The sequence below is a fragment of the Schistocerca americana genome, chromosome 3 (genome assembly GCF_021461395.2).
Source record: "Schistocerca americana isolate TAMUIC-IGC-003095 chromosome 3, iqSchAmer2.1, whole genome shotgun sequence".
In the NCBI taxonomy this organism is placed as follows: Eukaryota; Metazoa; Arthropoda; class Insecta; order Orthoptera; family Acrididae; genus Schistocerca; species Schistocerca americana.
The window spans coordinates 114,659,554-114,731,642 of record NC_060121.1 but is presented as its reverse complement, the minus strand read 5'-3'; the positions used below and the strand labels follow the sequence as shown (position 1 = coordinate 114,731,642).

Sequence of the window (72,089 nt, the reverse complement as noted above, 5' to 3'; positions counted from 1 at the left end):
CGTATTGCCAAATGCATTGAGGTTGACGGACATCATTTTGAGCATTTATTGCATTAATGTGGTATTTACAGGTACTCACGCTGTAACAGCATGTGTTCTCTGAACTGATAAGTTCACAAAGGTACATGTATCACATTGGGACAACCGCAATAAAATGTTCAAACGTATCTACGTTCTGTATTTTAAAATAAAAGTCCTATCTATTACCAACTGTTCGTCTAAAACTGTGAGCCATATGTTTGTGACTATTACAGCGCCATATATCACAAAGCGAAGAAAATGATCCAACTAAAAAATTCATTTTTCTTTACGTACTACACGAATATGTAATAAAAATGGGGGTTCCTATTGAAGAAAACCTACACTACTGGAAATGGAAAAAAGAACACATTGACACCGGTGTGTCAGACCCACCATACTTGCTCCGGACACTGCGAGAGGGCTGTACAAGCAATGATCACACGCACGGCACAGCGGACACACTAGGAACCGCGGTGTTGGCCGTCGAATGGCGCTAGCTGCGCAGCATTTGTGCACCGCCGCCGTCAGTGTCAGCCAGTTTGCCGTGGCATACGGAGCTCCATCGCAGTCTTTAACACTGGTAGCATGCCGCGACAGCGTGGACGTGAACCGTATGTGCAGTTGACGGACTTTGAGCGAGGGCGTATAGTGGGCATGCGGGAGGCCGGGTGGACGTACCGCCGAATTGCTCAACACGTGGGGCGTGAGGTCTCCACAGTACATCGATGTTGTCGCCAGTGGTCGGCGGAAGGTGCACGTGCCCGTCGACCTGGGACCGGACCGCAGCGACGCACGGATGCACGCCAAGACCGTAGGATCCTACGCAGTCCCGTAGGGGACCGCACCGCCACTTCCCAGCAAATTAGGGACACTGTTGCTCCTGGGGTATCGGCGAGGACCATTCGCAACCGTCTCCATGAAGCTGGGTTACGGTCCCGCACACGGTTAGGCCGTCTTCCGCTCACGCCCCAACATCGTGCAGCCCGCGTTCCAGTGGTGTCGCGACAGGCGTGAATGGAGGGACGAATGGAGACGTGTCGTCTTCAGCGATGAGAGTCGTTTCTGCCTTGGTGCCAATGATGGTCGTATGCGTGTTTGGCGCCGTGCAGGTGAGCGCCACAATCAGGACTGCATACGACCGAGGCACACAGGGCCAACACCCGGCATCATGGTGTGGGGAGCGATCTCCTACACTGGCCGTACACCACTGGTGATCGTCGAGGGGCACTGAATAGTGCACGGTACATCGAAACCGTCATCGAACCCATCGTTCTACCATTCCTAGACCGGCAAGGGAACTTGCTGTTCCAACAGGACAATGCACGTCCGCATGTATCCCGTGCCACCCAACGTGCTCTAGAAGGTGTAAGTCAACTACCCTGGCCAGCAAGATCTCCGGATCTGTCCCCCATTGAGCATGTTTGGGACTGGATGAAGCGTCGTCTCACGCGGTCTGCACGTCCAGCACGAACGCTGGTCCAACTGAGGCGCCAGGTGGAAATGGCATGGCAAGCCTTTCCACAGGACTGCATCCAGCATCTCTACGATCGTCTCCATGGGAGAATAGCAGCCTGCATTGCTGCGAAAGGTGGATATACACTGTACTAGTGCCGACATTGTGCATGCTCTGTTGCCTGTGTCTATGTGCCTGTGGTTCTGTCAGTGTGATCATGTGATGTATCTGACCCCAGGAATGTGTCAATAAAGTTTCCCCTTCCTGGGACAATGAATTCACGGTGTTCTTATTTCAATTTCCAGGAGTGTAGTTGATATCCGTTTGACCTATGGGAGCGCCGTCTAGCGGGCCAACCATAGCGCCATCTGGTTTCCCCTTTCAAGCTAGAGGAGTTTCGTTCTTTGTAGTTTTTACGTTTGACGCTTATTTCGTGAGATATTTGGCCCGGTCACGATCAATGGACCACCCTGCATACATGTACAAATGGAGTAGTATCACGTACACAATGTATAGTAAGGCAGTGCAATGGCGGAGCTGTCATTTGCACTCCAGTGATTCGTGTGAAACGGTTTCCGACTCGATTGCGGCTGCACGACGGCAATTAACAGACTTTGAACGCGGAATGGTAGCTGAAGCTGGACGCTTCGGAAATCGTTAGGCACTTCGGTATCCCGACATCCACAGTGTCAAGAGTGTGTGTCGAGAATATTAAATTACCTCTCACCAAGCACTACACAATAGCCGACGGCCTTCACTTAACAACCGAGAACAGTGGCGATTGTGTAGAATTGTCAGTGGTAATAGAGAAGTAACATTGCTTGAAATAACGGCAGAAATCGGTATGGGACGTATGACGAACATATCCGTTACGAAAGTGCGGGGAAATCTGGCGTTAATAGACTATCGCATCAGACGACGGACGCAAGCGCTTTTGCTAACAGCACGACACCGTGTGCAGCGCCTCTGTTGTTACCGGGACAATATCGGATGGAGTCTAGATGACTGGAAAACCGTGGCCTGGTTAGAAGAGGCTCGATTACATTGGATGAGGACTGATGGTAGGGCTCGACTGTGTCGCAGACCCCACGAAGCCATGTACTCAAGCTCTCAGCAAGGCACTACGCAAGCTGCCGGTGGCTCCACTGTAGTGTGGACTGTGTTTATATGGAATGGATTGAGTCCTCCGGTCCACCTGAAGCGATCTTTGTCTGAAAGTGACTATGTTCAGCTACTTGGACACCATTTGCAACAATTCCTGGACCAAAGCAGCAATGGAATTTTTATGGATGACCATGCTCCATGGCACTGGGTCACATTTGTTCACGTGGTATGAAGACCAAATGAATCCGAGCAAATGATCTGGCCATACAGTTAGCCCAATATGAATCTCATCGAACATGTGTGGGACAAAATCGAGAGGTCATTTCGTGCGCAACATCCTGCACCGGCACCACTTTCGCAATTACGGACGGCTGTAGAGACAGCATGGCTCAGTGTTTCTGCAGGGGACTCTCAACGACTTGTTGAGTCAACGCCACGTCGAATTGTTGCATTTTGCCCAGCAAATGGAGGTCCGACACGATGCTTGGAGGTATCCCAGAACTTCTGTCACCTCAGAGTGTATTCAAGTAAGAGTGCCCAGTGTTATGACCTGACGAAACTACAGTTGTCCGTCCATAACTGTCGGATCTTTGATTGCTCTCGAGGATGGTTCTTTGGAATTACAGCATATGAAACATCACTTTATTACAAGAATGGTGAAAAGATTTACTTAATTTTATATAATACACTCCTGGAAATTGAAATAAGAACACCGTGAATTCATTGTCCCAGGAACGGGAAACTTCATTGACACATTCCTGGGGTCAGATACATCACATGATCACACTGACAGAACCACAGGCACATAGACACAGGCAACAGAGCATGCACAATGTCGGCACTAGTACAGTGTGTATCCACCTTTCGCAGCAATGCAGGCTGCTATTCTCCCATGGAGACGATCGTAGAGATGCTGGATGTAGTCCTGTGGAACGGCTTGCCATGCCATTTCCACTTGGCGCCTCAGTTGGACCAGCGTTCGTGCTGGACGTGCAGACCGCGTGAGACGACGCTTCATCCAGTCCCAAACATGCTCAATGGGGGACAGATCCGGAGATCTTGCTGGCCACGGTAGTTGACTTACACCTTTTAGAGCACGTTGGGTGGCACGGGATACATGCGGACGTGCATTGTCCTGTTGGAACAGCACGTTCCCTTACCGGTCTAGGAATGGTAGAACGATGGGTTCGATGACGGTTTGGATGTACCGTGCACTATTCAGTGTCCCCTCGACGATCACCAGTGGTGTACGGCCAGTGTAGGAGATCGCTCCCCACACCATGATGCAGGGTGTTGGCCCTGTGTGCCTCGGTCGTATGCAGTCCTGATTGTGGCGCTCACCTGCACGGCGCCAAACACACATACGACCATCATTGGCACCAAGGCAGAAGCGACTCTCATCGCTGAAGACGACACGTCTCCATTCGTCCCTCCATCCACGCCTGTCGCGACACCACTGGAGGCGGGCTGCACGATGTTTGGGCGTGAGCGGAAGACGGCCTAACGGTGTGCGGGACCGTAGCCCAGCTTCATGGAGACGGTTGCGAATGGTCCTCGCCGATACCCCAGGAGCAACAGTGTCCCTAATTTGCTGGGAAGTGGCGGTGCGGTCCCCTACGGCACTGCGTAGGATCCTACGGTCTTGGCGTGCATCCGTGCGTCGCTGCGGTCCGGTCCCAGGTCGACGGGCACGTGCACCTTCCGCCGACCACTGGCGACAACATCGATGTACTGTGGAGACCTCACGCCCCACGTGTTGAGCAATTCGGCGGTACGTCCACCCGGCCTCCCGCATGCCCACTATACGCCCTCGCTCAAAGTCCGTCAACTGCACATACGGTTCACGTCCACGCTGTCGTGGCATGCTACCAGTGTTAAAGACTGCGATGCAGCTCCGTTTGCCACGGGAAACTGGCTGACACTGACGGCGGCGGTGCACAAATGCTGCGCAGCTAGCGCCATTCGACGGCCAACACCGCGGTTCCTGGTGTGTCCGCTGTGCCGTGCGTGTGATCATTGCTTGTACAGCCCTCTTGCAGTGTCCGGAGCAAGTATGGTGGGTCTGACACACCGGTGTCAATGTGTTCTTTTTTCCATTTCCAGGAGTGTACATTGCCGTGGGAGGGCGTGGATTATTAACATTTACAAACGTACAGTTCCAGCTGAGAATTGAATAGCACTGACTTCCTAGCTGGATGGCGCTGACTGCTTCATTGGAGCTTCTGGGGCATAGCGAGTCCATGTTTGACTCTACATCCGCCTCCGTGCGATGGCGCTGCGGTGCTGAGAGAGTAGGCTTGTCTTCAGGAGCGCCTTCCACTCGTAGTGGCGGAGTGCAGCGAGAAGACATCGCTACTCCCTCTGGTGTCGATGCATGTTGCCAACTGTGGTGGAGCACCGCAGTCTCTGGACGATATCACAGCCTCTAGTTCTTTTCCTTACTTCGTGGGAAGGAGTGTAGCTGAAGAAAAGCGAACCAATAATGACAATAAACCAGGTGGAATGGAGAGGTTTAGTGGCGTGGAATAGAACAGAGTTAACGATTAAAAGCAAAATACCTCCTTAAAAATGGACTAACAGACGCGAAGGTAGTGTAATTTCAATGTTAATGTGAAACAATTGGCGATGTTTTGTGCAAGACTTGCTGAAAGTACTGTACAACGATTAATTAGCCAGAAACCACATTACGCAGTACAAAATTGGACAATTACACGCGCCCCTTGAATGGAACTCGAGAATTTTAATGCAAGACTGTACCCACTACACCAGATCAGCAGCACACCTACAGATTACCGAATAAAGACAGTTGTCCTACATGTGTTAACAGAGTTGCCAAATTGACTTTCTTTGAAGTCTATTTTCTACCGAGAACGTACACGGTACTAAATATTGTTACAGACGTTTTTGTAGTGTTAGTATGTAAGTAATCGCGCTGTGGCGTCCGAGTCCGTGAGTTTTTGTTCACACATTATATTAACAGCAATATTGCTAGATATTCAGATTTGGACCCCTGAAAGATGTCAGATAAATGCCGAGAATCAATATTACATCCAATACAAGGCACATTTCAAAATGAATAAAGCGATTAGAGGTGACTACATCTATTTAATGCGTAGCAATTAGGTTATGTTAAAGATCTTGTGTACATGCCTTCTTTGCCGACAAAATTTACAAAACTCAGAATCCACATTTCTCTTCCCCTCGCGTCGATGACTCCACATATCCTTCAGAGTGTACCCCCTGAAATAGATTATCACTTGGATTTTGTCCGTTTGCCCGAGAGGATTCACACAAAACCATCAATAACACAGGCAAAAATTTTGTTAAACTTTCTTTTACATAGTCTGTAATACCTATCAATGCACAGCTATGTAAGAGCTCTATTTATTTTGTTCTATAAAGAAAGTTACGAGATCCAAATGTGAAAATTAGAGGGGATGTGTGCATAGGAGATAGCATTACTATGTAGCGCATAAAAGATTTTCGCACGTAATTTAAAGCGAAGTCTACTACTTTATAAGCACGAAAACCTCTAACGGTACCAGGCCAGATTTTGAAAAGTTTGTAATTTCTTTCCGTTATTATCATTTATTCCCTCACCACAGCGTTACATTACCACTCTTCAGTCAAGAAAATTAACATATTATAACGGGACAGTTAGTGAAAAAGATATTAAATATATATATCGCTTCCAAATTATACCAATGGGAAACTGTATTTTGAATATAGTAGGTGTGAAACAGTGTTGCCTTTTCAAAGTTTGCACACTGAGATAATATTTATAAAAACGCAGCACTTTATTCGATTACGGCAACGGCCTTGCTGCCGGGGATACACCGGTTGCCGTCAGATCATCGAAGTTAAGCGCCGTCGGGCGTGGCTGGCACTTGGATGGGTGGCCATCCTGACTGCCATGCGCTGTTGCCATTTTTCGGGGTGCACTCAGCCTCGTGACGTCCACTGAGGAGCTGCTCGACCGAATAGTAGCGGCTGCGGTCAAAGAAAACCATCGTAACGATCGAGAGAGCAGTGTGCTGACCACACGCCCCTCCTATCCGCATCCATATCTGAGGATGTCACGGCGGTCGGATGGTCCCGATGGGCCACTTGTGGCCTGAAGATGGAGTGCTTTTTTTATTTGATTACAGTAGGTGAGAAGTAGCTGAGGTGGGTTGTTGGAAGGAGAATGTTTTGGAAAGGATGTGGAATAGTTGGGGATGAGAACTCCGAACCAAGTTTTAAGAAAGAATGAAAATGAAGTTGCAAGTTGGGGGGGGGGGGGGGAGAGGAGGGGGAAAAATGAGAGAGGATCTGTGGTACTGTGAGGGAGAGAAGTATTATGTTAAAACTGGATGGGTAGATCTCTTGGTGGATTTCGTGGTCAGGAATGATAAGTCGGTTAAAGTTTCATTGTGGCAGGATGTTTTGAGTGTATAACTGGAAGGTCAGGAGGGATGTGTTGGTACAAGCGTGACAGGGGACATGGGTTAAAAATCAGGAATGAAACGATAGGGTAAGTAGTGTCAAATTGGCAGGTAGTGTAGGAAATGTGAAAGTGTTCAATGTGCGACAGGAGAGAGAGTAAATTAGGGATCTTAGTAGGGTAGTAAACGGGTACAGAAGGCGTGGAGTAGTACATCGCATTCGCGGATTTGAAGGGAACGGTTGGATTTATTAGGATGTAAAGGCAGGCGACATATGATTAAGAGAGTACTGGTGGCTTTAAGGCTTTATAGATGCGGACTAGGGTGTTTAGTTGATTTGTCCATCGTGGGATTTTGTGTTGCATGGTTGAGAGGTACAGCTTCCATTTTAGTTCATGATCGTGAGTTAGTCAAATCATATCACCGAAAAACCAAACATAAAAGTATAGGCATCAAGGAAGCCTATGATTGTGTTAAGAGAGAAAACATATTAAGGGTAATGGAAGAATCAAGAATTATTTTGAAATCAGGCTGGCGAGAACGTGCACTATGAACTAAGAGTGAAATGAAGTGTTGAAGGCATGAAATCTGAATGTTTTGCCATGGAGAAGGGTGTAAAGCAGGGATACTGCCTTTCCCCCACCCTGTTTAACGCGACAGTGGAGAAGACATGAAGAAAGCATGATCGGATGGCAGGGATGTGAGGAAAGGTGATGAGGTGAAACTATCATCCTTTGCCAATGATATTGTTTTGTGGCAGAGGAGGAAGCCGAACTATTAGCGGCAGTTTGAATGTTAATTGAGGACGCACAAACAACGAGTTTCTGAATCAATGGAATGTATTGTAGTAAGAAGGGATAGTGGAGAAAGGGTACACACACGAGACTTGATTCTCCGTTCCTTGCAGTGATAGCTGAGCAAGCCTCGCGTGGTGAGTTGCTCAGAGTTCTGTAGGTTCTGGTGGGATGCTGCCAATATTGTTCAGAAATTATAGGCTTCTGGATGTTTGCCCATATGGAAGGAAGCTGGTGCTTACGTTCTAACAAGAAATACAACCAAGCGAGTAAGACACCAAAACTGGTAGACTTTTTAATACGAGCACTTGGTCCATATCCACGAACACTTAATTAAACTGATGTTATTTTATTTATTGAATACGTTATCAACTGATAAGCAATAAAGTTCCGGTAGCGATTTTATATGTACTTCTAAAACGAATAGGATGCAGACTAGATATTGTTTGTTACGTCGAAAGAAGCTTGCGTTATATTTCCCGCTTTCGTCATCGCTCACATCCTGCCGTCATGTGCGATGTGAGGCTCAATGCGTTTCTTCATCTACGAATTTTGTGGCAGCTTGATCTTTGGTCCAATAGCGCAATAAGTTCTGTGACATGAGAGACCGGTGGTCGATTCGGCCGTAAACCCCAACTGAAAATCGTGGCTGTCCCTTCGTTTCCAGAGTCTAACTGACAAGTAACAGTACCCAAGTGCCAGTCACCGATTCCGATACACTTCGAATACGTTGCAGTCTAGGTCAAAATAGGAGACACGAATTTTTTTACACTGACCGTCATCTAACGCATCCTCAATTTTCTTATCCATTCTTCTGTATATTATTCTTGTCAGCAACCTGGACACCTTAAGCTATTAAGTTGATTGTGCGATAATTGTCGCACTTGTCAGCTCTTGCAGTCTTCGGAATCAGTATAGTGTCCCAACTAATTGGCTGCTTGTTTCGCCCACTCCATCAAACCTCCGGCAGAGAACCACTCAGCCACACGTACCCCTGCAGTACAGCCTGTTACACAGGTAACATGGCGTAAGAACACTGGTCGCCAAAAGAAACCATCTGACGGCGACTGGAGACCTGCGTCACGCCTTGTCAATGACAATCGGCTTTAAACACGACAGGAACTACAACAGTCAGTGAATTCAATCATTTTTCAAACGCACTGCATGGAACGGAATTGGCTACCTCGTTAAAAGCCATTTCTGATTGTCGTTCATAAAGCTGCATATCTTCATTGAACCAAATAATACAGAAACGGCCAACGCTGACCTTCCTTTTAATTTTAACTGGGTAGTAGTTAACTGAAGCCCCTGGAGACCGATGGAGCATTTAACGTACGGTGTGCGGGTGAGAAGTAGGAGCCAGAAAAGCTTTTGAGGACTTCTGCGATGTTTAAGGCGTGTTTTTCGTAACATGGCATGTGTCCAAGCAGCCAGGTTACGTGAACACGAAGCGGGCTGTTTATTTCAACGTTATCGGTAACCAAGTGCTGGACTTTCCTCCCCATATTCATGACGACTATGCACTGGGCACTCCAGTCTTGCATGACAGCTACAGCTGTGTTCACAGGATTGCTCGCATACAATCCTGGTTTGAAACATACTCAGACAGCCTTCCTCAGTCAATTGTTCCGTTAAATCATACCGTCTTAATTAATTTGTATTATCACTTGGAACGGTGAGAGAAACGTAGCAGCCAACATGTCCACAGATTGGTGGCTGTACGTGATCTGATCATCAATTAGCGGCCGCAACAAAATTTCCTGTACCTGTACACACTTTGAGAGTCTCTTCCTGACTAAACTGAGGCCATAATCAAAGTTAACCGAGCAAGTCTGATCACCAAAAGGGAGGATAGTCGTACTGTGCCCATGGCACATTGTATGCTCTTGATATCTTCGCCTGTCATCCGAGAACAAGAAATGGACTCCCTGCACCTTCCAGGAACATTGTTTCGAGACCAGCAGGTGGCGGGTTAGGAAATGGCCGACCTATGTGTAAGATTTCGTTAACACCGCAACAAAAACAGCTGCGTTTGGACTGTTGCCTTCACCGGGCAGTATGGACTGCTGACGAATAGCATTGTATTGGCCGCGCTGGATTAACCGAGCGGTCTCAGGCGCTGCAGTCATGGACTGTGCGGCTGGTTCCGGCGGAGGTTCGAGTCCTCCCTTGGGCATGGGTGTGTGTGTTTGTCCTTAGGATAATTTAGGTTAAGTAGTGCGTAAGCTTAGGGACTGATGACCGTAGCAGTTAAGTCCCATAAGATTTCACACACATTTGAACATTTTGAGCATTGTATTGGGTTCAGAGATAAACTGCGCTTCTCCACTTTCCGGTATGACAATTGTCGACTAATATGGTTTTGACCAGGAAAGGGGTCTCATTCTTCCATTGTTTTGGACAGGCACAGTGGTGTCACTCCTAGCGTTATGGTGTGGGGAGTCATCAGACATGACATCATATCAACGCTAGAGTGATTGAGGGAAATCGGACATCACAACGGTATATCACGGATATCTTGCGTCGTCATGTATTAGCTCTGATGTGACAGCATCGCGATGCCACATTTCAATAGGACACACGGCAAGTCCTCTGTGGTCTGCGTGATGTCGAAGTACTGCCATGCCTAGCAAGATCAGCAAATCGATCCCTGCCGAAACTTGTGACGGACCAACTCAGATGTCTACTCCTTCTCACTGCCATTAGCCAGGAGCTAAAAGACAATTGTCAGCCAGCATGCCTCAGGAAAAATTACAGTGGCTTTGTGAGGACAGAGAGCTTACAACGTCATTTCGAAACATGGGTTATTTATAAATTTGATTCGATTTTGTAATAACTAAAATAAGGTTACATATCCTCACAACCCTTGAAGTTTCATTTAGCTCCCAGTGTTTCTCATTCAGGTATCGCATTTCTGAAAAGGTAGTGTTGTGCATTGTCTAAGCAGGAGAAACTTATACGAGTACGTGACAGCGGCGGGATCGTGGCGTGTCGAAGATGTGGTTCACCGTTCTGGGACGTTCCTGCGCTGGCTCGTCAGGCTCCCAGGGCTATCAGGCGAATATGAGATCAGGAGACCGACATTCAACGCAATCTAGGATCCAATCGGCCACACGCTACTAGCACCTGAAAGGGCAAACATATTTCTTGACACACTTGTTCGCTAGACCGTGCAGGATCAGTCACCTCACATACCTTTAGGCATGGAATAGACTTAGAGTTAGTACTCGTGGTCTAGGGGTAGCGTCTTCGATTCATAATCAAAACGTCTTCGGTCCCGGGTTCGATCTCCGCCACTCCATACATTTTGATAAATAATCAGCATTGGCGGCCGAAGACTTCCGGCATAAGAAGTCAGCCTTATTCGGCCAACGGCCTTGTCAAAGAGGGCGGAGGAGCGGATAGAGGTTCAGGGCACTCTCCTGTCCTAGGGGTGGGAAATTGCCCCTAAAGGCGGAAGAATCAGCAATGATCTACGACATGGGGATGCAGAAGGCAATGGAAACCACTGCATTAAAGACACGTAACGTGTATCCACAGGACATGTGGCCTGTAATTGAAGAAGTGTCATGATGATCTCTCCATTGGCAAAAGATTCCGGAATAGTCCCCCATTCGGATCTCCGGGAGGGGACTGCCAAGGGGGAGGTTACCATGAGAAAAAGATTGAATAATTAACGAAAGGATAACGTTCTACGAGTCGGGGCGTGGAATGTCAGAAGCTTGAACGTGGTAGGGAAACTAGAAAATCTGAAAAGGGAAATGCAAAGGCTCAATCTAGATATAGTAGGGGTCAGTGAAGTGAAGTGGAAGAAAGACAAGGATTTCTGGTCAGATGAGTATCGGGTAATATCAACAGCAGCAGAAAATGGTATAATAGGTGTAGGATTCGTTATGAACAGGAAGGTAGGGCAGAGGGTGTGTTACTGTGAACAGTTCAGTGACCGGGTTGTTCTAATCAGAATCGACAGCAGACCAACACCGACAACGATAGTTCAGGTATACATGCCGACGTCGGAAGCTGAAGATGAACAGATAGAGAAAGTGTATGAGGATATTGAAGGGGTAATGCAGTATGTAAAGGGGGACGAAAATCTAATAGTCATGGGCGACTGGAATGCAGTTTTAGGGGAAGGAGTAGAAGAAAAGGTTACAGGAGAATATGGGCTTGGGACAACGAATGAAAGAGGAGAAAGACTAATTGAGTTCTGTAACAAGTTTCAGCTAGTAATAGCGAATACCCTGTTCAAGAATCACAAGAGGAGGAGGTATACTTGGAAAAGGCCGGGAGATACGGGAAGATTTCAATTAGATTACATCATGGTCAGACAGAGATTCCGAAATCAGATACTGGATTGTAAGGCGTACCCAGGAGCTGATATAGACTTAGATCACAATATAGTAGTGATGAAGAGTAGGCTGAGGTTCAAGATATTAGTTAGGAAGAATCAATACGCAAAGAAGTGGGATACGGAAGTACTAAGGAATGACGAGATACGTTTGAAGTTGTCTAACGCTATAGATACAGCAATATGGAATAGCGCAGTAGGCAGGAATGGACATATCTAAAAAGAGCCATTACAGAAGTTGGGAAGGAAAACATAGGTACAAAGAAGGTAGCTGCGAAGAAACCATGGGTAACAGAAGAAATACTTCAGTTGATTGATGAAAGGAGGAAGTACAAACATGTTCCGGGAAAATCAGGAATACAGAAATACAAGTCGCTGAGGAATGAAATAAATAGGAAGTGCAGGGAAGCTAAGACGAAATGGCTGCAGGAAAAATGTGAAGACATCGAAAAAGATATGATTGTCGGAAGGACAGACTCAGCATACAGGAAAGTCAAAACAACCTTTGGTGATATTAAAAGCAACGGTGGTAACATTAAGAGTGCGACGGGAATTCCACTGTTAAATGCAGAAGAGAGAGCAGATAGGTGGAAAGAATACATTGAAAGTCTCTATGAGGGTGAAGATTTGTCTGATGTGATAGAAGAAGAAACAGGAGTCGATTTAGAAGAGATAGGGGATCCAGTATTAGAATCGGAATTTAAAAGAGCTTTGGAGGACTTACGGTCAAATAAGGCAGAAGGGATAGATAACATTCCATCAGAATTTCGTGAAAGTAACGGTGCCACGCGGGGAGGCCTTGGTGTACTCTGATTCACTACTTCATCACCACTTTCGCAGTGTCGGACTAGTCGTATATGTACAAACGCAGACAATTTTATTTTGGTCCTCTCGTCGCGGCTTCGCCAGTGAAGTACGACTCCAAGAAATTGCAAGTGCTGTGAGCACGTTACAACTTTTGTACTTAAACATCTTCAGAAGAGTCCACATTTTAATTTTTGATTCCTGTTTCAGAACATAACTTGTTTAAGTAAACTTTACGTTACGCTTCGCATTTTAACTTTGTCAACCTTATGAACTACAACTTAGTCAACTCTGAAGTAATTTTTCTTGTACACCACTCATTTCAAGAGGACCCAAGTTTTTTTAAGTTATGGATGTCTTACTATAGAGCCTGTGGCATTACACGTGCAACATATACTTTGTTTACAAGAAAATGTTTCAGTATAGTTGTAAAACTGCCGGAGCATACCACAGGTTATCACAGGTGAGTGTAGGCTACGGTAGTTTTCCTAGCATCTTTGGTCAGCTAAGATCGTAAGTGCGTTATATATAGTTAGGCGTGTTGAATATTATTGGGCGTTACCTCATTTCGATCGCTTTGTTTGTACGAGGGCTACCCGGAATGTAAGGAACAATAGGGCGCGAAATGGAAATAACAGTGAAAATCAAAACTGTTTTACTTGCGACGGCTAGCTACGCCTTCCAGCTACTTCTCTACACAGTCGCCGCTCAGACTTAGACATCAGTTGCAGCGTTGTACCAACTTTTCAATTCCCTCGTTATGGAAGACAGCCGCCAGTTCTTTTCGACAGTTTTTTACTCTGGACTGCAGCTCGTTGTCTGTGTCAGAATATTGTCTCCATAGCCAGCGGTTCATTTGAGCAGAGATGACCTCAGGGGTAGCCAATTACGGGCTGTATTGTGGGCGACCAAACACTTCCCATGGAAAACGCTGCAGGAGCATCTTCATTGCCCCTGCAGAGTGCGGCGGAGAATTGTCGTGTAGAACGAACCACATGACAGTTATGTTATGTGGAATGCATAGCTTCAGGCGAAATACTTGGCGGGAGACGCTAATTTCTAGCCATCTTTAGGTTCTCACTGTGAGCTCAGAACTGAAAAGAGCGACATGATGCGATCGACGGACGCATCTGTGCAAAGCTTCATCAGATTCTCACTGTATTTTCCATTTAGTGACCGATCGTTCCTTACTTTCCGAATAACCCTCGTATATGGATTAGTGTCTTATTAGATAACCCTAGAAACCGAAACCAATGAACCATGTAGAAACAGAAGATATATGAGAATAAAGGACCACATTACCTACAGAACATTTTTGTTTTACGTAGTTATCCTCCTGTCTGTTTCTTAAAAGTGAACTGTATTTACTGCCAAATTGAAACTGTCAGTATTTAATCTAGGTTTTATTCCAAAATGATTGATTTTTTAACGTGAAACAGACGGATGTTGTAGTAAAATAAAAAAGCACAGATTTATTATAAAACGCTAGAAAACGTAATTTTCTCTAAAAAAGTTAAAATTAAAAAAAAAAAAAAGAAACTTAAGATAACATCGTATCAAGCATCGCTTCAACGCTTCGTAGAGCTTTTAGAAAACATGCTTTTGTTATGCATAAATAACTTTGGCATTTATCAATAATAGGAAACTATTGCTTTTGATCATTATGAAGAACCTCCTATTCAGAACAAAATACAAGAGCACAGATTTGTTACTTTTGTGCAGGTAAATTGTTCTTGCATCAAAAGCAATTGTTTTGGTTACATAAAACCGCAGGCGATACGAGATCAAGTGATTTTTATTCCTTATAAAATACAGTTTATGTTTGGTAAGGAGAGGGCAGAAACTTAGAGGAAGACAGAGACTGGAATGCATCCCGCAAATAATTGAGGACGCAGGTTGCAAGTGTTACTCTGTGATGAAAAGGTTATGTTTCTTTCCATAGCAAAGCTACCAATAATACCGGTAGTCCTACAATTTACTACGTCATTGACATGTTGTACGAATATGACCGGACTGTAGTTTTGGTAGAGCGCAACTCTGCTTTTTAGTGATGCATCTGCTACATTTTTGTGTGATGTTTCTGTTGGGAAGAAATATGTCATCCCCGACCTGCACATCGATGGACATACCCGGTGCGTATGTGTGTATGTCTCTTTCTCTCTCTCGGTTCCGAGAACGAATATGGCTAGATTCCCGTCATGGTCATACAGGCCCAGCACCTGGTGTGGTGATATGGGGTGGCGTTAGGTGGGCAACACTACAAACTCTGGCTCTCATACCCTACACTTTTGACAGCAGCCGTTACTTTTCTGCCGTGTCAAGGCCGGTGGCCGTGTCCCATCTCCGAGATGCTGTATTTCAACAAACAACGCAGGTTTTCGTTTTGCATATTTTGTCCTCATGAACCTCGATACAGAGAATGCTCGACAGTTGCCCGGGGCAGCAAATTCTCCAGATCTCTCAACCAATGAAAACATTTCGTCATAGTTTGCAGAGTGACCATCGCTCAACAACTACGAATGAGTTAAAGCAGCGTGGAATGACGACACGTACTTGTTTTGATGAAGACATACAAGACGTCTAACGATGAGTACATAATCTCGAAAACGATAAAAGTTCTTCAACAGAAGTATACGAGGGAAATTATTGCCCTCGTTACTCCTTCAAACCCTTTCTACTGCGTCGATAGTTTGATCGAAAGCTATTTAAAGCCATGCTGAAACGATATGTGTAAGATGCTAGAAAGTATGACTTTGGGATGTATTTTTGTGATAAATCCGTCTCTTAATGGTGAGATCTCTGATTTTCGGGTAAAGAAAATTCTCATTACCAATTTCTGGGGAGCCATTCCCTCCTTTATACTATCCTTATCTGTATTAACAATGTCTAAGGAATGACGCATCTGATTATGATTAACTCCATTATGTTGACTTCTTTAAATTTATTAAACAATATTTGTTTCTGAGATGCTGTTCTGAGTTACAAACACTGTTTTCAGGGGTGAAGCAAGGAGGGTAAAGTTTTAAGCGTAGTACGAACAGTAAAGTCCCTTACCCCATATGTTACTCTTGGAAGTGGAACGCCCTTTCATTTCTCAGATCAGATCAAAACACAGATGTGAAATTCATTCAAAAACACGACATCGACACTTGAAAAATTGTTATGCTTTTGCTTAGCATCGCTTACTTGATAATTACCCTTCTTCATGTCGATGACGAATTGCTTCAACACTTCTTACGGCGTGATACTTTGTGGTTTGATATCACAGAGGTCAAGGTCTAGTTTGTATTTCTTCTTTTCTCTTTGACTCCATATACATCGCATCGCCATGTCAAAGCATGTGACGTTTCAGATATTATGGTTTACAGTTTTCGTAATAAGTAATGGGTCTTTCAGAATGGATTGCAACGCATTTTTAGTGTCGTTACAACTTACCTGACTGTGGACTGAACTACATATTTATGTATTGTGTGTGATGGAGACCACAGGCTATCAAATTGTCTTGGGCACCAGTCACCAATCGTGAGACGATGAAGTTGTAGCAGTTAGGTTGTAGATATTTAAATGTGTTTTCATGTTCTTAGGTTTTATTTCTAGGAGAAATATACTGTTTGAAGCCGGTATTTTAGTTTTGTTTCTTGTGGTTAGGTGTTTATCACACATGAGTGTAATAGTGAACGTAATATTTGAGACCTGTTGTATTAGGTTATTTAAAGGTTAGCTATCAAGGGTCTTGAGAGGAGGGCCTTCTCAGGTTTTGAAGATAGGTTGTCACAAAACTGTGTGGTTCATGTACAGTTGCAGTGGGTCTGTGGATAATCTGTACCAGGTTACTTTCACTTCTACCGTTAGGTTATTACATATGCTCTAACATTCTGCGTGGTGTCTGTTTGTTCTAAGTCGTGTCTCCCTACCACTTTGGCGCAACGACGCTCTGAGTGTGTTTTTTAGGGAACTGATTAGTTTGAGCCCGGGACCTGTTGCTGGGAAGGAGACGCCAGACCACACATGACATGTAGAGTTCAGTGAGACTAGCGACGATATAATCGAATACTTAATGATTTCAGCGTCAGCTCCACTGCACTCCCTGTAAAAAGAATCTTAATACTAACCAAATTTAGTGGAAGGGGTTCAAGGCTTTCCTATTTTTAGTTAGCTGGTAAAATAACGTCGAAAAAGTAGTTAAGTTTACCATTGGAAATTTTATTCTACTCACAAAACATTGTTTATAAATTGCACTATTGATAAAAGGAAATGTTTTAATACAGGATGGTAAAAACCAACTGCGTTCAACAAAAATGTGAACGAATATTCCCTGAATGGGTTTCCAAGTTCTACAATGGATCGAAGGATGACCTATGCCATATCACATCTATAATCTAGGTTTAAATTAAGTTTCACAAAAGAGAAAACTATCAAAATGGTCTACAGTGACCCTCAATTACCTTTAATTACTTATCTAACTTGTCGTAAATTACAGTGGCTGATGTGGCTTCTCAATAACTATATAACAGAAAAATCATCGCGTTTCGGATTTTTACTGCAAGTGGCAAATGTGAACACCATGAGCTTTAATTGACGATCGACACTAGTATTACGCAAAAAGGGGGTGTAACAGATGAGACTTCTGCAGTTCTGAGTGAAGTTTATGCGCTCTCATGGGGCGTTTCGTGGGTTCATTGCCTTGTCGTTGGTCAGGCAGCGTCAGGGGGGGGGGGGGGGGGGGGGGGCGGGCGGTGCAGCTCCACACATCTCGCCGTCTTGGAAGCAACTCGCCTAACTTCTCTTTACTACAATTTACCGAAGTTGGTTTTAAAAAGGCTACCTGGCTGCCGGATTTGCTATCATGTCAGGGTGTTGGATTTGCCTGACCCCTTACAATACCTTTGGCATACGTCTTTAAATATTAACGAACATTTTTAGTTGGATTATGTCTGATATTTGGGACCCTTTGTTAAATTTATACAGTGGTACATTGTAATGTTTTAATGATTTGTTGTGAAAGGAGAGAAAATTGCCTTTTAAATGTCAATGGCTTTGCATATGACAGCCATATGTTTTGTGACTGTGATTCAGCTTTATTTTGTGTTCATGTTTTGTAAGCTTATATATTTCTGGACTATAGAAGAAAAAATAGGTATTGATATATGTGCTCTATTGGTACGTTGTAGAATATTACCTTAAGGTTACTTTAAATAATACATTAGAGTCTCATAATTTTATGTGTTCGTTGTTTCATAGTTGTTTGGTTTCCTAATACTGTCGCTGTGCTTTTGTTCTATGGCAAATAGGGCCTGAAGATGGTGGTAATGTGCCGCCGAAACTAGTCGTGTGATAAAATAAATACCTTCTAAAGATACAGCTGTGATTGTACTTCCTCTCATTTTTTTTTTCTATTTGCGGTGCTCGCTTCAAACATCGGCCTCGATCACTGGAAAGGCATATCACTCGCTCAAAAACTCGGTGTACCTGACCGTGAGTAAAACTGTTGTGAGAAATCCAGGAGATTTAGAATTGGTGAGTGATAAAAAGTTGGAACGAATATTTTCAAAAGTTTTCTGCCATTCGTATCCTCAGGTCAAACTGCATCTTCCTTTATTAATTTGTAGTAGATTAGGTGACGAAAGGCTGCGTCCGACAAAGAAGCGACAGTAAAGCCCAGCAAATCTTAAATATGGCTTCAACTGTTTTCGGCTTGCAACAAGAAAGTTCTCAATTGTCTTCATCTCCTGTGGGTTGGGTCCAATGCCTTTTCGAGCAATTACATGCCCGAAATACCTTATTTGCTCATTTCGAAACCATTACTTCGTTAACTTTGCGGTAACTTCAGCTCTCTTAAATGTACTGAGGACGCAATATAAGATGTCGAGATGTTAATTCCACGGCGCTGAACCAATTAAACTAACACTGACATTGGCAGTTAACACATTTAAGTAGTTCCGGCCCTAAAAAGGTGGCAGAGGATACATTCGGAGTAAATGGCTTTCTCTTTAATTGGTAGCTCCAACCAGTATGTATAAACGCAGTGTTTTTCGGCTTTCTGGCTGCAGTAAAAGTTGCCAATAACTGCTTGTGATGCCTGAACTGCTCAGATACTTGGTGCTTTTAGATAATATTAGTGTCTGTCCTAAATTCTCGGGATGATACCTTTGTGGAAGCCTGGTAAGCTTGATTGTTCGGAGATCCAAAACAGTTCTGACATTTCCGTTTTGCTTCATTTCTGCGTGAATGGGACTTTTGTGCTCCCTCTCTAATCGCTCCATGATTCCCATTTCCAGCAATCACAGTACCTCTCTGTCGATGGCAGGATTCTCGGCTGATGGCATAGTGTAAAATTTTATACGAAGTGGCTCATGAGGTTCTATTTTTATTTTGCAAAGACATCCTGTCACTAGTGTGGTGTGAGTGACACTGCAGTCTTTCTCTAATCTCTTCCTTTTGAAGCTTGGCGAGTTGTGTTATTTAGTTTCGCCTGAATATCTGCAGCAGCGTCATTCACGACATACCGAATCTTCACGTCGTTATCTTCCCCTCGATACTGTTGGATTGCAGCTCCAGTTTCTTCTTTCGTACTAATAAAACGAGAAAGGGAGCCTAAAATTATACCTCGGGCTAGGTACCATGTCGAATATCTAACAGGCTTTTTGAGCGGATGACCTCCTCTAATGCGTTCTTCACTGTAAGCATATACTGAAGTCACAGGTGTAGAATTTACATATGAAGGATGGCCTCTTCGTCACCTACATAATACAGCAATAATGTTCTCAGCGACTATTTAGGTTTGCAGATAACGACTTATTTAAAATGTTTCGTAGCGTACTATAATGGCAATTTCCTTTGTTGTAGTTCCTCTTGTTAGGGTTCTCAGAAAACATCTAAAAATGTGCAAGGAAATGCTGTAGCCTACTTACTGGGTTTTTTGGTTTTCAATTGTCACCACACACATACACCCTGAGCCGTGGATCGCATAGTATACTTAACGTTTCACGTTAACTTAGAGCTGAACGTCACCTTGTTTCACATGCCTTAAACTGGCTTACGCTAGGACTACTGATTTTGCCATGAACCTTTGTGTACCTACGTCGTATATTCTGTCCTAGCTTATATTCACGGACATTATATCACGCATTACACGTCATTCTTGAGACTGCATTCATATTATATGTAACTTTTCTTATGGTCTCAACGAATTTTATCACCACTACCATAGCATTACCTTGGATTCGAGATTTTAATGTTTTTTTTTTCCTTTGTAACGGTGGTTGATTCTCCAAAATCATACGTGAAAGTCGGGCTACGTATCATGTTGTACATCTAACAGGCATTTCTGCGCAAATCCTGTAATGCGTTCAGCACTGTAAGTACGTACTGAAGACAATTGAGTTGAATTTACGTAATTTAGGATAGCCTCTTCGTCATCTACATAACGCGCTACACGTGGGGCTCTAAAATGAGCAAACTCGTAGTCAACTGGGTTTGTTTTGTGCAAGCACACAGTTAGTAAATGTTACTATGCGATTACTATGTTGGTATCTGACGTTGCACATACACAGGATTTTGAAATACGACTTTGGTTGCAGCCTTAACGACGTGTTATTTCTTTCAAGCTAGTGCTTTGTCTCTACATGATTTCGTATGCTCTTTCTGTATCTAGAAAATTTTTTGGCTTTTACGTGCTACAAAAATTGTGAAACTGTCCACCAGTTACTATATTTCATTAAAATTACGGATTTACATTTGCAACTGGCGATCACATGAATACACAAATGATCTCTAGCAGCGCTAAATGGCAACGTGTTGTCCAATAAATTTCGCCGCGTGTCATTTCAGCGGCGATCTTGTATCAGTGGTGTACTCTGTGACTTGTGAAAATGGACGGATGCATTTGAGGAAACATTTTACAAATAATGGATTTAACTCTCACATGCCAATACATCTTACGTCAGTTATCCAGTTAATTAAGATACTGAGTACATTTATGGCTCTTTGGCTCCTGCAGTAACTTTTACCTGGGTATGTTTAATAATAGCTCTATTATATTTATGACACAGTATGTTATTTTCCATAATTTGATACTTCACACTTGTGCACACTATTCACAGATCCAATGTTGGTAACTCTGTTCCCCGAAACCGGACAAAATAAATAAATGTTTTACAAATGCAGTCTTTGCTGGGAAGCTATCATCCTTCAAGTGATAATTATGTTTATTATTTGCTTTATCTGCACTATAAACATGCTGCCACTCTCGTTCTTCAGTGACGTTTAAAAATGTCGCTCATGCCACTGGATTAACAGTTCTAAATTGTGTGTAATTATATTTAATATGTGTGAATGCACAAATTATTTTTAGTATTGCTGTGGTTCATGGTGTGGGTTCCTGTAGTCATGTCCTAGTTCATGAACCACGGGCAACGTATGAGTGGCCAAGTAAGTGGTCCCGACAGTCGGGATACCAGCTACTTTGGAATAAGGCTGGGCATCTCGGACATATTCTGAGTCGTGGTCACCTTTGTGCTCATACGGCAAACACTACCAAATCCACCGGTTAGTCCCTCAACCGTTAGGGGTAAAACCCAATGGGACTCGGGGCAAGTAAGACTAGCAACCTGCTTCCCTGGTACTTTAAATATGATGCTGTCAACAATCAGAGCAAAATGCCTCGGACCTTTGGATGTGACGGAGTCCCATCTCTAACTCACAAACCAGGGACTCCTAAGATGCGACTTGGCAAACAAATGGTAATGAGATGGGGAGCTATTAATATCAATGGGGGCTACTCTGGGAAGAAGGTAGAGCTGGCAGAGGCTGCAAGTAAGATGGGGCTGGACGTTTTAGCTGTTAGTGACATTTGGGTAATGGGTGAGAAAGAAGAGGAAGTGGGAGAATACAAGGTCTATCAGGAGTCAAAGCAGGAATAGAACAATGGGGTGTAGGCCTTTACATCAGGAAAGAAATGGAACCCAGCGTAGTTGCAATAAGGTATGTAAACGAACGACTGATGTAGATAGATTTGACAGTGTCTAGCAAGAAAATTAGGATTGTGTCAGTATATTCGCATTGTGAAGGGACAAATCAAGATAAAATGGATAGTTTTTATGACACAATCAGTGATGTAGTTGTTAGAGAAAAGGACAAGGACAGTGTTCTGCTCATGGGTGATTTTAATGCCAGGATTGGAAATCGAACAGAAGGGTATGAAAAGGTTATGGGTAAATTTGGAGAGGATATGGAGGCCAACAGGAACGGGAAACAACTCTTGGGTTTCTGTGCCAGTATGGGCTTAGTAATCACAAACTCCTTTTTTGAACATAAGAACATTCACCGGTATACTTGGGAAGGCAGGGGAACCAGATCTATCATTGACTATATATTAACAGATCAGGAATTCAGGAAGGTTGTGAGGGACACACGTGTATTCAGGGGATTCTTTGATGACACTGATCATTATTTAATCTGCAGTGAAATTGGGATTGTGAGGCCGAAAGTGCAGGAGGTCAGGTCCATATGTAGGATAAGAGTGGAGAAACTTCAGGATAAGGAAATCAGGCACAAGTACATAACAGCGATCTCAGAAAGGTACCAGTTAGTTGAATGTAGCCAATTACAGTCATTAGAAAAGGAATGGACAAGGTACAGGGACACAGTACTAGTAGTGGCTAAAGAATGTCTGGGAACAGTAGTATGTAAAAGTAGGATGAAGCAAACAGCTTGGTGGAATGACACAGTCAAGGCAGCCTGTAAAAGGAAAAAGAAGGCGTATCAAAAATGACTACATACTAGAACTCAGGTAGACAGAGAAAGTTATGTTGAAGAAAGAAACAAAGCCAAACAGATAATTGCAGCATCCAAGAAGAAATCTTTGAAAGACTTTGGAAACAGGTTGGAGACTATGGGTCAAGCTGCTAGAAAACCATTCTGGAGTGTAATTAGCAGTCTTCTAAAGGGAGGTAAGAAGGGAATGACAAGTATTTTGGACAGGTCAGGAAAACTGATGGTGAATCCTGTGGATGCCTTGGCCAGATGGAGGGAATATTTTGAAGAGTTGCTCAATGTAGGTGAAAATACGATCAGTAACGTTTCAGATTTCGAGGTAGAATGGGATAGGAATGATGATGGAAATAGGATCACATTTGAGGAAGTGGAGAAAATGGTCAATAGATTGCAGTGCAATAAAGCAGCTGGGGTGGATGAAATTAAGTCGGAACTCATCAAATACAGTGGAATGTCAGGTCTTCAATGGCTACACAGGATAATTGAAATGGCCTGGGAGTCGGGACAGGTTCCATCAGACTGGACAAAAGCAGTAATCACACCAATCTTTAAACATGGAAACAGAAAAGATTGTAACAACTACAGATGTATCTCTTTAATCAGCGTTGTGGGTAAAATCTTCTCAGGTATTGTTGAAAGGAAAGTGCGAGTATTAGTTGAGGACCAATTGGATGAAAATCAGTGTGGCTTTAGGCCTCTTAGAGGTTGTCAGGACCAGATATTTAGCTTACGGCAAATAATGGAGAAGTGTTATGAGTGGAACAGGGAATTGTATCTATGCTTTATAGATCTAGAAAAGGCATATGACCGGGTTCCCAGGAGGAAGTTATTGTCTGTTCTACGAGATTATGGAATAGGAGGCAAACTTTTGCAAGGAATTAAAGGTCTTTACATGGATAGTCAGGCAGCTGTTTGAGTTGACGGTAAATTGAGTTCATGGTTCAGAGTAGTTTCAGGGGTAAGACAAGGCTGCAACCTGTCTCCACTGTTGTTCATATTATTTATGGATCATATGTTGAAAACAATAGACTGGCTGGGTGAGATTAAGATATGTGAACACAAAATAAGCAGTCTTGCATATGCGGATGACTTAGTTGTGATGGCAGATTCGATTGAAAGCTTGCAAAGTAATATTTCAGAGCTAGATCAGAAATGTAAGGACTATGGTATGAAGATTAGCATCTCCAAAACGAAAGTAATGTCAGTGGGAAGGTAATATAAACGGATTGAGTGCCAAATAGAAGGAACAAAATTATAACAGTTGGACGCTTTCAAGTACTTAGGATGCATATTCTCACAGGATGGCAACATAGTGAAAGAACTGGAAGCGAGGTGTAGCAAAGCAATGCAGTGAGCGCTCAGCGACGATCTACTCTCTTCTGCAAGAAGGAAGTCAGCACCAAGACTAAGTTACCTGAGCACCGTTCAATCTTTCGACCAACTTTGTTGTATGGGAGCGAAAGCTGGGCGGATTCAGGTTACCTTATCAATAAGGTTGAGGTTACGGATATGAAAGTAGCTAGGATGATTGCAGGTACTAGTAGATGGGAACAATGGCAGGAGGGTGTCCACAATGAGGAAATCAAAGAAAAACTGGGAATGAACTCTATAGATGTAGCAGTCAGGGCGAACAGGCTTAGATGGTGGGGTGATGTTACACGCATGGGAGAAGCAAGGTTACCCAAGAGACTCATGGGTTCAGCAGTAGAGGGTAGGAGGAGTGGGGCAGACCAAGGAGAAGGTACCTGGATTCGGTTAAGAATGATTTTTAAGTAATAGGTTTAACGTCAGAAGAGGCACCAATGTTAGCACTGAATAGGGGATCATAGAGGAATTTTATAAGGGGGCTATGCTCCAGACTGAACGGTGAAAGGCATAATCAGTCTTAAATGATGATGATGATGATTAAAAGGACTTTGTGAATCATGGCCTGAGAGGCCATTTACCCTTTTGATAACGGAATGGTACTTTATTAATGAAGAATGAAATGTTGCCTATAGGTGCACGCTGGTTTGGGAAGAGTGCAGTCTGCATCAGGTGATGCGAATTTAGATCTTTCAACATTTTTTTCTTGCACGATCACTTATAAAATTAATGTTAAAGTCATCACATACGACTAATTTTCGATACTTTCTATAAAGTAAATATGAATTCTCTTTACCTTGAACGGACATGTCCTATAAACAGAATTAGAGTATCTATAGATAATTATAATTAAAAGTTTAGTTTCTCTAATCTGAACTGCTTCTACGCAACATTCAGTGGCCTGTTCAGTGAAGTTCTTTGATACGCCAGTAGACTGACTGGATATGTAGTTAATAAGATCAATTTGCAATTTCTCGATGGGGGATACGTACACGTTTTGTGTATCTTACATCTTGCAGTAATTGTCAACACAGATACATGATGCAGATTCATACACTCCTGTATCGTGAGTCGTATTGCAGCTGGGTTTTTTATATGAAAGATGACCTGTTTTGGGTTGGATGAGTTTGTGGCAGATCTAGTTGCGGAGATCGATTCCCCTGCCTGTGGATCTGATTTCTGCAATCCTATAATGATAATTTCTTTTAGATACTCAAGGAAATCCTTCTTCGCACAGAATCTGGAAGGAAGCTTGGGTTTAACGTCCCATCGACATCAAGGTCGTTAGAGACAGAGCACAAGCACCTGTTGTGTCAAGAATGGGGAAGGAAATCGGCAGTGCCCTTTCAAACGAACAATCCCGGAATTAGCCTGGAGCGATTTAGGGATAATTCTGGATACTTCGATAATTCTGGATGGCCGGAAGCGGTTTTGAACCGTCGTCCTTGCGAATGTATCGCAGAATCTCTTGGCGTTGGCAGAACGGATAGTGGGGATATATTTTCCAAGAATGACTGTAAAGACTAATATTCTTGTTTTCTAGCTTCCTGTATTAGGTTAGGTTTCGGCTTCTTTATTCGTCGGCTGTCGATATGGGTGCTGATGTTTTTGCAGGCTTGCATGATGTCAAGGTAACGTCACAGGAACTTTTTACAGGCTGTTTTTATTGTTTCCGCTTTAAGTACCCTTTTCTCAAATGTAATGTTGAGAATGACTGTGCTGAACGCGCGCAGAACTATTTCCTTTTGATTGCGTTTCTGCTGTTCTGGATCATGGGGCTTCATAATTTTGTCAATGCACTTATCTTTTCAGTTTTGGTCTTAATGTTGGCAGCAGCAAATTGATCACCGCTGCAGTTTCCACACTTTGGGGTCTCTGTTTTCAAAACCATTTCGCAATTAGAAAAATTAGGTGTGGTCTGCTGCATCTTCCACATCTGGATCCATTTCGGCAGTTTTCCGAGGTGTGTTGGAAACTGTTGCACCTTCTACATTGCGTTCTTTAAGGGAGTTGTGTTTTACGTGGTCCCGGCTTGTGAAGCACACGGCGCATTCCTAAGTGGTGAGCAAGTACCTCGTTAATTGTTTGTTCGTGGTTCGAGAAAACTTGAATTTATTGACAGTTCTTGGTGCACGAAATGATACGCACTGCCTGGTTGATGTGGTATCCATGATATCACGGCGAACGTCACAACGCTGATGGAGTCAGCGTGGTGTTTCTCTTCTGCCCGTAATTTGCCGTACGGCTTTGGGTGCTCTTGTGGTTGCTTTCTGTCGGTACGTAATACCAATGGTGGTGTTTCGAAGTCTGACTGGTGTTGGTGATTTTTGACATTGTTTCTTCAGAATGTTAGTTCCACAACTTGGTTTACTAGAATGAATTGTTTTAGTGCAGTCTACAGTGATTTGACAGTTTCTTTGACGTCTAGGATTTCTGTAATGATTATTCTTGGTTAGTTCTTTATTGTAAGCTTAGTTATAGAGCCATCAGATGTGTTCCAATATCGTCTGGATCTAACCACTTCAAAGCCTTCATCACGTGAGTCGGAGACTCCAGTAGTGGATAGTTGTTCGCTTCGATGTTCTTCACAGTTTTCAGTTTGAGTTTTCTACTACTTCATTTTGGTTTGGGTTGCTGGAGATTTGGTGATAATGGAGTTTGTTGCGTCGCTTTGGTGTTTCGAACATTTTTGTTGCATGTTGAGCACAGAACGGTCTAAATTTCCTATAACCTCGGACACTTGGCCCTGAGGTATGAGTCTTAGCGTCCACAGATATGGGCTGGTTCACTCTTGCAACCCCTCCCGAAGGACAACTGTCCAGCCCCGTGATTCGCAAAGGAAACTTTGCCACAGACCAAAGCATATTTCAAACCTTCGTAGCACCCCTACATCAGACTTTTTTCCTAGATGCCAAAAGCGAACACACGCATTAAATACAACACATGTTAGATTATTATGCAAGTAATCAAACGGTGGTCATTTTCCTTCAAAATTAGAGGGTCCTTGTAGGCCTATTCTGATCCAAAATAGTTATTGTAGATACACTCCGTTTGGTTCGCTCCTGCCGTCAATGTTTCTCTGTGTTCTAAGAAGTATGCAGCCGGCCGGAGTGGCCGAGCGGTTCTAGGCGCTACAGTCTGGAACCGCGCGACCGCTAAGGTCGCAGGTTCGAATCCTGCCTCTGGCATGGATGTGTGTGATGTCCTTAGGTTAGTTAGGTTTAAGTAGTTCTAAGTTCTAGGGGACTGATGACCTCAGCAGTTAAGTCCCATAGTGCTCAGAGCCATTTGAACCATTTTAAGAAGTATGCCAATAAGCTCCAACTACCTCGTGACTCATGAAGATTGAAAATAGTGCTGCAGTCTCTGGTTCCACCGTACCCAACATGGCAAGTCCTTCTTCTCCTTAAATATAACTAATATCGCTGTTAAAATTATGGATGGCTGAAAAATGAGTCAAGATAGCTGTCATCATACAGTTTCTGAAAATCATATCTATGTAGTACTGCTAATGGGATGTTATTCAGTTGGTTTGATTCGCATTAGACGTCAATTGAGTTTTGGGCGATCGTTTATTGATTAAAAATCACACAAAATTCTATGTGCTATGTCACTATAGTTCAACTTATAGGAAATACATGTGCCTAATAATCGTATGGCGCACGTTTTTCATTTCACAATACTGTTCATAAAAATGTCGTTTGAAGAACTTCTTACCTGTTTGGGAGCTGCACTCGGGATACAGGTTAATTTCTAACGTCTTCTATAGTACCTTTACGTATCTCTCGCTCATCTAATCACGTCCTCTCTCACAAACGCCATTACTCCAATATCGCGGAACACTATTCTTCCGTTCAAACCATATTTGACATAACTAATTATTAGTAATATTGTTTACCATAACTTTTTGTTCCATTCTCTCGAATCGAAACATTCATCAGCCCAAAAGACCCCAATACATATTCGTCCACACACTAGGGCTTTTCAACTGTCTCCATCTCCCTTATCCTCTAATTTTAAATTGGCGTCAATCTCTGTTGACATAGTACTTAAGTAACAAATCAGACATAGTACTTAAGTAACAAATCATTTATATGTACAACTTTTACACACATTTATAAAATTTGTTTAATTCATATAACATAAATAAAGTTAAGTAGTAAAGTATATAAATGAATACGCACTGAAAAATGTTTTCTTGATCTGAAGTTTAATTTGATACAGTGTGATAATTTTCAGATACATGATGCATTTCCAGTTGTGAAATGAAGCATTGCCAGCAGTGAAAGTAACGTAACTGCCGGGAAAAAGTAATTCCTTGGATCAGTCGAAAAATCGAATCTCGGACTGTTCCATTTGGAGCGAGGCTCAAGACGAGGCACAGGTGTGGATTTAATGTCATACGTAACTATTATGCATTTTGAAAGGACTACATTGTGAGAACGCTCACCTCTCATTATATGTGTAATGTACGTTCTAAGTTCAGTCACTTGTCGATACGAGATGTTGACCACAGGGCTAGTATCGATTCCTCCGCGAACGTTCAGTTATCTCTAGCTTAAGTAAGTCGTAGTATCTCTGAGGCTTAATTTCGGCAGATTTTCGAATCAGCCAATCAGCAACGCACGGCCGTTACTGAGGTAGAATATACCACCCCTTGAACCGGATGCATGACACTGTGTTCTCTGCTTTCTGTTCTGCGTTGTTTACGGGTCTGAAATGAAAAAAAATATTTTAAACAGTCAGGTCTGGAAGTTTGTTCGTTTCGCTTGCTCTAGTTGCCGTCTTCAGGCTAAATTATGGTACGCTGAGGGCGGTTGGTGATTCTTACGACCGTTTCCGGTTCGAATGAGATTTTAGTTTTTCTTTAGGCTGTTTAAACAAAACTACAGCGAGTTTTTTGTAGTGAGTTATCTGCTCGCCTCAATACGCATAATACCTCAGTTCTGTATATGCAAGGATTCCGTGGTCAGTCTGAAATTGTGGGGGACTTTGATGTAATAAAAGTGAGACGGCTTAAAAACACAGCCCACTTGCTTGTTTCGTGGGTAGATTAAAAGGATTTAGACTCTCATTTTTCGTGTTGTTACGTTGTGCAGAAGTCCAGCCGTTATCACTGTTCGATGGTTAGCTTCATTTCTTGGAGGCCGTTTGTAACTCATTTTCAGAAAATAAATGTACGATGGTTGCACGACTAAAATTAGCCTTGGCTGGAATTTTTTCGTTATAGTAACCACCAACTAGAAATTCACGTAACGTGCCTACCATGAGCAAAGATGGCGTCCATTTTCTGTGTGTTTAAAACGAAGCTCACCCTCGGTATCCTGAAAACTGTGTGCAAGTCGGCACAACAGAGCGAACCATTGCGCTCAGGGGATCGATTAGGAAAAGCAGTTTGTTTTCAGATAATTATTTTTAAGCTGATAAAGTTAGTTTCTGACGCAGTTGGCAGTCGTCGCTGGGGGCATTTTCTATGAGAGGTATTTGTTCTTCCTTCATGTGACAAGCTCATATTCATCCACTTTTCTCATTTATTCAATTGAGTTACTTCGAGCCATCTTTCAGAACTTCGTATGAAAATAGTTTTCAAGGATTTTTTCGTGGCATCATTTACCTAGGCGATTACATATTCTAATGGGAAAGTTCTGCTGTACAGTTGCATTTTGAAAATGGCGTTACCCAGTTCCGTTAAACATTCATGTAACCTGGTGTCCCATCGAGCTAACTTGCAATAATCTCCACACGATTGTTATTTACGTTAGGGTTGAATTTCAGTGCAAAATCATTTGTTGAACCTGCATATGCACGCACAAAAACAGAGCTTAGTTAGAAATAGGAACCAGTTGCAAGTTTTAAACATAAGATAAATGTAGTCATGCGTTAAAAGCTTTTTATGAATCGGGCGGAAGGTGAAAGATTCCTATAACTGCATTGTAAGAGTACATTCTTCTGCCTTCACTATTTAGGAACTTGGTGAAAATAATTTACCGTGAACAGGAAGTTCTTGCATTATTTTTGTATTTCAATATGCTAGGTACCATAAAACGTTCTTATTTAAATTTTGGATTTCATGTTAATGTCCGATCATATGACCAATTAGGAGAATTGTAGCAAGAATTTCCCTCTTATTTCCATGCGTATTCAATTTTAGTAAGTAATTACTTTATCTGAAAGTAATGGCAAATCAGTTTACGAAAGAACAAAAGGTTTGGAAATTAGGAAGGAAAATTGTAAGGAACTTTTAAATGTGGAAGATTTGAAGTACAGAAATGGAGGACCCATACCAGTATCATACGTAGATTCCTTACTTGCACCATGAACAAGGAAAGACACAGTAAACACAATCAAATAATGAAGAACAGCAAAGCTCTAGGGAGAAATGGAATAATAGTTGAATTAAAAAAAAAGAAGTACACGTATTTTCGGAACAAATACACAAGTGACCAACGACTGGAACTAAGAAAGAGACGATCATAATGCAAGTCGATAAAAATAGCGATAAACAAGAACGCAGAATTATAGAGACATTCCCTTAATTAGCACAGCCTAAAGAGTGTGCTAAAAGATTCTCCAGAAAAAACTGGAACCATATTTAAGGGAGGTAATAGATGAAAATAAGCGAGACTTATGAGTAATCGATCCACCACAGATTAGAGCTTCTACTAAAAGAAGCCATACCAAAATATGCGGAATACAACAAAGCAATGGAAGTACCGTGTGTTGATTCGAGGAAAGCCTATGACGGCATATAAAGAGAACAGATATGAAAAAGTAGTAGTTTATAATACAAACGAAGACTACAAATCACACAAGATTGTTCAGTTGATTGATGGATGGTGTCAAACGCTTCCTCTCGCCTTTATTTACTTCCAAAAAGCGGCCTTCATTGACCCTGTCTAAAAAAAAACAGCATGTGTCTCTCAATCAAGAAGGGTTACTTTACTTGATAGACCATGGCAAATGGTCTAATTATATGTGTCAATATTTGCCCTATCTGTGGACGTTCGTGCGCCGACGCACACATCACTGCAGTGTACTTTGTTCAGTACAGCGGTGTGGCAATGGCTCCAGAAATCATACAACGCAACACTGAAAGAATACCATAAAATACTGGAAACGAAGCTTTCTGTCGGATTTCAAGCAGGGTCATCAATAAAATCTACTCATTCCCTCAGTTATACGAAGTCGAGAACCGCTGTAGGTGAAATAGGCTTACGTAGTATTCATTTAATGTACCTCTGACATCTGTCTTCCTGACTTTTAAAATTTGTGCCTACATATGTACCGTGTAAGCCACCAAACGGAGCATGGAGGAGAGTACTTTGTTTCCTCACAAACACAGCGAGGGAAAATCGAGTGTCTATGCGCCTCCGTGCGATCTCTAATTTCTCTCATTTTGTACTCGTATCCTTATGCAGAATGTATGTTGGTGGTAGTATAATTGCCCTGTAGTCAGCTGCATGTGACAACTGCCTAAAGTTTCTGAATGGTTTCTCGCGGAAAGAACGTGTCGTCTTCTCTCCAAGGATTTACTTTTGACTGCACGAAGCATCTCCGTTATAGTAGCATGCTGATCGAATCTACAGGTAAAAAACAAAACTATGCCTGAATTGTTTCGACATCTTAGTTTTATCCGAGCTTGTAAGGAATAGAAATATTCTACCAGTACTCGAGAAAAGTTCGTACTAGTGATTCATGTGAGGTGTCCATTACAAACGAGCTTAATTTTCCTAGAATCCTCCCAATAATCCAAAGTTGATCATTCGCCTTCCCTACTACCGACTCTGCATGCTAACTCCGCTTTACATTTCTCGGCGAGGTGAAGCCTGGATATTTGCTCTACATGACTGTGCCAAGTATCACGCCACTACTCGTCTGCACTAACTCACATTTTTCTACATTTATAGTAAGCTGCCATTCATCAGACAAAATAGATGTACCGTCGAAGTTATCCTGCATCCTCATACAATCACCTACCATCAATACTTTCGCACACGATGCAGCGTTTTCAGCGAACACTTGTAGACCCTATCTGTCTACTCTTTTATGTATACAGAGGAAAAGAGCATTTCTGTCACACTTCCCCGGGACACTCCTGGGGATAACTTCCCGTCTGATGAACTCTCGCAATCAAGAACAACTTTTTGGGTTCTGTTACTTAAGACGTCTTCGAGTCACTTTGGAAACCACTGCCGCAAGTTCGGACCTTTGTTAACGATCTGGAGTGGGGCACTAATGAAACGCTTTCCGGAAATCTAGGAATATAGAATCTGTCTGTTGCCCTTTGTCTATCGTTCGCAAGATATCGTGAGAGAAAAGGGCAAACCGAGCTTCGCACGGGCGATGCTTTCCAAATCCGTGGTGACTCGTGGATAGTAGCGTCTCTGACTCCATAGAATTTATTATATTCGAACTTAGAATATGTTCATGAATCTTACAGGGAACCTATGTTATGTATATTGCTTTGTAATTTTACGAGTCCATTCTTTTATGCTTTTGATATATAGGAGTCACCTGCCTTTTTTTGTTTTTTCGGTCACTTGGGCCTTCGCGCTTAACGAGACACTCGCTATAAATGAAGGCTAAGTAAAGGATCTATGTCTAAGAGTACTCAGTAAAATCGAATTAGCAATCCTTCCGGACCTGGTGACTTGAATTCCTGCTCAACGTTGCCCGTCAACATTCCCGCGCTCTTTTTTTGAACCGTGAGTGCATCAATCTAAGCTTCCTCAGCATTTTCCGAATTTCGTTACTAAACCACGGTTATCTTTTCCACAGTTGGATAATATTCCTTGCGGGGATTTCACTGTCTATAGCTTTCAATTTGGTTTTACTTGGACTGGTGGGATACGTATACCTATGTACTCAGAACTCCACGCAACTCGAAATTTCTAGTAGCAATGAATTTGGCTCAAACAAACAACTTGATCACCTACCAGTTAAGCCAGTATCTTAAGTGGGATAGGTATTATAATTAGAATTGGGCTGCACAGGGAATAGCGCAGTTTTTGTACTATGTACATACAGCAACGATGGCACCGGGGTGAAGTGTTGTCCGTATTTTCCATTTCTAACGAAACAGCACTCCCTACACCCAGGAGTAGGGTACTGGCTTGGTGGGACACCATCCATCCATCCAGGGTTAGAGCTCTGTCGAGCAGCTGAGAGAAATCTGGTTGCAGGATCCTCGTTGCAATCTTCGTGAGTATTCTTCCCAAAGGACTCGAAAGAGATAGAGAAAATGAAAGGAGAGTGTTCCACAGTTTTTGACGTTAAAACATAAGTCAGGCACAGAGAAGGAACATCACCTCTCTTCTTTAGCATAGTAATAATACAGGAAGCACTGCATGCAGTAAGCAAAGAAGGAGAGGGAATTTACATAGGAATAAAAATGAATTACTTGCCTTTGCAAATGATGTAGCGTTAATCAGCGAAAATCTAGATGACCTGAAAATATTGGAAAGAATGTCATTTACAAACAATCAAGAAAAATTGGATAGGAGGTAAACGACGAGAGAACAAAAATTCGTAAGGAGAGAAAGAAATTACAAGGCAGTAAGGTGAGGAACCATGCAGATCGATGACAACATCCTTGAAGAAGTAGATGAGTCTAAAAATCAGTGGGTGGTAGTTAACAAGAGAAATTACGACAACAAGAAACAGAAGTGAGGATGGAAACAACATCCAGAGGGTCAAATATACTCAACAAATTATTATCAGCCAAAACTTTTTAAGGGAAAGCAAAATGAGGATATATAAAACAATAATTAGACCACTGTTACTATATAACACAGAAATATGTTGAATAGGTAATTATAACAGAGAGAATGACAAAGGTTTTTGAAAATAAAATGTCCCGACGAATTTTTTAGGCAGGAGCATGACAAAGAGGACATAACAGGTAATTCATGGAGATATAAAATGAACCACATAGTGTTGCGGATGCCTAGGTGAGGAGACTGATACCGGTTGACCATCTCTATAGTAGACGTGTAGGGGGGGGGGGGCAGAGGGGTGGGAGGGAAGGAATCAAAATTGATAGAAGCAACAGAGAAGAAACCAGGACGAAAATCTTTAGGCAGAACGCAGACAAGATGTAGATACCCTGTGGCCAAAGGATCTTCAGCCACGTAGAGCAAGAGAAGAAGATGCGGAGGATGGACGCTGTGAAGAAGGTTACTTGACGCGGTCAAAAATCGACTGTGGATTCCGGGGCCATGAGAGTAAGTAATTACTTAACATCGGTGCATTAAAATACGTAGACGCTACCACGTACAAATAAACAGAAAATTGAGAATGAAGAGTAAATTAGAAAACTGAGGCACTGGTTTTACGCTTTGGTTGCAGTTAATTTTGTCTCATCAGCTAGCTTCTATCTTTACAACCGAGGACAGCCTTTATTATAGTCTGTAATTAAAGCAGTCCTTTGAAAATATATTCACAGAGATTACAAAGGGATTTCACAGCCAGAAATTGTACACCAGCTACTTTACAGAGCTCTAGCCCTGGAAGGATTATGTCTGGGTTCCACCACGACAGTACCGTGTTCCTTGTTATAGGAAGCACCGTTTCGTGTCAAATGAAAAAAAAAAAAAAAAACGAGCAGCTCTGGCTCCTGTATCACTGTAGTTACATGAACGTAACACAAAAACTGGGCTACGCCTTGTGCAACTAAATCTTAATTATAGTACCTATCCAACTTAAGACGACGGCCTTAAATGGAAGGTAAAGAAGTTATTTATTTGGGCCAAATTTACTGCTACTAGAAATTTCGACCCACGTGGACTTCTGGGTAAATAGGTATACGCATCCCACCAGTCCAAGTAAAACGAAATTCAAAGCTATAGACAGTGAAATTCCCACGAGGAATTTCATCTGACTGGGGAAGACAATATTTGCTCGTATTTTCAGAATCAATACTTGTTGTGCGTCATATATCCAGAGTATTAGTGGATACAGGATCTGACCACGGAATACTTTGCTTGCTTCGGCAGGTTAGGAAGCGTGAGATGACGAAAGCAGGCGTACATTTGGTAGTAGAATTTGTTTAGCCAGATAGAGCTGAGACGTGTGAAGGCACTCTCAATCAGATCCGTTGTAGGTAAGTCAGGGACTCCCGCCACATGTCGCATGACCTCAGAACATAGAACCTGGGTTATATGCATGATTTGGAAGCACAAGAGTATCTTTCCAGACAAATTACATAACTGAGGAAAAGTACGCGAATACTCCGGCAGTCAAAACGCTTTAAATGAGATTTCGAAAAGTTTTAATCTGTGCATTTTAAAATGCTTGGATTTCGAAATGGCACTGCCTAACATGGCGCTGTAGCTCAGTGTTTTCTCTGTTGGCTTGTCCTCTTTCGAATCAAATTCGGACGGTAAGTTACTTCTTTTTCTGGAAAAGGTGACCCTCCAGGAGACTTTACAAGAGAACAAATTGCGACACTTCAGAAACAGGATAGCTCTGGAAACAGAACAGATGACATCCGCAGCCTTCAATTCCGGACACGACTGCTTGGCAAGATTGTCTAAATAGCAGCGAGCATCATGCACACTGTGTGTCGTAGTAAATCGGACGTCCTGAAAAATGCTGAACGAGCTGACAGCGATCCAGGAAAAGAGGCAGAGGTGTGCACGCCAGGTCACTGGCCACAGGGATGTTGGGAGACCTCGGCGGCGCGTCGTTTCGCAGCTGCACTCGGCTCTGCTTAGGCGGCTCCATGGTTTCTGGCGGCAGGTCTTCCAGTGGACAGGTGGGATGGTCCAGGACGTTCATCAGCTCCAGGAAGCCAGAGTCCGCGGAGAGCGTAGCGTTGCATCTGCTCTGCAGCTACCACTCCTCACCTACCAAACAACAACAGCAAAGTAGGTGGTGCTCACACGCTAAAGGCAGCTCAGCGGAACAACAACAGCAAGTAGATGGTGTTCATACGCTAAAGGCAGCTCAACTCACTATCTCCTCTGGAGGATAATACTGGGTGATGTTTAAATAAATCGATGATCGATGATTAGATGATGATTAGATTAGGTCACAACCAACAACTATCCAACCCGGTATGAAGTAAAACGGAATGCCAACAGAAATATAACAAGTCTGAAAGATGTCAGATATTGATTGAATGATACTACGTGAGTCTCTGTATGTCCCTCTTCTCAGAGATTGTTACGGGACTCGGCTGTTCAGTATAGAATAACAAATAGAACACGTTTCAGCCGTCTAACTTTTTAACAGTTATTTCATTTGGCTAGCAGTTTCGGCTATTTACTACGCCATCCTCAGGCCCTCTGACGAACGTGTAGGATGATTCCGACCTCAGTTCCGCTCAAAATAGGTCAAAATCTGTAGATCTACACATACCGGTCTTTGAATGCAGGCCCCTTACTTTGTCCGGGGCTTGGAATCTTCCTCCACATCGGTCAGGGGACCTGAAGATGACGTAGTAAATCGCTGAAACTGGTAGCCAAATAAAATTTACGTTTTGGAAATCAGACGGCTGAAACGAGTTTGATTTGACATTCACTACGTGAGTTTATTCCATACATAGAGTGAGGAGCACTGCTCCCTCCTATCGTAAAATTGAGGAAATAAATACGTTTTATTGGTATCTTTGCTTTGAAGCCGACAAGAATCTTTGTTGTTAGTATTGTATTGTTTTGTTTCAGCGTTCCATTGTCTCGAGATGTGGAGCTAAGCCGACACAGTTACACTGTAAAAGAGCTATTAGTGGTGTGTGCGTGGTGGTCGAATGTCCACGGATAGGGCAAATAGTGACTAAGATAACGAGAGGATTTGCCATGGTCCACCTCGGAATACAACCCAGCTGGATTGAGAGGGATATGTTGTCTTTTCAGGCTTGTCAAAGACATGCCACTTGTTGGACGTGTGGTGCCTCCGCCAGCGACAGCTGCAGAGAGGAAACTCTCCGACCAGCCACAGTGGCGCGGTGCGAAATGTCTGAGGAACCAAGATTCAGGCTCCTTTACGAATGCCGTGAACGTAGACGTGTATTCCTTCGGTGTCGATCGTAGAGTAAAGCGCATGTTGTGTCATCGTGTCATTGCTACGCTCTACCTTTAACCCATACCAGGGTAAAATCTACTTTGGTGACCAACGACGACAGCGTATGGCTCATCTGAACACTTCTAAGTTCTCATTTCGGATACTGCGCGCCGACAGTGGAGCCATCTCGCAACTTATTTACTTATTCATTAACATTACAGAGTGACCCATCACCTTGGTAACTGTAGTCCGCCTGCTTAGCTAGGTAGTAACGTGCTTGCCTCCCGTGCAGCGGGCCCGGTTTCGATACCCGGCCGGGTTTGGCGATTTTCTCCGCTCGTGGACAGTGTGTCCTAATGATCATTCCAGCCTCATTACCGGCACGTAACTCGCCCAGAAATAAGACTTGCACTCGGCGGCCGAACTTCCCCGGGTTTGGCATCCCGGCCAACAATGCCATAACGCTCATTTCATTTGGGTAACTATAATTGGTCGTTTGCTACAGCAAACTAGACAAATTTCAGAATTTTAGTACTTTTCTTGTTTTTCATACAATTAAATCGTTAATTAAGAAAAAACACAAAAACGCAAGATACAAAAATTAGAACTGGGGTAAGTTACTATACCCTTAAGAAGAAAATAATACACGAAACAAAAATTTAGATAGGAAACGAGGTCCCTTTGCCAAGCTTTTTAGAGTGGGAGGGCTTCAGTAAATACTTCGAGCCTATCTCACCTGAATTAGCATATTCTACTATAGCTACTAGTATGTGAATGTAGGTTTTGGTATTACCTCTACGCGGTTTGTGTTTCAGGCATGACAGTACTATTTGTTACTACTATTACTTGCTCGACTTCACCGCGCCGTAAGCAGGAGAGGAGCCTTTTGTGTTTGTCCGTTTACGTCTTATTACACTGCATTTGTACGTTTATGCACAATTTTATAATGTTCATATGTATTTCAGTTTGAATCTTATACATTTCACAAATTACACATTTACATATTTGAAAATAATCACCCAAGGAACTAAATAATTACTTGTTTTACTTGCACAAACAGGAAAATTCGTTGTTTTATTTCTGTTACTAACTTATTTCCAAATTTCATGTTTGTATTACTTGTACTATTGCTGCAGTTGTGTATCTGTTAGTATATCGTGCATGTAACTGGTGATATTGGAGTGTTCATATCGTCATCTGTATCTATATGTTCATCTGTTTCCATAGCGGTGTTTGGATCTCTGTTATCCCATGCATCATGTTGTGGTGTAGGGTGAGTTTCGGGTCGTGATCTTACACATGGTCGTCGCTGCTTATAGGCCTTGTTTAGCGCTCTTGATATTTCATCAGTGATACGGTTAAGCATGATCCAGTTATCTGGGTCTCTTAAAGCTTGCCCTACGTCTTCGATTTCTGACGTCCTCCTAAGATGTGTGAGTGGGCCACATTTTAGTGTCATGTGTTCGGGAGATACATGTTTCCCGCATTCATACATATCACTTTGGCTAAGGCTAAAGTGGTGCAAGTGGGTGGGGTACGGGCCATGACGCATCAGGAAGTGTACCATACGGCGACTTGTGTCAGCGTGTCTGAGTCCCAACCGTTCCCGGATGTTTTGGAAGAAGGAGAAAACCCGAAAGGCCCTTGTCAGATGTTTCGTATTCTTTTTGCCATGTCTCAACCTTCCAAAGATTTACTTGGCGTTTTTCTGTAATATGCTCTCCTGTTATCTCATGCACTTTGTCCACTCTTCCCCTTTTGAGCCAGAATGCTGTTCCTCTGTGTCTAATGATTATGTCAATAGAGTATGTTGCAAGTACAACGCAACTACTGTCGTGAACAGCTATTTCTATGTGAAGACTTTCGCACGGATGAGTTTAAAGCTTCGCAGTGAAATCTTGAGCGACCGCCACTATTCAAGAAGGAAAATGTTCACTCTTCTTATCAGCGCAGCCTCATCGATGCTAACAGTGCTACCTGTGTTACTGAACAATATGTTCCTACAGATGGACTCTTGGGTGATTTCGTTCCAGTATGCATAAGTTATCATTCCAGTACTGTGCACCAGCTTCTTGGACATGCGCTTTCTCGAATCGCCGATGCCGGCCGCTGTGGCCGAGCGGTTCTAGGCGCTTCATTCCGGAACCGCGGTACTGCTGCAGTCGCAGGTTCGAATCCTGCCTCGGGCAAGAATGTGTGTAATGTCCTTAGGTTAGGTTTAAGTAGTTATAAGTCTAGGGGATTCATGATCTCAGATGTTAAGTCCCATAGTGCTTAGCGCCATTTCAATCGCCGATGCTGACTTGCCTACATCCCCGCATCCAACCTCAGTCCACCCGATCGCGCTGCATCACGTGCTCCATTGGGTTGGACAACTTCCGGACACTGCTAATGACCTTACACCCACGCTGCATGCGATAATTGCGAACTTAGCCGTTGTGCCTCTCCGAACAACGCCCTGGCCGTCAGTACAAACCATGCACCAATGACTCCGCCACTTGTTATGGTTCAGAATTTAAGTTACCTCCATTCCGCCCAGACCAACCTGCGATGTGACTTGCGGTCGCTGAGTACATTCAGGCCTCCCACGGTATCTCGGACGACAATATAAAAATGGCCGCTTTGCTCAGCCACCTCGGTGAAGACGCTAACATAATCAGTGATGTTACTCTGGCTCTCCCGGATAACACGAAATGCAACGCCACGAAGTCTGCACTACTCCAACGCCATTCGCGGACACCGGAGCAACAGTTAAGTCATCTACGACGAGCGCCTGGGGAAAAGGACATCTATTAAAACAAGGTATCGAGGATGAATGCCTGAGGAACAGGATGTAGTATCAACGTTCGATTCCACACTTGTTAGGGGTTGCAGTTATCGACCGCGGTCCGTATTAGTATGGTTGGACCCGCGAGTCGCGACCAGCGCCGCCAGCGTCGCTCCGCAGCTTGTATCAAGTTTCTAGCGAGCTCTCGTCCACTCTTGCTCGGGACGTCAAGTAGTAAAGTAGCATAGCCTTCAGCTGATAGGAAGCAATCTCTAATAAGGCGTTTAGTAACGTGTGGCATAAGTGAGGCCCCAACAGCTATCTCTTTATAATTATATGTATGCAGCCAAGAAGAATCATGTACAACCAGTTAAGTACAATATATATCATTTTTTTACCAACAACTTCTAATTGTTTTAGTCTTTGCAGATCCAGACCGCGCAGCCAGCACCTCATCGACGTCACTGACAAACCTGCTGTGATCTATATGTTTCTGTTTAGCATTGGCCACCGGTCAACATTGGCGACGATTCGTTCGTCGTCATCATAACACAGGACACCTTCACTACTTTGTCGCCGATTGTGTGCAATATCAGCTAGTAATTGCGAATCCTCTGTTCAAGAATCACAAGAGGAGGAGGTATACTTGGAAAAGGCGGGTCATACGGGAAGATTTCAGCTAGATTACATCATGGCCCACGGAACGGGAGAGATGTAATCGCGCCTTTCGCTCGTGTTCAAGGAGAAACGGTCCAACCTGTTGTTGGTCAGGCGCACAGATGTGAAAATGATCGCAGGAGCGATACACCGCGGCTATTTTCTACACCCCCCCTCCCCCCCACCCGACCAACAATAAAGTGCTCAGATTAGAAAGGATGGAAGACATGGATGTAATTTTTCACCCCTTGCATTCAATCTGTATGTAGAAGAAGCAATGACGGAATTAAAGGAAAGTTTCAGAAGTGGTATTAAGATCTATGTTGAAGGGTACGAATAATAAGATTCGTTTATGACGTCCCTATTCTCAGAGAAAGTGAAGAAGAGCTGCAAGACCTGTTGAATGAAATGAAAAGGCTGATGAGCACACAATTTCGACTGAGAGTCTACCGAAGAAAGACGAAAGTAATGAAGAGCAGCAGAAATTTGATTAGTGATAAACTTAACATCAAAACTGGGGACGGCGAAGTAGATGAATTGAAGGAATTCCATTAACTTGGAAGTAGAAAACAGATTACTGACGAATTAAGGAAGACACAGAAATCAGAATAGCACAGGAAAAGAGAGCATTTCTCTCCAAAAGAAGTTATCTGTTAAGTAACGAATGAAATTTCTGAATTAAACGTTTCATGTAAGGCAGTATTTAAAAATCAATCTTTAGGAATTCAAAACCTGTCCAGTGCTATAAGTCAAGAAAGGGGTGAAGCGAATGAGCAGGTGAACGAAATGGAAAAGAATCAACAATTTAATTTTCTTTGTAGAAGCTTATTTTAGTAACGCAAACAGAACTTAAGGAAAGAGTGAAAGTAGTGGACATTAACGTAGCATCTTCACATACTGTTGTGTTACAAACCAAACAACGAGTAAGCAAGCAATTAAATGACAGTGATTTTGTTTAGCACACAACCCGTTTCAAGCTTGTGCCCATCTTCAGGTGATTTACATTCATGGACGTCTCCACCCTCAGTGCTGGAGAGCACTGTTTCGATCAGAAACAAATAAGCTGACGATGAATATCAGACACAAACGAAACATCTGGATGTTGCTGGATGGTGCTGTAAGTCGAAATTTCAAACAGCAAGATCAAGACACAGCTACAGTGACAGAAGAAGATATAATTAAAAAGGTGACAGAGTTGGAACAGTTGAAGATAGAAGAGCTTAGAGAATTAAGGGATGTACTTTTGAACCATCAGGTAACATTTTCAGAGAATCCTGAGCTTATAAAAGATATTGAGTGTGGACTATTGGTCAAAAACTATGAATCTTTTTTCATCAGGCCTTATCCAATCGTTTTGTCACTGGAGACTGGGATCAAAAGTGAAACTGAGAGAACACTAAATTGGGGAAATTATTGAACTGTTTACTGGTTGTTATTACAGTCTTATAGATGCAGTAAAAATCAAACGGAAGTATACATTTGGTTTTGGTTGTTTGGAACATAAATATATCTTTGGCAATAAAAAAGAGGGTTCCGTTGTCAGTAAACGGAAGTTTACGTTTGGTTTTGGATGTGTGGAATGTTAATAAACGTTTGGTAATAAAAAAGAGGGTTCCGTTGCAAGTAAATGATATTTTGGCTGGGTGAAATAACTTTCAACCATGAACTTGACTACTAGGTACTGGCAGATTACATCAGCTTCTAAATTGAGCAAGTATATGGCTTTCCTCTTCGACAGTAAATGTTACCCTTTAAGGTTGTACTATTTGGGTTAAATTTATCGGTAAGCATCTTTGCTCGTGTGCTGGACCTAGCCCAGGGAGAGGACTTAAAGAGTAAAGTAGTTTTGTATGCCATTCTTATTGCTACTAAACAGTGGGAGGAACCCAATAGGACCTCCTTACATGACTGGAGCAGTAGAGAGTGACAATCAAGTCGTGCAAATCTCATTTTGGGAGAAATAAACTGAAATCTTTGGGGCATACCGTAAGCAAGGAGTGAATTTTGCACAAAGCAACAAAAAAAAGAGAATGGAAACGATAAAGAACTCTACTTGACCTCGTTCAAAAGGACAAATTCGTTCGTTTTTTGGCGTGGTTGGATTTTATCGATGTTTTGTTGATAACTAAATATTATACAGTGTTTCGTTGAGAAGCTGAATTGAAAAGGGATGAACAGTGCGATAGGGACTCTATAAGGATGAACGTATGCTTAGTTAACGTAAAATTGCTGGAACGCCCAAGTTTGAATAAGGGTTTGTGCCTTGGGGCAGATGGTATGAGTTTGCCTGTGATGTGTTCTAGGAACACACTGAAGTAGAGGCAGTGAGAGAAGCAAATGTGGCAAATCCCTAGTAGGATATTAAATGGAAATGAGAGGAATTATTCGACTAAAAAAAAAGCCCTATACTTTGTGTGGGCATTTCACAAATATAGATACCATATTTGTTATTGGACAGGCACATTAAATTCTTCATGGATTACAAATCTTTGGTAGTGTTCAATACATGCAGATCGTTTCATCTGGGATACATTACTTGAGCACTGGATTTACGATAGTATTCATTTCAGATTAAATACAAAAAGGGAGTTGAGAATATGGTACCTGATGCTTTTTCAAGGCTACTTTTTGGGCTAGAAAATGAAGGGGTACATTTAGAAGAATAACGTAATATGAGAGACTATTTCCTTAAGACTGCAGAGTATGTGGATGATATTCAGATGAGGGCTAAACGAGTGATAGTAGGACAAGAGGCTGAAGATAAGTTAGCATTAATTAAGAGACAGTAGCTAGTAGGTAATTCTACTAACAAGTGGAAGGAGTATTCGTTAGTGCATCAAGACGTGTTGCTTAGAAGAACCAGAATGGAATGTGGTGATTAGTAATTGTGTATATCTCAATACTGTATAGAACACCTTATGTGGTACATACATACAGGGTTTAAACATTACAGAGCAATTGAATGTGTGTCACACATGAGGAAGTATTACTATTTTGAGCCGTATTTACCTACAATCAGAAGATATTGAGAAAATATTATGTGAATCAAAGATCGAAGGTGCCTCCTGGCCATAATTTAAATCTAATTTGCTGTATAGTACCAGATAGAATGTAGGTTTTGGTTATGGTAGATATATATGGTCCATTACCACCTGCGAGTTCTGGATAATCTTCTGTATTGTGTACTATGGAAGTCTTATATAATTATGAGAAGTTGTACTTACTGAAAAGAGCTACTGCCAAACTTCAATTGATGTGTTTTGAGTCTGAGTATTTGACTAATGTACGTCACCCAAATAGGATTCCTTCAGGCAGTGGAACAAATTTTACAAACAGGACCAGCAAGGAATTTTCTAAAAAAACAATACAGTCAGTAGTCATATCAGATTATCACCCACAGGAAAACCCTGTGACACACGTTATGAGGGAAATACAGAATGTTTTTGCCGAACTTATGCTGGGAGTAATCATCAAAGCTTGTGTCTGCACATAAATGACTTTGAAATCATCGAGAATAATTTCCCTCACAGCATTATGGGAGGAATTACACTAATGCTAACAATAGGAAAAGCAGAGGAGCAACCCATTATTTACAATATTTGTTTACCGTAGTAAATTTTAGCTAACAAAGGACAGTGGGGGGGGGGGGGGGGGGTTGTTCTAAGTAGGGTCAAAACGAGGGCAAAAAGATGAGAAGTAGGAAAGAGAAGTAGGAAGCAAATGCTATCCTACAAGGTGAGTGAGGAAGTGTTGTTAAAGACATACCCTCTGTCATCGGTACAAGAAGGCTTAATGAAAAGGTTTTGCAACCTGTTTGAAGGCCTGCTTGTGAATCAAACTATTCTTCTCCCGAAGGCTGTAATTTCAGGTAATATTCAGAATGGAAGTATTAAAAGGTTATGTAATTTGGAAGATACTAAGAAGTTTTATTCACAAGGCAATCGTCATAATTAATTAATATGTGATGTCGTTTAAGAAAAAAATTGTGACTTGGTTACTGCATAACGAACTGGTAAAGAGATTCTAAATGAAATAATAAGAATTATGACAATAATTCTATGTGGTTATTTTAAGCTAAGAGGAAATTTGTGCAAAATGCGTGTGCATTGCTGTCTTGGCAGGTGGATGTTTTTTAAAGAATAAAATAGGAGTTGATTTTACAATGTGATATAATAACGCAGGAAACCCTTTCATAAATTATACAAGTGATTAAAAGGGTACTAGAGATATATATTGAACATTACTGATGTATCCCTTAGATGCCTATAATACCTGTATTAACATAAATGTTGTTATTTAAGTTCAAATGTTGTGAGAGAATTGCAATAGAAGCCTGAGGTCGTTCAGTCATCTCTGGCCACACACAACAGAGGGAATGTTTAAAAGTTTACATGAATATGTAGAAGATTCTTAGAGTAACTTTGGTGGAGGTGCTTAACAAATCAAAATCTTATTGTACTCATTCTACATGAATGAGTCATTATTAGAAACTTTAATAAATTGGTACATAATGTGTGTGAAGTGGAGATGAAGGTGATTATATTTGCATTACGAGTAATTGTCTGACTATATAGGCCACATATTCGCCTTTTATTTTCCCTGTAAAGTGATAATGTTAGCCCACTGCCATAAATATGTTTGCTGAGCGGTAGAATCAGACCGACCAACTTTTATATAAATAAAACTGTGTCAAGTTCATCAAACTGTTAATGAGTCTGGCCTAACACAATGATTAATTAGAATTAGTCTCATAAGAATACAGTGGTCTGACTGATGCATTACGATATAATCCCCGTATTGTTTTTAATGTTCTATGCTGACCGGCCTATTATCCTGTTGGCATCATCATTCATACTCTTTACAACTAGGTACTCCATTCCTCTGTGATCTGAAATAACTGTGTGGTGGCGGACCGCTAACATAAAACATTTTAACACACACATTAGTAAAGATCTAAACGAGTGTCTAATCCCGAATGTTTCTCCAATGGAGAGATTCTTGTGGCTCTTTTTCAGTTACACACAACCCGTCCTGCGAATACACATTAAACGTATTTAATGCAGGGGTTTCCATTGCGTTCTGCATCCTCAGGTGGTTGATCATTACGGAGTCTCAACTTTTTAGCAACAGTTTCCCATACCAAGATCAGGAGGTTGTTTTGAAACTCTGCTTCTTCGCACTCTTTGACAACGCCGTTGACAGAGCGATGTTCACTCGTTATACGAGAAGTTTCCGGCTACCATCGTTGATGGTTTTTATCCGGAATTTAGCATTGACAGTCGTAGAACCGACACCCGGGTTCGTGGCCCCGTCTGTCACAAATTTTCATGTGTCGCCGATAAATTGTACAGCTGGAGTCTCACCGTATTCGCAATTGGGAATGCATTTCTAATAATTTTTAGTTCCGGTCTTCTTCTGCGTCTTCATGCTGAGGATGCTGTGGGCCCTCCTGTCATCTAACAAGGGGAGGCCGCCAATTGTGAAATTCAGATTCGATTCATACTGCGCATAATAAAAGCTCATGGCCAGAGGTGTAATGTGGCAAAGCACCAAGATGCACTTCTCAACCGTTGTCGAGAAGATCGACGGTTAAAAGAAACCGTTGCGGTGAAATACTCTCTACGATTAATGATTTTCTACAGCGTCATAGCGCAGCGGTAAGCGCTGGAGTTCGTAATCCGAAGGTCGCCGGATCGAATGTCGCGCCGTGCAATATTTTTTTATTATTAGTTTTTTGCAATTCATATTAATGAATTGCTTGTGCATGTTGGTGAAGGCGGATCGCTCTCCAATTGTACCGCCTCCATTTTTCCGTTTGTTTAACAGGGTGTACCAAAGCTGTCCCGTCCGCACTGATTTTCGACGATGTTATAAGTTGCGCTAGGGACCGCATCTACCTTCTTTAGAAGTTAGCAGGCAACTACGCTGTTATGGGGCGGTTCGTTTCGGCCCATTCAACATCTGTCCTTCAAGTGTAACGAGCGAGTAACGGAGTTTATATTTCATACCTGCCACTGCAAGTTTGTGTTCGTGGGGTTTCTATTCTAATTCGAACGTTTGACTTACGCTATACGTATTCGTTTCTACGTCTTCCGTTAACTATACGTGGTTAACATTATGAAGACAATTAATAACATTTGTGAAATACAACTTTGTTTGCGGAAAACATGATGATGTTCGAAGTCGCCAGTTTTTCCACGACAAACGACTTTCAACAACTTATTATATGCATAATTGTTGCAACTGATTGCCGGGAATTATATATATATATATATATATATATATATATATATATATATATATATATATATATTTTTCAAAAAACAAATACTAAAAAGAAAGTTGCATGGAGCGAGATTCGATCCGGCGACCTTCAGATTACAAACCCGAGCGCTTACCGCTGCACCACCATGCTGTAGAAAATTACCAATCGTAGAGAGTATTTCACTGCAACAGTTTCTTTTAACTGTCGATTTTCTCGACAAGGGCTGAGAAGTGCATCTTGGTGCTTTGCCACATTACACCTCTGGCCATGAGCTTTTATTATGCGCAGTATGAATCGGATCTGAATTTCACAATTGGCGGCCTCCCCTTGTAAGACAACGGTAGTGTTCACAGGGCTACGTGGATACGTTTCTGTATTGGCGAACACTTAGGCGTCCTATCGCATCTCGACTGGACCGCTACGCCATCCGATCTTCAACTTAGAGAAAATATTTGGGGCTATAGAGTGTGACACGTAGCAGTCAACATGCACTAAAATCGGTACCTATATTTCATCTAATGCGTGATCCCAGCCGAATACGGCGTACCTGAGTAAACTTTTGGACTCTTTGTAACGCCGGAAATGCATATACTCCTATTTCCATCTATTGTACTATTATTTTTTTTCCTTGTTTTGTTACCTCAAGATATGACATTTCTGTCTCTTTATATATTGTAATTGTTTTACTGTTTGTATATATATATATTTATGCACTCATGTCGATGTATAATTGGTTTGTTTCGTAAATATTATTTGTATTTTTACGCTGGGTCTTGCCTAGGGAAAACTGCTATCGAACGATTACGTCGATAGGTCGTGTGACGAATCAAAGTGTGTAGGATCTTTGGTAGTGTTAACTCTGCCGCGTGGAGCGCGGGCAGAACAGAGTGAGAGTCTGGCGGGAGTAGCGGGTGGAGCAGGTGTTGTGTGACGCTCCCGCGAGTTGCCGCGCTTTCGGGGTTTGGCAGCATGTAATTGCGCTCGACTCGCGATGATAGTTTCCGACATGGTGTCGCGGACGGGAAGCATTAGCTGGCGCACATCAAGAGCCCGTTTCGCCTGGTGACCGTGTCGAGAAGAAGGCGCGCCAACATCCAGCTTCTGCAACGGCGACGGCCGACAATGAGTGACTGTCGCCACCTCCTCGACCGACGGCTTCGAACCTTCAATCAACCAACAAGGAAGACTGGAAGCACGTAAAGTTTCAGAACTGTATGGCAGACCTCAGCTTTTCAAATTGTTCCATTTGTCTCGCAAAATTACAGCAACTTAGCATGAACCTTTGTTGCTCATTGTCCCAATTTCATTGCCAAGCAGGGTCCCTTCCTTTTCCGAAATGAACCCGAGTGTCATTGAAATTCAAACGCCAGCATTAAAGTAATATAATTAGATTTCACTGCTTTAATTTCAAAGTTCAGTAGCTGGCTACAATATTTAGGTTACACGAGCACAAATTTAGAGTGCGAGTTTTGTTAGCATATTTTAGCTTACCTGTGACTGCAGCTCAGCTTGGTACGTACTAAATTTTACTATTGTTAATAGTTCAGAATCATTTAATTCAAGTTCAAAGTTAAATCTCTTGTTTCTAAATGGCGTAGAGTCAAGTTGCTTTTGAAATGATTGTTGAGGTAGTCCAAGACTAACCGTATTTTACTGGATTTCGATGTGCTTCAGAAAGAAAGCTCACTATTAACTTCAGTCACTAAATTAACTTTCGATTTTCCGGTTTTATTAATTCTTTTGCTAATTTAAGTCAGAGTGTTGCGAAATTTATTACTTCTGACAAACTTTCAGTTTTCACACTACACGTGTCAACCTTCAGTTGCCACGCTTCTAGTGTTAATTATATGTGTAATAACCTTTCTTTTTCAGTTACTATAGTAATTGTCCTTAGGACTGGCGACCGTGATTTCCCCCAAATCTCAAATATCTAATTACCGCTAGTTAATTGTTAACGTAACGGCCGCACATTTACTTTCTTTATTAACTTTATCCCTATTTCAAAATTAATTTCCACCAGTTTCACTTGCATTTTTCCTTTCATTAAGATGTAACCCTTTCCTCCCTCTTTACCGACAGGTTAACTTCGGTGACGATTGCTTTTCCAAAACTCCCATTAGGTACACGCGGTTTCATTTTTCACTGTCATTAAGGTCGGTAAGTGAGGGGGAGGTTACACGTGGCGACCTGGTGACAGGACAATCTTCAATTTTGAGGTTGTTCTGGACACGAAGTTTGCATTGTGCAAATATCGTAACAAAGTACTGGTTACGTACAGGCCGTTACGTCAGCGAGAATAAGTAGTGGGAGTAATCCTAATTACATTTGAGATTTGTCATTTATATTGAAAATTATTAAAATGAGTGAAGGCAACAATTACCAAAATTTGGTAGACTTGGATACGGAACAATCGGTCGAACAGTGGGAAACGCGCACGGCGGTTCCCATTGTTCAGGGGCAGGCGGCTAGCATGAAAGACGCGACCGCCGAAACGCAACAAAGAGCAGAAATGGAATTCCAAACCTTAGAAAATGTTTCGGAATCGGAAGCGAAAATCAAATCTGTACCCCTTGATGATGAATACGGGGGAACATGTATAGAGGAACCAGCTACGGAAGTAAAACCGGTAGTCTCCGGGAATTTAACTGAATTATTGAATGTTTTGATTAATGAAATCAAGAGTCAATCGGCAGAAATTATAGCTCTGTCTGCCAAGCAAGAAGCTCAGTCTGAAAAGATTGAACGAAAGCTAGACAATCAGAACAAAGCTATTAATGTTGTTAACAACAATGTTGGAGTTGTTAATACAAAAGTTGATAAAATCAAAGAAGATATTGTTGTAATTAATACCGAAATCGGTAATCTTAAACAGGAAATGATAGGCGTTCAGGCGGAAATTGCGAGCATAAATACTCGTTTTGATTCCGAAATTAGCAGAATCGAGAAAAGTGTAGGAGAATCAGTTGCTCCGATCATCGAGAATAAGGTGACGGAACAAATTCAATTAGTGAAAAAAGAGGATCAAAGGAAGGTGGAATTGTTTTTCTTCCTGGACAGCTGAAAGAATTCTACTGTCAATATTTATGTTTTTTTTGATCTGATGTGTGTTATTTTCTTGTTTAGCGTTTAATGGACTCCCATGACGAGAATATTAATTATGAAAGGGTTATGTAAAAATGTGTATTCTATGTAATTAATTATTAATTTGCGTATTTTGATCTACCTGTTTTTATGACCATGTACTCTGATTAATTTTGTAAATAGTATTCCATTTCTTGATACTGTTGGGAATTTTGACAATTTTAGAATAGCTAAACCATTTTCTATGTTTTCTATGAATTTTAATATGTTGTCAACCTGTTTTATTTTTTTCAAGATGACAGAGTGGAATAAGATTAGGAGTGTCTCCACTCAATTATTATGGTCTAAAAAAATTTATTTATGCTTAATTAGACGAATGCTAAATTTTGTTGATGTTTTGAGCATATGCATTTCCGCTGTTTCTTTTTTGGGACATTTTCTGAGTCTGTTTACGTTACACGAACATCCTCAGACAATGTGGGGCACGTGTAACGCCGGAAATGCATATACTCCTATTTCCATCTATTGTACTATTATTTTTTTTCCTTGTTTTGTTACCTCAAGATATGACATTTCTGTCTCTTTATATATTGTAATTGTTTTACTGTTTGTATATATATATATTTATGCACTCATGTCGATGTATAATTGGTTTGTTTCGTAAATATTATTTGTATTTTTACGCTGGGTCTTGCCTAGGGAAAACTGCTATCGAACGATTACGTCGATAGGTCGTGTGACGAATCAAAGTGTGTAGGATCTTTGGTAGTGTTAACTCTGCCGCGTGGAGCGCGGGCAGAACAGAGTGAGAGTCTGGCGGGAGTAGCGGGTGGAGCAGGTGTTGTGTGACGCTCCCGCGAGTTGCCGCGCTTTCGGGGTTTGGCAGCATGTAATTGCGCTCGACTCGCGATGATAGTTTCCGACATGGTGTCGCGGACGGGAAGCATTAGCTGGCGCACATCAAGAGCCCGTTTCGCCTGGTGACCGTGTCGAGAAGAAGGCGCGCCAACATCCAGCTTCTGCAACGGCGACGGCCGACAATGAGTGACTGTCGCCACCTCCTCGACCGACGGCTTCGAACCTTCAATCAACCAACAAGGAAGACTGGAAGCACGTAAAGTTTCAGAACTGTATGGCAGACCTCAGCTTTTCAAATTGTTCCATTTGTCTCGCAAAATTACAGCAACTTAGCATGAACCTTTGTTGCTCATTGTCCCAATTTCATTGCCAAGCAGGGTCCCTTCCTTTTCCGAAATGAACCCGAGTGTCATTGAAATTCAAACGCCAGCATTAAAGTAATATAATTAGATTTCACTGCTTTAATTTCAAAGTTCAGTAGCTGGCTACAATATTTAGGTTACACGAGCACAAATTTAGAGTGCGAGTTTTGTTAGCATATTTTAGCTTACCTGTGACTGCAGCTCAGCTTGGTACGTACTAAATTTTACTATTGTTAATAGTTCAGAATCATTTAATTCAAGTTCAAAGTTAAATCTCTTGTTTCTAAATGGCGTAGAGTCAAGTTGCTTTTGAAATGATTGTTGAGGTAGTCCAAGACTAACCGTATTTTACTGGATTTCGATGTGCTTCAGAAAGAAAGCTCACTATTAACTTCAGTCACTAAATTAACTTTCGATTTTCCGGTTTTATTAATTCTTTTGCTAATTTAAGTCAGAGTGTTGCGAAATTTATTACTTCTGACAAACTTTCAGTTTTCACACTACACGTGTCAACCTTCAGTTGCCACGCTTCTAGTGTTAATTATATGTGTAATAACCTTTCTTTTTCAGTTACTATAGTAATTGTCCTTAGGACTGGCGACCGTGATTTCCCCCAAATCTCAAATATCTAATTACCGCTAGTTAATTGTTAACGTAACGGCCGCACATTTACTTTCTTTATTAACTTTACCCCTTTTCAAAATTAATTTCCAGCAGTTTCATTTGCATTTTTCCTTTCATTAGATGTAACCCTTTCCTCCCTCTTTACCGATAGATTAACTTCGGTGACGATTGCTTTTCCCAAATTTCCATTAGGTACACGCGGTTTAATTTTTCACTGTCATTAAGGTCGATAAGTGAGGGGGGAGGTTACATCTTCTTTGCCGAAGTTACGCCGTTACAAATCTACAAACAGTATCATGTACAGCGGTGTTAGCGTGGTCTCTCCTGGGGCGAGGTTGGCGAGGATGACTAATTAGTTTAATTTTTTATCTGCTGTGCTTATATCATATTAAGTTAAATTTGTCCTCAGTGTTCGCGTTGATAATTAAGAGTTGTAGATGCCGTGGGTGAAGTCTGTGTATCAGCAGATACTGATTTTTTCGTATAGTTTTACAGCTTTACTGTATGAAATGAGAGCTGCATCAAACCAGTCTCAGGACTGAAGACCACAACAACAACAACAAGTTCAAATGGTTCAAATGGCTCTGAGCACTATGGGACTCAACTGCGGAGGTCATTAGTCCCCTAGAACTTAGAACTAGTTAAACCTAACTAACCTTAGGACATCACAAACATCCATGCCCGAGGCAGGATTCGAACCTGCGACCGTAGCGGTCTTGCGGTTCCAGACTGCAGCGCCTTTAACCGCACGGCCACTTCGGCCGGCTTTAGATCTAAGTATTTTGTTTTCAGTGTACTTTGATTAGGACGAAGTTATCACCAACACAGTCCCTTCATCAAAACGTTCAATGTATTAACCGAATTTTTTTCATAACATACCTTATTGATACTTTAAGATATGTTTAACAATTAGCTGAGTACGCAGCGCTGCCCGGGGATGTATTCATTCCAATCTTGCGTTAGTCTGTCTCCTCTTTACCCCTCACTCCGTCCATCTCTTCCTCCCTTTTCTTTGTCCATCTCCTCCTCTTCACTTTCTGTCCGTTCCCTCTCCTTTTCTCTCTTTCCATCTTCTCCTCCCCCTACCTGTGTCCATTTCCTACCACCCCCTTCGCTTTCTGCGTTATCACCCGTCTACCAATAAGAGTTGCTAGTTCATAACCCCACAATATTTCTATCCATACAGTAAGTACTATGTGTACCAAGTTTGGTTTAAATCGGTCCATTGCTTCAGTAGGAGATACATACATATATATATATATATATATATATATATATATATATATATATATATATATACATCCATTTTTATAATTTGTATGGGTATAAATACATGGATTAAATTGTATTCAAATCACATACTCACCAGTTTTGTTTGCTATATTCGTAGATAAGTAGACACTTCGTGATTATGACTGCTGAGATGCACCGAAAAGCGTGCAACAACTGCGAGAAGATGGGATGCCTCAGCTGAAACGTTGACAACGCTTCCCCGTTACATTTCAAGTCGTTTAGCCTGTCAAAATAAAATGGAGTCACTTGATGTAACAAATCAGTTTCTTAAAGCTGATTATATTTTCTAGAAGCGAAAAGTGAAAGTTAAACTCAGCTTTCCTCTTTTCCAATTCTTATGTTTTCCTTTGAAAGAAATGCCCAGGTCATTAGAAATAAATGAAAATATTAAACTGAGTTCTCCTGGCGTAAACTACGAGTGGTATGCGTGTCTGCTGACACCTTTTCGTTACAATGAGCGGTCTCTGTTGGAATATAAGAATGTTTGTGCACACACACATATAAAATTGTGACAGGACAAGGAAATGCTCTAGTACAGGAAGATTAGTATTATTGTACGGTGGACACACCTCTCTTCTGCTATTCAGATGTGGTTGAATCTTGAGCGTTCGCAACGAGGGAGACCAAACCCTGCAACCCTCCTCGTCGGGATATGAATCAAATGGGTTTTCTAGGTGGAAGTTCATGCCCAGGTTCTCTCCATTTCTTAGTGACGTCGAAAACGTGTGTGACCTGAACATCAACATAAAGTGGCCACTGTGATTTTAGGCGTACAGTTCGCAGATTCTGGAAAGCGCTACCTGGAACTGAGTTCTCATGGATCTCTGTCTTCTTAACAATTTGCACCTTGGCACCTTTGGTCATGAAATAAGTAGAGCAACGCTGGATACAACAGGCATCCAGTGGGTGGGATTTGACAGTGCCATTAACGGTCGTAATGGCCTCATTCTGTCTTATTTATATGTACGCTCTTTTCCTATGCAGGGCACAATTTTCAGCATCTCTGTATACAAGTGAAATCGTAGAATTACGTGGCGTACTATCTTCATTTGTCCACCAGATGTTTCTGGCATTAGCGTTTAGTAGATCTCCTACCGAGCCAAGCTTCTTTGACAGATTCGCGCAGGACTGCATAAATAACAGTGCCAGGTAGAGGGAGAGGAGCAGTTGTGAGAAACTCTGGTCTCATCTAGCAGCTCGTGTAATTTCCTGTGTGCCTCTATATCATGGAGATGGGTCATTGTGGCCACTGTTTTACTTGGGTTTGTCTGGAGTCTGCATTTGCAAATATAGTCATTCAGTACGTTGTAAACTTGAAGGGATACGCCGACCCAGACAGTGTACAACCAGCCCCACGCGATCAATTTTGCTCCTACAAGTCCATTACGAAGAGCAGCATAAACTGCACAGGACCTTGGTGTGCGAAGACATTGGGCAAGAGAACACTTGGAATGGATCCTGGATCTACGGCGTCCGTTTCTACTCACTGGCGTGTGCAGGATTCTTATGACACCTTATGGTCGTCCTAAGAAGAGTGGGACCACGTGGTTCCTAAGCTCTATTGGCAGAACTGCGGCGGATTCTTTGTTGGCTGCTGACGAGCTTCCTAATGCATTTCAGACAATGAGCAACTGGGTTCATATCCGCAGTCATCACTAGCTACAGTTTTGACTTAATACTCTCACCTAAGTGAAATTCAGAGTCTCTCGAGCCCAAAGCATGGCCGTACCCTGTACTCTTCATGGCATCCGGAAGCACCCTTTTCGTATCCGGAATGACTCCCCGCAGAATGCACACGGAGTGCACAGTGGCTTCCTTCCCCTCCTTGGCACCCATGTTCCTAAGGGACCGCACTACGCGCGTAACGTTGGAGCTCCCAACTACCAGCAAACCCACCCTCTGTGAAATATGGAAGTGCTCTGATCAGTTGTACATGATGCGGCGGCTTCTCTTCTCTGTACCTCTTGGAGTTAACAGTTCCTTCCAGAAGTCAATGACGACGTGTGGCTTCCTGTGCCTAGCCAGTATGAGACTTCTACAGGCCAATGGATAGTTATCACGAAACAGGTTTCATTCCAAGTTTCATTATTTTCTAGCGTTTCGGCTAGTACCTCTATCATGCTAGGCGAGCGTACGGCGAGAGGCGTTACTCAAATTTAAGTGGAATTTGCCTGCGGAAAGTAGATTTCCCCAATCACTTACGACCCAGAGAACTGCCAACACACTTGACACATCACGAATTTAAATCACAGCTTTTTCTTAGCTTTCAGTGATGTTTCTTTTCGAAGCACGGAATACTAATTTCCTGAAGACATAGCACAACCTGGCATTTTATGGAAATCTTGGAGGTCATTTACAGTGGTAGGTCCTTTTTCTCCTTCAATAAATTCGTTTTCTCCCATTATGCTTAACATTGGGATACTGCTGTACCAATACAACAGAAGAATAAAATTTAGTTGCTGTAGAAACATTGCTCCAGTGGGCCAATCAACTTTGGACTATAGCTGATTGTGAGAGCGTTGGGTGACCGACGTTTCGCTGTTTTGCTTGTTTTGAAATTACTAAGAGGCCACGTGGATCGGCAGCCTAATGGGTCGGTCAGCCTGCAGTGTACTGGATGTATTTCAGGCCAGAGGTTATTCTTGTCCGCTAAACCACAGATGGTTATCTCATGCAAAGAGATCCGCGCGGTTAAAATTACCATCCACATCCGGGAAACCAATACCCGCAACCGCGTCAACATCCGCATATGAAACAGGAAGGAAGATTAGATACTAACTTCCCGTTAACAGCGCGGTTGTTACAGGATGAGCATATTCTGTGTTACGAAAGAACGGGGAAGGACTTCGGCCGCTACCTTTTCGAAGGAAATAGCCCTGTATTTGCCTGGAACGATCTGGGGAAATCGCAGAGAATTTCAATCTGAATGACCCGACGAGAATTTGAACAATCGTCCTCTTGAATGTGAGTCCAGTGCGCTAACCACTGCGTCAGCTCGCATGGTGCAATCTGCAGACGTTAAAGTTCTTTAAAGTAGTTAAACGCGCCACTGCTCTGACGAAATGCTTATGCCTGGTCTGAAATATCGACTGGTGCAAGTCCTTATCCGGATTTGATGCGAATTACAGCTGGACGCGTTTCAATGACAGTCGTATTAAATTTACACTCTTTCCTTTTGCACACAAGAGTGGCACAAACATATTAGTTCCTTATTTATGTAGAAAGCCTTTTGATGAAAAGAAATTTCCTCTCATTTTTTACATTTCGCGCACGAACCACGCAATTTGGATAATTACATTTTAGTATAACGTGGGCTGCCATATTCTCGATACGGTCAGTAAATAATAACATAGTTATAATAACTGAATGAGATTTTACAAATTATTCGCGTACCATTTCTGCTGTGATGGGAAGACAAGTGAAGTCGGGGCACAATTTGTCATTTTTTGCACACAGTTAAAAGTTAGTCATGTAATTATGACGATGCTAAATCGCGTCAACTTGCTACTCTTCTTACAATAACAACTACAGCATCGTGTAGTTTTATACAGTACAGAGAAAAGTTGATAGGTACACCGATTATATACCGAGCATTGCTAGTGGCATAAGTAATTAGCAAACAGATGTGAGATTATGAAACGAACATTCCAAAGAACGGCTTGTTATGCAAGAGCCCACTTATCACGCTGTGGTTCCTTTTTGGGATTGCGTAAATGAGCAGAATAACTACAAAATACACAGGAATTACTGAGATGTAAGACCGCTGCTTATGAAATGAAAATATAAAGAACATATAAAAGTATATAAAAACTGGAAGAGGAACATGTGGGAGTCTTTAACCCTAGCAATTTTTAACAATGCACGTGTTCTTCTCCGGAGCACTGCACAGTTAAAACAGTATATTGGTAGTGTATCAAATAGAAAAACAGTAATTGTGAAGTTCAGTTAAATGGCTTATAGCAATTGATGGTCCACTGGAAAGGTAGACGTCTAGTGGCGAACTGTCGAATGGGCACACACACCGCGGAGCATTGTCAGTTACTGTAAACACTGGAAAGTGCCAGTCGATGGAGCCTTGAGATCCATCAGCGGGGCCATACCTGATTGGAGGAATCATACTCGTAGCGTCATAAGGAGCCATTCGTAACTTGCTTCTGAAACTGGACCACAAAAGAGAAAGGTACGGTCGCAGCAACGCATTGTCAATAGGTGCAGCGGTCGTAGCCAGACGGTAAGTACAAACTCAGACTTCTGCTTTGCCTGTGATAAGCCCCAGTCTGTTTCTGGTCTGGCACGACTTAAAATCATTATTATCTGAAGTTAATTCCCATAAATTAATAAAGTAATTATCTCTTGTAGTCAGTAACATCAGTGATTGCGACGAGTAAGCCGTCTACTTTTGTACCAATTCCTCCTGTCCCCTAGTAGCTGTTTTGTATGTAATTTTCTTTGTAGTTGAGTGCACGCTGAGCCATGCTGGATGCAGTGAGTCAAGCTACTGACTAGGCATTTCGACCTACCTCCAACGGGCTGACGGCCGCGTTTTCACAGGAAAATGTGGGGTGACGTGACCATCCTGAGGAGGTATCAGCCAGAGAACTGGTAATTCCCAGTGCTGCTGACTTGAGTCGCATCCCTACCGTTTCTCACACAATGCACTCTGCACAATACGGGGTCCAGTGATACATTCACAGAAATAGTTATCATAGCTGGAAGAGCACTTGCACTCATGGAGAATCTCACAATCAGATTTTACAAGCAGACCCATCTGCCCAAAGGACACTTCAAAGGAACCTTCGCTCGCACCGAAAAGTCGCCTTCCAGCAACGTTATGCGAGGGTAGTCCGTGATAGATGGAGATTTTGGCATTCTGTGAGAAGCATCTCGGTCGCATTGTGAACAGGAATTCTTTTCTCTCTGTAAAGTGATGTCGCCACTTTACATGGGGTGAAGAACCTCTGGCCTACAAAGTTGTAAGAGCGCCCCTCACTGGATAATCCAAAACAGAACCTTCCGAGAAGTTCAGACGTTTCGGTAAGCGAATTGGGTGAAGCCACAAACTTAGCTGTCGAATGGAGGATTGATTCAAATTAATGTAAGAACTTTGTCCATGGGTGTATAATGATCTGTTAATTTTGAATAACTTCTGGAAGGAGGGAAGATAGTTGTCTTGATAGCAAATGTGACTCTGACCAGCATTTTGCAGCTCCTTTGTCATTGGTGCATTGGAACTGCATGGACTTGTAGAGAAGAAAAATGATTCTGTGTCAGAGGAGAACACACTTCGGTTCGGGAGTCAGAAAACTGACTTCATTTCGGGATATGGAAGAGAAGACTTGGCCTAGAGACTTTGTCTGGGGCAGAGCTGATGTGCTGCCATCTGCATTAGATCATGGTACCAGCTACGCTCCGTGTTTCTGAATGCTGAACATGGTGAAATATCGCACCTTAGGCCGGCGCGGTGCGAGAATTACTGTTTGTTTCTAGGCGGGCTGTAAGGATTATGAGTATTTCCAGTATAGAGACGTATGAAGTATCATTGTTCCCGCCCTCAGTCTACGAGGGGAGTAGGAAAGGAAGTGACTAGCAGATGTATAAGTTAACCTCCGCATATTATATATGCAGATGTAGATTTCGTAGCTAGTTGAGCACCCTGTTTGCTATCTCTTCTGAGGTACAGCATAGATGTATGATGTTTGCCAGGGCCATCCATGTCCTATTAGTCATCTGTTGCACAACACGTTTTTCATTGAATGCACATGAGCCATAGCGAGTGATCTGACTATTGGCCATTCCAACTGATGCGGGTTGGTTCAAATGGCTCTGAGCACTATGGGACTTAACATCTGTGGTCATCAGTCCCCTAGAACTTAGAACTACTTAAACCTAACTAACCTAAGGACATCACACACATCCATGCCCGAGGCAGGATTCGAACCTGCGACCGTAGCAGTCGCGCGGTTCCGGACTGAGCGCCTAGAACCGCGAGACCACCGCAGCCGGCGATGCGGATTTCTCTGACATCTGTTGGGGTTTATCGCAGGTTCAGTTGTACTCTCTCACACATGTACCTTGCAAACATTCCAAGAACATCCACAGAATTCAAGTTATCAGCTAAAATTACAAGACACGAGCGATGCCGATTCATGCAATGTTGACTATTGATCACAGGTAGCTGAATTTGACGTAAAGCATATAATATGATTGATACCGCCTTTTGATTTCTAACTTCAGACCAATTACTATGGATATATCGACACCCGTTTAGACCTCTACCCATGGAAAATGTTAGCAACTATTTCTACCACTGGATGAAACACTGCAATCAATATCCCAGCACACTCATGAATGGGTAGCTTCAGCTGCGTGTGACATATCTGAAGAAACTTATAGGCTCTCTTCCTCGCCAAGTAGAAGCCATATCGTATGAAGGCTACAGGCGTCATAAGGTATTAGCAAACTGTCTCCTAGGGGTAACCAATGTTCAGTGCAGCGTGTGTACCAACGATATTAATCTCGAAATATAGGACAAACAGATGTTGGCAAACAAAACAAAATAATTTAGAAAGAGGAGAAGAGGGTTAGATATACGATTCGTGTCTGATGCCTTCAGTGGCGTACACACCCCTTTCGGCGGCGACGAGGCACACGAGGTCCGTGGTGGCTTCCCTGACAGTGGGCCACATGAGGCCACGAATCGCAGCCAGGGCGCAGCCACAGTTCTCCGCGGGTTTACCGCAGCAGGCAGCGGCAGTTCACAGCCGCTCCTCAGTATCCAGTGTTCACAGGCTGGTATCGCCGTAGATGGTGGCTTGAGGTTCTTGCACGGTTCCCTCTAGAGAGAACATCCTGAAAAATGTTTTTCAGTCATAAATAATCAAATGCAGTGAAGATCGAGTGACTACATATTTAATTAAAGTGGTTGCAGGTACCCAAAAACTGACTATAGACCACTGGTTCATGAGTCCCATGCCATTAAACTATTCACAAATACTTCGACTGATTAAAAATGAAGTTCACTGTGGTGATCAAGACATCGAAACTCTCATGAACATGAGTAGATTCCAATGCGCTAATTGTGGCCCGGTTAAGGGTCAAGCGGCACAAGGTTCCGCTTGCGGCGTCAAGCTGAGACTGGCGCCAGAGTTGCCACAACTGTAGGATTTCTGAACAGGCATTCGTCACAACAAGTAGCGACCGGTTGGAACGTCATGCTGAGGGTTGGGGGCGACCAGGTGCAAGATTTACGTAGGGTGTATATCACAGTTTGTGCAGTAGCAAAAACTGACGCAGGTGAATATACCGGGTGATGAAAAAGTCAGTATAAATTTGAAAGCTGAATAAATCACGGAATAATGTAGATAGAGAGGTACAAATTGACACACATGCTTGGAATGACATGGGGTTTTATTAGAACCAAAAAAATACAAACGTTCAAAAAATGTCCGACAGATGGCGCTTCGTCTGATCAGAATAGCATTAATTAGCATAACAAAGTAAGACAAATCAAAGATGATGTTCTTTACAGGAAATGCTCAATATGCCCTCCATCATTCCTCAACAATAGCTGTAGTCGAGGAATAATGTTGTGAACAGCACTGTAAAGCATGTCCGGAGTTATGGTGAGGCATTGGCGTCGGATGTCGTCTTTCAGCATCCCTAGAGATGTCGGTCGATCACGATACACTTGCGACTTCAGGTAACCCCAAAGGCAATAATCGCACGGATTGAGGTCTGGGGACATGGGAGGCCAAGCATGACGAAAGTGGCGGCTGAGCACACGATCATCACCAAACGACGCGTGCTAGAGATCTTTCACACGTCTAGCAATATGGGGTGCTTTTTTTTGGTTCTAATAAAACCCCTTGTCATTCCAAGCATGTATGTCAATTTTTACCTCTCTATCTACATTATTCCGTCGTTTATTAAATTTTCAAATTCATACTGACTTTTTGATCACCTGGTATATAATGGAAAAGGGGAGGGGGAGGTGGGATGACAAATGGCAAGTCGCTTGTGTGAACAACGTTCTAGAACCGGCGGCGAGACTAACCAATAATAACTCCAAGACGCAGCTCAAATAAATTTGAGTTCAGACCTGCTCATTACCTAACACTCGCTTAAAGTTAGAAGTACGAAGTTCCAATCAGTCTGAAATCATTTCAAGCACAAACAGATGCTGAAGTGTTTACGTGACCACTTGGCACCTGAAAGCTACATCACTTACAAGTTCTAAACAACGCTAACACTATCAACTCTCCGATGTACGAGTTACCTCACTGCCCGTCTAGAGCAGAATGACCACTTGAAGCAAAATGGCCTGCAGCCGCCATCCGTTCGCCATTAAAAGCCCTTGCAGTGCCATCCAAAATCCACAATGAACACAATTGCCATGAAATAGACGACCAATTAAACATAAGTCACAACTACATCATATACCAGGTGTAGGAGTGTGACACCGGAATTTGGTTGCAATAACTACACGTTTGTTGTTTGAAACTGATAAACAATAATTTATTCAAAATAATCTCCATTGCTGTTTGCTGTTTATAGATTTCCCCCACCCCTCCGGCAGGCTCTGAATGGAAAAAAGAAAACACTTCTTTTGAAGCGAACCAGTCAGCTAGCCATTTTCCTACACTTTCTTACGAATTGAAGCGTTGTTCAGCGAGAGTGTGTCCCAGTGATGCAAACAGATGATAATCGGAGCCAAGTCTGTAGAATAAGCCGCATGCCCCAGTATTTGCCAACTGAACGCCTTCATCGTTTACCTGATCCGTTTCACTGTGTGTGATGGGGCGTTATCATAGAGTGATATGACTCTGTGTTGCCTTTCCCCATATTCCGGGCGTTTTTCAAGTAATGCTCGATTTAAATCGATCATTTGATGTGGTAGCGATCAGTGTTAAATGTTTCATCAGGTTTTAGCAGCTGATTCCACCAAACACAGAGCATTGTCTTCTTTCCAAAGCGATTTGGTTTTGCAGAGGATGACGTTGGTTTGCCTGAATTCACCTAAGATTTACGACGCTTAGGATTCTCACAGTATACCCATTTTTCATCTCCTGTCACTATTCGATGGATAAACTAGTTCCTTTTGTATCTGGCGAGCAGCATTTCACAAGTGGTCTTTCGATTTGCTTGCTGTCTTTCATTCAGCTCATGCGGAACCCATTTTCCCACTTTCTGAACCTTTCCTATATCATTTAACCAAAGAGAAACGGTTTTCTGCCTGACATTCAGTAGTTCCGGGAATTCCTGTTGAGTTTGAGTATCATCTTAATCCAATAAGGCCTGCAATCCCTTGTCTTCGATATTTTTCTGTGGGTTTCCCGCGTTCTTCGTTTCTCACGTCAGAATCACCACTTTTGAAGTTGTTGAACCATTCTAAACACTATGTTTTCCCAACAGCATGTTCACCGAAACCTTCTACAAGCGTTCGATGCGATTCTGCAGCAGTTTTCTTCAAATGATAACAGAAAACCAATGCTGCCCGCAAATCGTAGTTTATAGGCACGAAACTCGACATGTTTACAGTTTTCGAAACCCATACCGATGCATGGAACTTAGGTTACGGTGTGTTGAGAGTCGTTTTCAGGCGTTATTGGAAGCAGATGCCGCTGCGGACGCGGTCTGACGGGCCATACACCGTCGGCTAGCACAATCCATAAGGGAATTCCGGTTTCGTACTCCTTCACCTGGTATGTTAGATGAATCGTCGTTCTCTCTCGGTCCCCCTAAGTCCATACACAGTATCCTATGTCTAATAGTTTTGCAGTTAACTAAAACGTGACTTTCCTGCATACACAGTCAGGATTAACGACAAAGAAATTGTTGTTCAAACACGACAACAATAAAGATGGCCTGATCAATACAAGCGTCTCTTGGCGCTCTACTCAATTGTGGTACCAAATATTACATTCAATGTACTACTTTCAGGTGACGGGTGTGCTTCTTACAGACCTAATTAACACTTCACTGAATAAACAAGAAATCAGCTAGTTATCTACACGTATGACGTATAGTTATACAAGGTGTATCAAAATTAATGGAGTAAACGCATTCAGTTGAAAGTACACGATACTAGAAGCAAAAAAGTCGCAGTAAAAATGGGGTCGAAAGTGCATACCTTAAGAACTACGGGCAGTTTTTCATCTTCGATACTGCGAAACAATAGGACGGATACGTACAAACCAAAAATCAAGCACAACTTGCAAAATGAAACACAGCATCTGAATTGACGATCTTCCAGATGACACATAGATCCCGTAATTTATTAAAATAGTGCACTCAAGTGCTACTTGCTTATAACTACCATCACCCCAACAGTACAAAGTAATATACTATCTCGCCATTAGCGACCATTCCTACGGAGGCTCAGCCCCTGCAGAAGTATTCCGCCTGGTACGTAAGACACATGGGACAGAGCGAGTCTCTCTCTGACTTCAAGAAGAGTGTGATGATTCAACGCCTAAGAAGCCAGGTGTTGATGCACATAAATATGAGGAATGTAGGAACACGCTAGTGAGTGCTGATTTAACTTACAACATAGGCTGAAAAGAAGCCTAAGTATATTTATGGCATTAGTAGATACAGAGAATGCTTTTGCTAATGTTAACCGGATTACACAGTAAAATTCGGCAGATGGTAGAGATTGATATACGACGTTATCTACGAGCATAAAGCCTTCTATAAGGGATCCACTTACGACACTTAACCTTCTACCCGTACATCAAGGCGTATGCACCGCCTTCCGATTCACTGCCCTGGGGCAACGATCAAAATTTTGAACTTTCTTTTACATTCTTGGCGTATCGCTATTCAGTAAACAGTTACAACCGTTTGCGTAAACTCAATATTAATCTTTAATTGGCCTGTATTGTAATGTCTGTAATTAGGAACAAAAATACAACTATACAAAATACATAAAGGGACCGATTATGGTAAGGTACGTCACAACATCGTAACCAACGTTTTGGGCTCAACGAAGAGATGTAGACGGTTAATTTACAGCCCCTCCGAATCGCAATTCACGGTATCGTCCGATTCGCCAAGTTCTTAGACTTAGAAGTTTCACAATTAAGTGTTCTTTCCCGTTAACAAAAAACAGTCCAACACTGCGATACTCAGAACATTATATCCTGCTTCATTATAGTACGTGCAAGCCAACCCAACCGCCTTATAGTAGTTCAAAACTGCACGGCGATAGCGTCGTGAGAATCCACACTACACGAAAAAGGTCTTACCGTAAGGTTTACAGTTGGTCCAGCGTGTCTCTTCTTCGCCGCAGCTGATTCCTCTCTGGCCGTTGCCGAGGTGGTAGCAGACACAAGCGGTCGCGGTAGTGTCATTTGCTGCCAGCTACGCACCCTGGACGCATTATGGACTGTTGAGACTCAGACTGGGGCTGTCGGTGTGCGTATCGCAGGGAGTACAGGCTCAATATAACGATATGCCTGGCGGATGTCCATCCGCAGGATGTTTCAACCACAGGAAGTGTGACGTCTGTCGTTCAGACCGCAATCTGGGAGCTTGCGTAGTCGCAGACACAACGAGAGCTTCTACCGCTCATACGACAGCTAACTTCCCGCTATGTAGAATGGTAATAAAGAAAACGCTTCAGCGCTCTAACAAAACCTTAAAAATCCTATCCTTTTAGATTCTGTTCTCCACACTTCATTTCTTTCCTCTAGATCGGGTCTTCATACTTTTCCTGTGACGGAACACTTTGAGATCCTGGTACTTTGTTGGACGTCTTGTTTATTTTGAAGGTTAATAAAATTAACAACATATTTAAATATAAGAACTACTTAATTCATTCAGTAAGTACTTCAATTTTAAATCATAGCTCATCGTCTTGACAAGTCTTTGTGATTCAACGAACGAAGCGTGATCCAGTGAACCAAGCGTCTCCATGTTGGACAGTCACCAAGCCTCGTGAAGAGGTAGAACCAAAGATCTTCTTGATTTAATCCATGCACCTGCTCGTTGCTCTTTCCCGTGACCTCTTGCCATAGATCTTCTCTCCCATGATTATTTTCTCTATCAAAGCTAATAACACGAAAATTGTAATAAAATTTCAAAAATGTAAAAGAAAAGTCCAGAACAAATACCTTGTTATTAATAATTTTTCGCGGAGTACTTATTCACATTCCACGGAGCACCAGCTATCCTGGGATCACAGTTTGGGGAACCCTGCTCAAGACAAGCTTGTTACAGATATATTACTAATTCTTGGTGATATTTGAAGTAATGCAGGCGAAGTCGCTTCTCTCTTGTGTCCACTTACTAGAACTGCTATCTGAACAAGAAGAACTAATAATATTTTCTGTTTTTTGTCCATCCGTCATTGATAGATGAAAATGAGTAGTGGTACATCTTCTTAAGTGAGTGCCTAATCTATATCAAAAAAGTATGAAAGAAAAAATAATCATTTAAATAAAAATCAACTTTTAATATACCACGTTCCCAAACCCGACTAAAACATTATAAAATAATTTCTCCTAGCCCCATACAGATTCCTAACCTCATATAGATGATCCTAAAAATTTGTGAGCGTCAATTTTTAGTATGTATGAAAATACTTACAAGATTTACAAAGAAGAACATGGCGCGCATGCAACAGATAACAGCAAGGAGGTGAACTATTCATATATCAATTATGTATTTCAGACGCCCTAAGTTTTTTCGTTTTATATGCTACAAGAATTCAAAATCACAAATTTTCAGAACTAACTCTATGGGGCTAGGAGAAATTATTTTATAATTTTTAGTCTGGTTTACGAACGGGGTATATTAAGAACTGATTTTTAATAACATTTTCTGCTTTTCATTTGTGTATACGCAATTTTTCAATTGATTTCAACAGAGATATGCTGTAATTTCAGATTTATTTTACATTCCCTTCTCCTGAGTCAACCAATTTATTGCATCCTCCTAGATATGTCGTGCGATAAGACCGTGGAGGTAAACATCGGACAGATTCTAGCTCACACAGAGGCATACCAGCAATTCTTCTTCCTTACGCGACTAGGAGAGGGAGAAATGGCCGTGCTTAAAAAGGTACCCCTCGCCATATACCATACAAGAAGTCTATGACTAGTTAATATGAGCAAGTACAGCTGTTACCCGTTATTATGCGTGGTTCAAATAGGTAACAGTGATGTTGTAAGAACTTGGACGCGGAGTTGGCTACTGTTCTACTACTGACAGTAGATTTTAAAAACATTGTTTAAATTCCATGCATCTAGTTTTGCTGTCCAGTTCGCGTCTTTTTTCCGCCCAGATATAGTAATCGAAACACTTCGAGTAAGTGCGTTACGCAGTTTTATAAGACGGTTCAACTGTCGTACCTTATATTTTTACTAACGTCTGTTAATACGTATATCTAGGTAACTGGAGATAGTAGCAATAGAAATTGGTAGGGCTAGTAAAGATTCTGACAGCAGCTAACTGTGATACATCTAAGTCTGGATTAATACTGTAACAAAATAAAAATGTTCAAATGAGTGTGAATTCCCAAGGGACCAAACTGGCCCTAGACTTACACACTACTTAAACTAGCTTAAACTGACTTATGCTAAGAATAACACACACACCCATGCCCGAGGGAGTATTCGAACCTCCGGCGGGAGGGGCCGAGCAATACGTGACATAGCGCCTCAAACCGCGCGGTCACTCCATGAGGCAACAAAATAATGTTTGTGTCAAAAATAAGTAAGTCCGTCTTAATCTACTCTGAAGCGCCAAAGAAGTTGGTGTTGGAATACGTATTAAATACAGAGATATGTAAACAGACAGAAAACGGTGCTGCGGTCAGCAACGCCTATATAAAACAGCAAGTGTCGGGCGCAGTTGTTAGAACGGTTGCTGCTGCTACAGTGGCATGTTATCAAGATGTGAGTTTGAACGTGGTGTTTAAGTCGGTGTACGAGCTATGGGACACAGCATCTCCGAGGTAGCGACTAAGTGGAGATTTTTCTGTACGACCATTTCACGAGCGTACCGTGAATATAAGGAATCCGGTAAAACAACATATCTGTGATAACACTGGGACGGGAAGAAGATCCTGCAAGAACGGGTCACGACGACTGAAGAGAATCGTTCAGCGTGACAGAAGTGCAACCCTTCCACAAATTACTGCAGATTTGAATGCAGGGCCATCAACAAGTGTCAGCGTGCGAACCATTTACCGAGACTTCATCGATATGGGCCTTCGGAGCCTCCCATGGTCCTTCAACACCGACATTGGATTACTGATAACTGGAAACATGTTGCCTGATCGGACGAGTCTCGTTTCAGATTGTATCGAGCGGATGGACGCATACGGGTATGCAGACAATCCCGTTAATCTATGGAACCCGCATGTCAGCAGAGAACTGTTCAAGCTGGTGGAGGCTCTGTAATGATGTGGTGCGTGTGTAGTTGGAGTGATATGGGATGCCTGATACGTGTGGATACGACTCCGACAGGTGGACAGATGACATGTACGTAGCATCCTGTCTGATCACTTGCATCCATTCGTGTCTATTCTGCAGTCGCACGGACTTGGCCAATTCCAGGAGGACAATGAAACATCTTAGACGTCCAGAATTGCTGCAGAGTGGCTCCAGGAACACTTCTCTGAGTTTCAACACCTCTGCTGTCCACCAAACACACCAGACATGAGCATTATTGAGCTTATCTGCGATGCCTCGCAACGTGCGGTTCAGAAGAGATCTCTACCTCTTCGTATTCTTACGGATTTATTGACAGCCTTGCGGAGTTCTGTGTGTCAATTCCCTCCAGCACTACTTCAGACATTAGTCGAGTCCATGCCATGTCGTGTTGCGGCCGTTCTGCGTGCTCGCGGGTGTCCTACAGGATATTAAGCAGATGTACCAGTTTCTTTGGCTTTTCAGTGTTCGTTTGTAAGTTGCTGCTCTCTCCCTAAAATTTTCAACCCCTACACGACCGTTCATTAGGGAGTGTAGCGGATGCGATTCCCGTACTGGCACGAGAGGAAGTCTCCGGCTGTATGACGTCACAGGGGTCACGGAGGAACCGTGGAGCGCAGTGTTGTCGTGTTCCGCGCTGCGCTGCGATTTACCAGCGAGCAGTCTCTCTTCTGGCTGAACGTTGCAGGTGCATGTGCCTGGCTGTGCCTCGAGCCTTCCAGGAGGGCAGGAGGACATTTTATTGCCTTCCCTAACAAGTCTCCGTCGCGCTGCTCGTGCTGTCGTGAAGACGCCGGCAGTGCCACAGCCATGAGAGCGGGTAATTGCACCGGTCTGGTCGTAGCACGCCGCACGCTTCGCTAACTGCCCTGATGACTGCACCGTTGCAGGGATAGGAACACCGCCGCAGGTGCAGCTTGTTTATATAACGCAAAAAAAGTGCTTGGAGCTATCTCAAATGCAAATGTCGCTCTTAATATGACCTACTGGCCATTGCTGCAATGTACACGCACAATCACACACAAAGCAAGCAACAGTATGCACAAAATTGCCCACGACTGCCAAGTTAACGATATGCTACCACTGTATAAGGCTAGGACCTACCACGATGCCATCACGTGATCCGCAACAAGTGTCTGGGCGCACAGACTTTGAGCGTGCGGAACTGACAAATCCTGCGACGTGGGCAAAGGGCTGTGCCCCTCGCTCTTCACATTCCAGGGTTCTCAGCACCACACAAACTAATGCTTTGCTGGCGACCCTCGGAATCTACCCAGTAGATATTGAAGAATAGTTCAACGATATCCAAAACAGAGGATAACTCCCTACGGCCCAACTCCTGAACTAGAAAGTGTGTGTATAAGGGAACGACTGGGACAATAGTGAAACAGGCCGAAGACACTATGTACTTCCCCGTACCATTAGCGAACGTCGAGGCAGGACTGCGTTCATTATTTAACGGGACACGGCGCTTATCCTGTTCATCTGTGCAGATTTAACAGAAAGACAATAGTACCTTAGCGCTTTGCACAGTACAGAAATCTGGGACATCAGCTATAAAATCTTTTGTTGTGGTGAATAAAAGGTCTACTGTTAATACTTTTCCTCCACTCGTATGTTTTCACTGTTTTGTGGATTCCGTACCTTAATCGGTGAAAACGGAACTCTTGGAGGATCACTTCGTTGTCTATCTGCCTGTTTGTCTGTCTGTCCGCCTTTCCAAAACCCTTTTTCTCACGAACGGGTAGAAGTATTAAGGTCTACTGTCCCTTGATGATATAAAAAAAGCGAAGCACCTAAGTCAATGCAATCAAAATATACGAACTTTTGTGTCACATATTTTGATACTCACAAACTCAATCATTAAAACCTACATGTACTTCCTATCGACTTACAATCACGAAATTTGGCAAGAAGTAAGCATTCACACTACAAGCAAAAGAAAAAATCCGAAAATTGTTAATCTGTAATTATATCACACGAAATATTTTTTTTGTCATTTGTTATCAGAGTGTCTGCCCGCCCATCGACTGAGACCCTTTTCTCTCAGGAACGTAAAGACGTATCAGGTTTAAAGTTGTGTCTCGTGCTGTGGTTTCCTGCCCACTCGTCTAATATAGTGTGCCTACGAAACTGTTTTCTCGGACAGCTAGACAACATACAAGCAAACCTTATTAATGGAGTTTATTACAGTAAATTGGTGACAATACTTAACTTTTACAAAAAGGTGCCGCAACCACTTGACGATATGCAATAATTTTTTCATAATTTGGGGTCACAGTCATAATATATTTCTTTAAAATCAGTACCGCCATTAGACCGTTTTTTATTTGCACTGTTACGTTTACACGATCATGATTACGGCCTTACAATGCCATTATCAAGTGTTTTAATGTTATACAGTATGTCGTCTTAGGCACTGTATAACATTAAAACACTAGATAATGGCATTGTAAAGCCGAAACCATGATCGTGTAAATGTAACACTGCAAATAAAAAACAGTCTAATGGCGGTACTGACTTTAAAGAAATAAAGAGGTAGACGATATGCAAATAATCACTGTCCTTCGATATATATACAATTTCCATGCAAGTAGATCTCACAATTTCATAAGTAACTGTTTAATGCTCGTCTTCTAGTGCGGTTCTGCTAGTGTGGCCGAGGCTAGCCGAAGAGTCCCTTATATTCTCTTCGTATAGGTGCCGCTCTTTTCGTGGTGTCGTCCTAGTCAGCTTTCTATTGCCTGACGTTGTCTCACAGCCTTCTCTGCGGTTACGTTCCAGGCGGATGTGCCGGCGCTTGATGTTACACGTACTAAGGTCTATGGTCCTTTGGCGCTATAATAAGCGTTAGCTTCTAAGTCAATGCACTCAAAAGATACGGTCATTTGCGTCACATATTTTGCCGCGTCCGGCCATCCTGATTTAGGTTTTCCGTGATTTCCCTAAATCGCTCCAGGCAAATGCCGGGATGGTTCCTTTCAAAGGGCACGGCCGATTTCCTTCCCCGTCCTTCCCTAATCCGATGAGACCGATGACCCCGCTGTCTGGTCTCCTTCCTCGAAACAACCAACCAACCAACCTAATATTTATTAACGTTTAATCAGGGCACACAGTTACGGCCCATGTGTGAGAGTCAACCGTTTCCTTCCGTCTCCCTGAGCGCAATTCCTTTACATAGATCTGGACTGTAGAGGGGGAAAAATGGTTCAAATGGTTCTGAGCACTATGGGACTTAACTTCTGAGGTCATCAGTCCCCTAGAACTTATAACTACTTAAACCTAACCAACCTAAGGACATCACAAACAGCCATGCCCGAGGCAGGATTCGAAACTGCGACCGTAGCAGTGCGCGGTTCGGGACTGAAGCGCCTAGAACCGCTCGGCCACCGCGGCTGGCTGTAGAGGAGGACTTACAACTCCAGTGAGGATACTCAGTGCATGTCAGTGGCAAATCAGATTGACTCGAGCGAACCCCAGGGGCTCCATGACCGCGTTTTGTTTTGACCGGCGTAAACGAAACAGTGGTCTTGTGTGTCTTGTACTGCACACTTAATGCAACATTTGTCTAGCTCCATTCCGATTCGAAGTGCATGGGGTGGAAAAAAAAGAAACATCAAAACCACAGAACATTTCCATGCCTAATACGGTGTAGAGAGATCTGTGGCATTCAAAGCAGCTTCCAGTCGCCACCGAATCGATAAATACGGGTCATGTACCGCTTTCAAGGGTATCTTATACAGTTCTTTCTGCAAAGTAGTGGCAAGTTCAGATATCGATGATGTAGGTGGAGAGAGGTCACGTTCCTTCCTCTCCGAAATAGACCACAAAGGCTGAGTAATACCGAGATATGGTGACTGTGAAGCCCAGGGGTCACAAAACCAGTCCTAAACGATGCAAGCTGTGCGAACAGGGCCCCTGTCATCTTGGAATACAGCGTCACCACTGGGGAACAAGCATTCTACCGTGGGATGGACCTGATCAGCCAGATTGCTCGCATAGTTGTTGGCAACGATACGATCTTGCAAAGGACCCATGGATCCCAAGGAATAGCACGGTATTGCTGCCTAAATGAGCACCGAACCACCACCATATTTCACTCATAACACGTAAACTTGCCCAGAAGCTGGAAACAGTGTGAAACAAAACTCATCCGAGCTAATGACATTCTTACACTGCTCCATAGTCCGGGTTTTATGGCTTCGGCATCGCGTTTCCCTGTTATGGGGATTTTCATCACTAATGTGTAACTCTGAATACCAGCTCGCCCAGAAAACCCTTGTTTATGGAGCTCTCTTGGTGTTGTTTTTGTGATGACACTTTCCGCTAGCGCGACATTCAGTTATGTGGTGACTTTTGCAGCTGTCGTCCTCTTAATTTCTGTCACATTCCTGTGCAGTGACTGTCACGGTCATTAACACACATCTTCGACCTGGTTGTGACTTAGCGGATGGTGTTTTTCCGCTTTCCTCTACGCGGTATACATCTGCGATAGAGCGCTTCTTGGAACACCATACACTTCGTCCGTCTTGGTTACGGAAGCACCCACTACAGGAGCACCAACAACTTGGCCACGTTCGAGTTCACTTAGCTGTGACATAATGCACCCCCAACTACACAGAACCCTATTCTGATCACGACTGACGTTTCCAACGTAC

General features: G+C 42.6%; 1 long non-coding RNA gene across 1 annotated transcript; it reads right to left on the bottom strand.

Moving 5' to 3' along the window:
- Positions 1 to 27,640: 27,640 nt before the first annotated feature.
- On the bottom strand, positions 27,641 to 64,400 carry LOC124605187. Its single transcript, XR_006978618.1, has 4 exons — positions 64,243 to 64,400; positions 59,622 to 59,845; positions 53,070 to 53,219; positions 27,641 to 35,933 (listed from the first exon to the last, which is right to left on the bottom strand). It is a non-coding gene; the product is annotated as an uncharacterized LOC124605187 (long non-coding RNA).
- Positions 64,401 to 72,089: the final 7,689 nt, after the last annotated feature.